The 62,013-nt window shown below is 37.4% G+C and overlaps 3 protein-coding genes across 3 annotated transcripts; all 3 read right to left on the bottom strand.

Moving 5' to 3' along the window:
* Window positions 1-25,277: 25,277 nt before the first annotated feature.
* On the bottom strand, window positions 25,278-25,841 carry LOC125496489 (uncharacterized mitochondrial protein AtMg00310-like). Its single transcript, XM_048641960.1, has one exon. The coding sequence runs from the start codon at window positions 25,839-25,841 to the stop codon at window positions 25,278-25,280; it is 564 nt and encodes a 187-aa protein (XP_048497917.1).
* Window positions 25,842-30,964: 5,123 nt separating this feature from the next.
* On the bottom strand, window positions 30,965-31,864 carry LOC104891540 (ethylene-responsive transcription factor 8). Its single transcript, XM_010677248.3, has one exon. The coding sequence runs from the start codon at window positions 31,780-31,782 to the stop codon at window positions 31,225-31,227; it is 558 nt and encodes a 185-aa protein (XP_010675550.2). The 5' UTR covers window positions 31,783-31,864; the 3' UTR covers window positions 30,965-31,224.
* Window positions 31,865-42,416: 10,552 nt separating this feature from the next.
* Window positions 42,417-51,626, bottom strand: LOC104891481 (protein yippee-like At5g53940). The gene is made up of 5 exons (XM_010677176.4): window positions 51,306-51,626; window positions 45,509-45,552; window positions 44,047-44,155; window positions 42,989-43,044; window positions 42,417-42,879 (listed from the first exon to the last, which is right to left on the bottom strand). Exons 1-5 carry the CDS (start codon window positions 51,399-51,401, stop codon window positions 42,804-42,806), a joined length of 381 nt encoding a protein of 126 aa, XP_010675478.2. The 5' UTR covers window positions 51,402-51,626; the 3' UTR covers window positions 42,417-42,803.
* Between the last annotated feature and the right edge of the window lie 10,387 nt (window positions 51,627-62,013).

Raw genomic sequence — 62,013 nt, 5'->3', positions numbered from 1 at the left:
AAGTAATTTGGAAAAAGAAATCTATTGTTCCTGAAGGAAAGGAACCCAAGAAAGATTGGGTTCCTAACTCTAACAATTAGTTTTCTTGCAGGTTGGAGTGAGGGGGAACAACACATGGTACCTAGACAGTGGTTGTTCTAAGCATATGACTGGAGATAAATCAAGATTTCTCTCACTCTCAGCCTATAATGGTGGAAGTGTGACTTTTGGTGACAACAAGAAAGGTAACATAGTTGCCATGGGCAAAGTTGGTAAGTCATCGTCACATTCCATAGAAAATGTGTTTCTAGTTGATGGATTAAAGCATAACTTGTTAAGTATTTCCCAATTCTGTGATAGAGGGAACTGTGTGAAGTTTAATAGTGAAAAATGTTTGATGTCAACAATAGCACAAAGGATATCATTTTGGAAGGAACAAGGAAAGGGAACACATATGTTGTGGATCTCAACCTTGTTCCCAAAAACAAATTCACATGCCTTAGTGTTATTGATGATGATTCATTTTATGGCACAAGCGTCTAGGTCATGCTAGCTTTTCCTTGCTTGACAAACTGCGTTCTAAAGAACTAGTTTTAGGTTTACCCTCTACTAAGTTTCATTTAGATCATGTGTGTGATGCATGCGCAAAAGGAAGCATGTTAGGTCCTCTTTCAAGTCCAAGAAGTGGTAGTACCACAAGACCATTAGAGTTAATACATATGGATTTATGTGGACCTATGAGGATACAAAGTGGAGTGGAAAGAAATATGTGTTAGTAATTGTAGATGACTTCTCTAGATTTACTTGGGTTATTTTTCTTTCTAGCAAGGACGAGACTTATGATGAGTTCCTTGTCTTTGCAAAGAAAGTACAAAATTTGAGTGGTCATAAGTTACTTCACCTTAGATCCGACCATGGTAAAGAGTTTGAAAATTTAAGTTCGATGACTTTAGCAGAGACAAGGATTAGATCACAATTTCTCAGCCCCTAGAACACCTCAACAAAATGGTGTTGTTGAAAGGAAGAATAGAACACTAGAAGAGATGGCTAGGACTATGTTGATAGCTAGTGGATTCCTAAAAACTTTTGGGCAGAAGCTGTGAATACTGCTTGTCACATTATAAATCGAGCCATGGTAAGACCTTTATTAAATAAAACGCCCTATGAGCTGTATTTTGGTAAAAAGCCCAATATTACATATTTCAGAACATTTGGATGTAAATGTTTTGTTCATAATAATGGGAAACAAAATATTGGAAAATTTGATGCTAGAAGTGAAGAAGCTGTATTCTTAGGATATTCTTCTAGTAGCAAGGCTTATAGAGTGTATAATAAAAGGTCTATGTGTGTAGAAGAAAGTGTGCATGTTATTTTTGATGAAACAGATAAATTTGATGCAAGCACACAGGTTGAAGATGACTTCGAAATAGGATTGACAAAAGATCTAAGTCTTATTGATGAGACTTTGGAAGACGAAGTCATGGGAACAAAGCCAAGGGAACAACATCCTGTTCCTGTTCCCAATGAGGAAGAAGAGGAACTAAGTGATGATGCACTAGTGAATGAATCCACTATTGTTGAACCTGGTTCCCAAGTACAGGGAAATGAAGATGATCAAGGAAACCAAGTTTCCATCCAGGATTTCCAACCAAAGCCTTGGAAAACTCATCGTTCCCATCCTGTGGAACTAATAATCAGTGACATAAATAAGGGAACTCAAACGAGATCTCAATTGAAAAATTTTGTGCTTTTCATGCTTTTCTTTCTATGTTGGAACCTAGGAATCATGAAGAAGCTCTCACTGATGCTGATTGGATCGTAGCAATGCAGGATGAACTTCATCAATTTGAAAGAAACAAAGTTTGGCACCTTGAACCTAAGCCTAAACATAACAAGGTTATTGGTTTAAAGTGGGTGTTTCGAAACAAATTAGATGAGTTCGGAACTATCATAAGAAACAAGGCCAGGTTAGTTGTGAAAGGATACAATCAACAGGAAGGCATTGATTATGAAGAAACTTTTGCTCCAGTTGCAAGATTGGAAGCAATTAGAATCTTCATAGCTTTTGCTGCCTTCATGGGTTTCAAATTGTATCAAATGGATGTAAAATGTGCTTTTCTAAATGGTTATCTTAATGAGGAGGTATTTGTAGAACAACCTCCAGGTTTTGAAAATAAAGAATTTCCTAATCATGTCTTTAAGCTTGACAAAGCTCTTTATGGGTTAAAGCAAGCTCCAAGAGCATGGTATGAAAGACTTTCTAAGTTCCTTCTTGAAAATGAGTTTAAAAGAGGAAAATTGGATCGAACCTTGTTTTTAAAATCAAAAGGAAAACATTTATTAGTTGTTCAAATATATGTTGATGATATTATATTTGGTGCCACTAATGAATCTTTGTGCAAGGACTTTGCTAATCTCATGAGTAAAGAATTTGAAATGAGTATGATGGGTGAGCTCAACTTCTTCTTGGGGTTGCAAATCAAGCAAACAGAAGAAGGAATCTACATCCATCAACAAAATACATAAAGGAACTATTGAAAAAGTATGGTTTGGAAGCATCCAAAGTAATCATACACCTATGGGAATCTCAACCAGATTGGATGAAGATTCTATAGGAAATAAGTGTGGATCAAACCAAGTATCGAGGTATGATTGGCTCATTACTATATCTAACTGCAAGTCGTCCTGATATTGCTTTCAGTGTAGGTTATGTGCAAGGTTTCAAGCCAATCCAAAGGAATCTCATCTCACAGCTGTGAAGAGAATCCTAAGATACCTCAAGGGAACAGATGATTTAAGCCTATTCTATTCGAGGATGATACCTTTGAATTGAAAGGATTTGCGGATGCTGACTATGCAGGAGATCTGGTCAATAGAAGAGTACATCAGGTATGGTTCAGTTCCTTAGTCATAGTTTAGTTTCTTGGAGCACCAAGAAGCAAAACACAGTTGCTTTATCTACAGCAGAGGCTGAATATGTTGCAGCAGCAGCATGTTGTTCCCAAATGCTATGGATAAAACAACAACTACGTGACTATGGAATCTACTTTGAATGTGTTCCCATCTATTGTGATAATACTAGTGCTATTAGTATTTCTAAAGATCCCGTCATCATTCAAGAGTCAAACACATCCATATTAGGCATCACTTTCTGAAAGATAATGTTGAAAAGGGTCTTATTAAAATGGAATTCTGTGAGACTGAACGTCAAATTGCAGAATCTTGACAAACCCTTAAATAGAGATAGGTTTGAGAAATTGAGACTTGAACTTGGCTTAATCAATTGAAATGATTGCTACAATATTCCCCTTTGTGTTAATTCTTTGGCATTATGTCTGGATGTGCATATTTGATGTTTTTATTTGCTTAAATACATCACAATTCTTATATGATTATTTCATGTGTATAAGTAAAAATGTCTAAAAACTGCTCACCAATGTCCAATAATATTCCCCTTATTGTTCATAGACAATTCTATGCCTTAAGTGATGAACAAAGGATTAAAAGAATTAATGGAGTTCCAAAGTAGCAAAATTTCATTGTTTCCATTCATTGTTCCCAAACGCTGTTCCCAGTATATTCGCTTAAGATATTTTTTTTTTTCAAAATTCGAAAAACCAAAAATATTCTGTTCAGATTTTATTTCCTAAAAAATCTGATTTTTCCTTATATCTCTCAAGTTAGTTGAAGATATTTTTTTAAGATAGATTTTTTTTCATAAAACGTGTAAATACACGGTTTTATATTATTCTTTCCTTAAACAAAACAAATTTTTTTTCCTTCCTTCTCATAAAACCGAAAAACTCTCCACAAATCATGACTACCAAAAACACTTCTCACTCTCTCTCCTCCCACAAAGCCGAAAAACCCTCTCCTTCATCCACTAAAATTGAATCACCAACACCCATGGATATTTCTCCCAATTCTTCATCAAGAATTCTAAGGAAAAGGAAGAAAAAAGAAGAATCGGTTGAAATGGAGGTTGAAGAAGCTCATGCAACTAGTGAGGGGGAATCAGATGTTCCCGAGAGAGGAACAACTCGGTGTGTTCGAAAAAATTCCACGGCAACTAGGTATGTGCATGGACTTTTTATTGATGTTTCTTGGTGCAAAAGAGTAAACTTTCGTCAATTGCTTAATATGATTAAGTTTCAAGGTTGGGAAAATCTTTTTGTGAAATGTTATGGAAATAGTTTGATTCCTAAATTGATGGAGTGAATTTTGTGAAAACTTTTCCATGGATGAAGAAGGAAATTGTTCCACTTGGTGAAAGGAACTCAAATTGATTTTAATGCTAAAATTTGGGTAAATGCTTGGTGTTCCCGTGAGAGGAACAGATGTTTATTTCAAGAAACAACGTGGTTCGTATCCATTTTCGGACATTTCTTTGATCAATTGATTGTTAAGTATGGTGGTCAAAAGGGAAAAACATTTCTTGATCATAATCTTCTTTCCCCTTATCACAAAATTTTGTTTCACATCCTCAAGAAAGCTTTATTGCCTCGTCTTTCCAAACGTGCTCAAGTTAGCATGTTGGATTTAATTTACATTCATTGTTTAGCTCTCACAAACACATAAACTTTCCTCTTTAATGATTCAACATTTGAGTCATTGCATTGAAAATGGATTTGTTGTTGGTATGGAGCTTAGTAACCGAAATTCTACTTAAGTTTAAAGTGAAAATTTCGAGAACTCAGTCCATTGGAGTATCTACGGGAAATATGTTAAATGTGCGTGCCTTGAATAACTTAAATGTTTGTGTTGTGAATGGAGAAGTTATTAAGGGACGTGCTAATCTTGATGATGATGAGGATGATGATGAGGATGATGAAGTGGAAGAAGAAGAAGAAGAAAAAGAAGTTGAAGAGAAGAAAAAATGAAAAGGCCGAAAAAGAAAAGAAAAGAAAAATCAAAAAAAAAAAAGAAAATTGAAAAAGAAAAAGAAGAACCTAAGAAGAAAGGGAAGAAGGTGGTTGATGAGGTGGTGAAACCGGTTATGAAAACACTAGAGCTAGTCAAAGGGTTCAAAAATGAAAGTGCTTAATTTTCCTTTCTTGATGCCGAGAAAGTTTGAGGAAGATGAAGTAAAGGTGATTGATAGGGAAGATTATGAATCTAACCTACCTCCTTCTAGGGAACCGACTCCTGTTCCCATGGAAACCAATCCTCCTTTTCCTCCATCTCCACAAAAATCTGCCTCACCCTCTACCCTAGCACCACAAATGATCCTATCCCTCCCTCTACCTCAAAACCCTCCTGTTCTGTTCCTAAAGCTAAGGAAACAGTGGTGTTCCCATTCTAGAGGAACAACCTGCTGTTCCCAAACCTAAGGAACAAACGGCAACCCAATCCTTCTCAAGCTCCCTCGTCTTCTCAAAATCCTACCATTGGTTCTACATATACTCTAGCTCATGCTAGAAGGTTGGATTCTTTGTTTTCCTTGGTTATGGGTCATTCGGAAGCAATGATGGAGTTTGCTACGGAAGCTAAGGATTTAAATGGGTTGGTAAAAGGGGTTATGAGCAAAGTTGACAAAGCCTTGGACGGACAACAAGAAATTATGGCTCGGCTTGGTGAACTTTCTTCCTCAATTCAAGCATGAACTCTAGATTGTTGAAGTTGGAAGACATTGTGCTCAAGGGAAATGATACATTGGCCGAAAATCATCAAGAAGTGATGGCAAAGCTTCATGATGTGGTGGAAGAAGTAGAACAACCTCCCTCTCCTAAATCATAAACTTTTCTCTTTACTTGTTTTTATTTTGTGTGGGAACATGAACTTTGTTTAATATTTGTCTTTTCTATCCTTCTCCTTAAATCATGCTACAATGGAACTTTTGGTTTGCTTAATTCTAAGTTTGATCTTTTTGCATGTGTGCGTCTAAATGAATGGCTAATATTCTTGGATTGCGGTTTTTGAGAGTTGAATGCTTTATTTGCTTATACTAACCAACTTATTTCTTACAAGTTTGGTGATGTATGTGATGTGTTTAGTGAATAATATTCATCTTTTTGAAATCGTGGACTATGTTTTTGAAGATGCCAAAGGGGGAAAGATAAGGCAAATCAGAGTAAATTTTTTTTTGTCATGAATTATGTTCTCATATTTCGACTTTACAAAATAAAATAACGAGTCTATAATAGTTAATTTAACTTGGTTACATACTTTGTTAAAATTATTTTTATATGACTTATGTGTATTATTTTTAGTATATGCCTTTTGTTGCCATCTTCAAAAAGGGGGAAATTGTTGACCCTTGAGTTTTGAAGATGACCTAACCACAAAAGACATAGTATATTTTATTTATGTTGTTGCAAGGTAATTCATGCTCGAGCTAAGAGAATACTTGATTGAAGATTAAAGCGGAGAATTAATCAAGATCGAAGTAAAGATGTTCGAGAAATGAAGAATCAAGCATGGAATGAAGATTAGAATACATTAGGGTATTTATTAATCTTCTTGTTAAGGTTGAGTAAAGCTTTATTAAGTTCGTGGTGAATTCTCAAAGGAACTTGGTTCTGTTCCCATGAAAGGAACAGACCTGGCACTATAGGAACAAGGCTTAGGAACAAGACTTAATAATTAGGGAACAAGACTTAAAACTAATTTAGGAACTTCTAAGTGACTAATATTGTGCGCCTAAGTAATTGTGTGCCCAATATAGTTGTTAGAGTTTTTAGGGATAATTTGACTAAGATCCATATTTTAGGAAGTTAGTTTAAGTTTGTTAGGAAAAGATTTTAAAAGATTTTCTGATTTTAAATTAATGATTTTCAAATCTTATCTTTTTAAAATATATATTTTATCTTTTATATTTTATTTAAAAGATTTAGTTTTCGAAAAATTAATATTTCCGGTTTTTAAATGTTTCGGATTTTTGAATTATAAAAACTGTTTTGGTTTTTATAAAAGATTTTGAAAAAATTTTTTCCTAAAAACTAGCTAAAGATTTTATTTATTTATTTCCTAAATCTAGTTACACGCCTAAAGTTTACTGCTACAGTTTATGAGTTAGTGGATTTAGTGGCTTAAGTTAATTATCCTCCAAGTATTTAATTAAATTAAATAAGTTAATTATTCTCCAAGTTTGCAAAACCACGTAATTGTTACTGCTTCTATGAAGTGAAGTAGTGGATTAGTGGATGCTATTACATGACATGGAATAATTAATTTAATTTAATTAATTAATTAAAATCATGGAGAACATGTGATAATGGTCTAAGTTAGTGGAAACATGTCTTGTCTTAATGTCTATAAATAGGCGCCTAATTCATTTGAGAAAATTGTGTCTGACTTAGTTAATTTGTCTTAAGTTATCTAAAGTGTCAGTGCCTTTCCTTAAGAGAATTCATACTTACATTAATCGAGTTTATTACTCATCCATTTTTTATAAAGTGTATTTTTGAGAAAAAGGGTTTGAGTGAACTCTTGTAAGTGTGAGAAAGCTTTGAGTGAAGCAAGAGAAAGAGAGAAAGAGAATTCGAGTGAAGTTTGAGAGAAAACGTCAGTTGTTGGGAACTGTCGTTGGGAACTTGAGTTGAGTGACTTAAGTTGAGAATCGAGAGAAAAGTAATAGGTTGTAATCAGAGTTGTTTTGGCCTATTATAGTGGAAAGTTGTTTAAAATCCCTTGTGGTCGAGGTTGTTTCTTCCTACTAGGCCTAGGAAGTTTTTCCTCGTAAAATCTCTCGTGTTCCCATTGTTTGTTCCCAAGTTTACTTTTAATTCCGCAAAAAGTAGAGCTTATTCTCTCACTATAATTCACCCCCCCCTCTTATAGTGCTCATATTATACAACATGAGCAATGACTAGGAAGCCCAGTTTTAGGAAATCATTTGGTTAAGGCTCACTTTGAAACAAAGAGGAGCAACTTTTGATTTACAAGGTTTTCAAGAGATGGTAAAATTGTTATTAAAAAACGAATGGTATAATGATAAACAAGTCGTATCCATCTCTTGATCATTTTTCAAAAACTTCTCATCTCTCCAAACTTTCTTTCTCTCTCTCTCTCAAGAAACTCTTCGCTGATGGACCCTCAGCCATCCTCCGAATCATGCCTCACTGTTGAGGTAAACCCCCAAGAGGTTGATCAACCTCAACCTCAAAGGCGCATTCCTTCCCCTTTTCCTGTCATACCAGAGGAGTCAGAGGAGGAGGAGTCAGAGGATGACGAAAGAGGAGAGCATTTCTCCTCGGAGAATTCCTCTTCTCCAGGGTACTCATCTTCTTCATCAAACAATTCTGATGGAGATGAGGGTGATGACGAAGATGATGAGGAAGAAGAGGAGGAAGAAGAAGACATGTCTCCTGCCTAGCAATGGGAGGAGGAGGAGGAAAAAGATGACGAGCGTCCTGCTCAAAGGCGGAGGGTTCGTGGGGGTTATGGCCAGGAAGCAGACTATGCTTCCTCTCCTAATGAATATGGCTCTACCCAAGGAGACACAAAGGGCAGCCATTCTGAGGCAGACTCAAACATCTTCAAGCCCCCCCATCTTCAAAGGATATAGTACATTAGGCCTAGAAAATTTAGGAGTTAGTCTCTAAATTAGGTTGAAAATTCCTAAAATTTTCAATCTCTAGGTTGTATGTTTCTATCATTATTGTTTTGAAATATAAAAAATTAACATTTGCTCATATTATTACTTGCAATTTTATTTATATCATTTGCTGATTATTTGTCCAATCAAAATCAGACATTTAAAAAATAAACGGTTTAAAATAACTATCACATCAAATAATGTATACTGAAATTGTTATGCTTAAAAGTTATATAAGGTGTCCCTTAGGATACTAAAAAATTGATAAATCGCTTAACTTGGGGTACATAATTACTTCCAATAATAATGATGAGATTTTCCTACTTGCACACGCCATTAATGGTTAATGGTTGAACTCTAAAAAGTACACACACAATTTAAGAGTTACTGGGCAATTGTTGATAACCCATGTTTACCCACTAAGGGCTATAAATTTGGGGGTTAAGATTATTAAGACCCGTAATTAAAATTTATAATGACGTGATAATAACAAGTGATGCTTGGTTATCTCTAAAAAATAGGAATAACTGTTTAACTAAAACGTATTATAAGTATGCTATAGGATTGTTAAATAATCTCACTTCCAAAAATCTCCACTTTCCACAAAGAAACCTTTAACTCTTAAGCAATGGCCAACACAACAAGAAAATAAGCCTTTATCGATGGCCTAAATCCGTTGTAAAAACACGGAGGCCGTCTCTAAACGGTTTACCGACGGCAAACTGTCGGTAAAGGACCGTCGATAATACCTTGGTCGGTAAATATCAAAATACAGACGGATTGGCCATCGATAAATTATACCGATAGATTAGTGCGACGGTAAAATTACCGTCGGCAAAAAGCGTCGGTAATTTTTTGAATTTACCGACGCTTTTTTGTCGTCAGTATTTTTTTGAATTTTGTCAAATAGTTTTGTTTTACCAACGGTTTAAAGCGTCGGTAACTTTTACGACAGTTTAAACCGTCGGTAAGTGTCACTTTTGAAAAAATTTAAATTTATGTGTTTTTTTTTTATTTTTCTCAAATTCTGGAACGCAAGCGATTTAGCACTGAGAATTGAGGATGCAATTAAAATAATTTAGCACTGAGATTGAGGATGAAATTGAGAACAAAATCTTATTATTAATAATAAAAATGTAATACAAGTATTATTCCAAATAATACAAGAACAATTTATAATCATAAAAAAAAATCCAATCTAACACCTAAAAATCTGCCATCAAATCTTCAAGCTTCATCTTCAACATCAACATCTGCAACCAAAAAACAAAATCATAAATTGAAAACAAAATGATCCATAAATCAGAGAAATCGAAAAAATCAGATTTAAAAAAAAAAACAATATTAAACCCCAATGAAACCACCAAAAAAAAAAAACATAAGCACCCCCAAACAACCTAGAAACCCATCCCCAACCGAAAAAAAAGCCAAAAAACCAAAATAATACAATATCAAAAACCACACCCCCCATACCCCCGCCCAAAAACCCGACCCTCCCAAAACCACCCAAAAACCCGGAACACCCTAAAACTGCCCCAACCCAGAACTCGAATATGCAACCCTCAACCTAGAACCCCACAACCGAAACCCCCCAACCCGTACCCCTCAACCGAAACCCCCCAACCAGTACCCCTCAACCCAGAACCCCAACCTGTAAACCCGTACCCCATAAAACCCACCCCGAAAACCCCCCCAACCCGTACCCCTCAACCAAGAATCCCAACCCGTAACTCCGTACCCCCTAAAACGCAGAACCCCAACCCGTAAAACCAACCCGAAAAACCCCCCAAAAACCAGATCCAAAAACCACCCACCCAGAAAACATAAAACCCCCCAAAAAAACCCAAAACCCTAGATCCGAAAACCCAGAATCACAAAACCAACCCGAACCCCTCCCCCAAAACCAAATCTGAAAACCAGAAAAAAATAAACCACCCCCATAAACCACCCCCTAAACCACCCCGAAACTAAAACCATCAAAATTCCCAAAAATTCGAAGTAAAACCCCCTAAAATTCAAACATAAAACCCCCAAAATTAGAACTCAAAAACCCCCCAAAAATTCCAAGAAAAGCGTATCTTGAAATCCTCGTATTTGACTCAAAATCCGGCGGTGATAGAGGATTTCGACTCAAAATCCGGCGGTGATAGAGCTAAATAAGAAAGAAATGGGAGGATAGAGAGAGAATGGGAGCGGCTGTGGTGAAAGAGAAAAATAAGAAAGAAATGGAAGGATAGAGAGAGAATGAGAGAATAGAGAAATGAGAGGATAAAGAATTAGAGGAAAGAGAGAGAATGGGAGGATAGAGAGATGAGGGAGGATAGAGGATGAGTGGATGAGAAAGTATGGGAGGATGAAAAAGTGAGATTCTTATTAGTTTAATATGGAAAAGTATGGGAGGATGAGAAAGTGAGATTCTTATTAGTTTAATATGAAAAAGTATGGGAAGAAGAGAACCGTCGTTTAATATTAGTTTTAAAAAAATTACTGTGGAGAAAACCGTCCGTAAGATTTTGTAACGCCGACGGTAAATTATTAAAAAAAAAAAATGTATTATTACCGACGGCTGACCCATCGGTAATATGACCAAACCATGGGTAATTACCGATGGTTTTCAATATCTGACGGTAATTTTTTTTATTCGTCGGTATTTTGGTCCGTCTGTAAAATTCGTTGGTATTTTTTATTTTACCGACGGATATTTTGTCCGTCAGTAAAATCCGTCGGCAAAAACGCGGATTCTTGTTGTACAATCAGCAAATTGTAACCCCTCCTAATTTCCCTGGCGAATGTTGGAGACATAGGTTCAATGTTGACATTGTTAAAGAAGATTGGGAGGAATTTACTTTCTTTCTAGCGTAGCTTTAGCCTAGATTAGCCAACCCCCTTCAGGGGTTATAGTTTAGCTGGAACTCATGGAGGTAATCATCGTCATGTTTTTTCCTTTTAATTGTCCAGCCTAGTTTATCTCCATGCGTGTTATAGAAAATCATTCTAAAAGTTTGTGATGTGAATGAGAATATTCAGCTCTAATTATATAGATTAATTATTGGATCTTTTTTTCTATTTAATACTTATCGCATGAATTTATTAGGCGTTGTAGTTTAATTAATTAGATTACAACAAAGTACGTTAGCAATTAAAACCGGTAACCCCCATGGACTAAAACTCATGTGACGCTCAGTATCTAACTATTGGGTGTACATTAACTTGTTTGCAAAATCAACTAACTGATTTTGGACCAACAAAGTGTTATCTTTACATTACATTGACTTGGAAAACACCTCAAAAGTGTTCAATTATCTTTGCTCTTTTTTGTGGTAGTGTTTTATTGGTTTTTTCCCAAAGTAAAGTAAGTAAACTAAAAAAAGACAGAGTATGAGTTATATGTTACTCCATTCATTTATATTTATATGTGACCCTTCTATATTGAGAAATCAAACTATCAATATTGACCAGTTATTTTGATTTCTTCTATTAATTTTTGCCACTAACATATTAATAGTTTCATATAGCTCTAATGTCATAAATTCATATATTAATAATAAAATTTTCATGATAAATTTTCATGTCAGTGTATATATCATAAAGTTGGGTAAAATGTAAAATTTCTTTTGGAGTGTAAAATTAGTGAACTTGACATAGTTGAAAATTATCAAGAAATTAAGTTATATGTCACAAATTCTACTAATAAAACATTATCATGATAAAATTTATATGTGAATTAGAGTACTATTATGAATTTGGGTAATATGTGAATTCGGTACGGGTATAATTAAAATCAGTTTAAAACAATTTAAGTTTAAATCGGTTTCAGATCAGTTCAATTTCAGTTTTAGTTTGAATCAATTCAGTTGATTCAGATAAATATTCTGTTCAGTTGATCGATCAACTTTTCAGTTTTTCACAGTTATTTTCAGTTGCAGTTCAGTTTTGGTTTTTCATTTACAGTTTATTTTAGTTTTACTTTAGCATTTTTCAGTTGATTTCAATTACAATTACAATTACTCCCAGTTCAGTTTAATCCAGTTCAAATTTCAGCTGTTTCAGGTCAACCAACACTTCATTAACCAAACTGATAGCTCTAGATGCCATCATTGATAGTCTTATCTCATCATTTATGTGTCTACACAAAGCACAATTGGTGGACATTTTTACTAAAACTCTTGACAACCTCAGTTTGAGACTTTGAGTTATTATTGTCCAAGTTGGTCATTGAGGAATCATCACATGCTCCAGTTTGAGTGAGGGTGCTAAGATATATTCTAAAAAGTATATCCAGAGAAGAATTGACAATATTGTGGCTAGAAAGGGTCTCATAATACCTTGTACCATATATATTACTAGAATTTTTTGCACGCGATGCGTGCTTGAATTTTTTTCGAAATAGAAACTCGATTTTCTTTGGCATAAGAGTCAAAATTTGAACATTAGACATATGAAGTATAATTGTTTTTAGTTGCAAATTTTGATTGGTTTAGTTTATGTCACTTAAGTCTCTCACTATTATTTTTGTCTTTATTTTTTTTTACTTTTCAAAGTTAAATTCTATGAACAAAATAGAAATTTTATTGAATTTATTTATGATTTCTAATATTATAATTTTTTAGTTGATTTTTGATTTAAGTACTGTACTAACTTCAAAACTCTAAACACTATAAAAAAGTAAATATTTTTTTTCCTTGTCTAACTTCTAAATTCTGATTTCACTACAAATACACCTCTATTTTTATCATGACACATCATTAATTGTGAATGGTTCTTGAGAATAGTGATTTGTATGTAAATTTTTGTAAATGTTTTTGTATGTATTGACGTTCTAGGTTATTAGTTTTAGTTTGTATGTTAATTTTGAGTTTTAATAAAGTTTTCCGATTATTTGAGTGATTTGCGTGATTTTTATAACGTGATTTTCTCAATTGTATGAGTTATTTGTAAAGTTTATTCTTTTAAGTGATTTGTGAGTGAATGTTGTAAATTAATTTTCGGTAGTTTTCTTTGAGTGTCGATTTTGATTTTGACATTCCTTTTGTAATTTAGAGAGGGAAGGGGGGCAAAATAGACATTTCAAAAGGGGACACCATTACTCCCCTTTCCTGATATAATAGAGATTTTGAGATAACGAGAAACAGAACTTTTAATCCTAATTTATATTTTACACCAACTTTATCCAAATACCAAAATGCCCCCATAAAATACTTGTGGACTATGGCCTAGTACAAGTCGGTAGCTGAGAGTTTGAGCCTGAGACAAGGTTGAAGCTCGCCATTTACCATCCATACAAATGAAGGATTGAGACTAAGAGCGAGAAGGTAGCACGTGTGAATAGAATTAGAGATCAGCACAAAATGGCGACATAGATGTGGCGGCAGTAACAGCAAGTGGTAGGCACCCAAAGTTTTGTCTGCGTCGCGTGTCTGCTGTCCCAAAACTCCTACTTTTCTACTTTCCAATTCCCACCATATAGTCACCGCATCAAGGAAACCAACAAAAATAGGATAAGAAATAATTGTACGACTATCAGTAGAAATGGACATACACGCAACAGCAAGCAGACGCGTGTATGTGCTTCACGTGAAGCCTATGGTACGACCAGGTAAGCTGCGTCGCCTTTAAAATTGATAGGGAACGCCGAAAAGAGAGGGTCACGTATTGGAGTGAAAGTTCGGTGAACGATTTGAAATAGGATTTAAACAAAATTTGGATTCTAATATTTTAATACGAATCCAAATCAATTAGAGTTTGAATCCGATTCGATCCAATCCGAATTTTCTTACTCCAAATTGGATCTGATCCGAAAATTCGAGTTTTTAAAACTCTAATTTTTCGATGAAATAAATTAAGTACAACAGCAGCATAGTAGATATAGGAAATGAGTAATTAAGTGGTGTTAGAGTCGTAGGGGAAGGGTTGAAGTGCTATGTCAACTGGGCTACGAACTAGGCCTTTTTAAAAAAAAATTAGTTAAGCACTTCAACCCAATTCAGATACATAATACAAGGCATATTACTCTTCGGTTATATTGAATTTTTGGATCCAATTACCCTCAATCCAATTCGATCCGAAAAATCCAATTTTTTTCAAAAAATTGCAACCAAATCCAATCCGACAATTAGAATCGATCCGAATTAATAATTCGGATTGGATTGGATTTTACCCGAATAACTTTCACCCCTAGTGTCTTATACTTTAAATTGAATTTTGTTCTGACATGGAATAAATGATGTTGGAGTGAACCGGTATCCTTCAACTATGTAAGCCAGTTTGACGTCCTGCAAGATAGAACACGTAAACTGACATTGGGGTTAATTGGAGGAACTCCCCCTCTAATGTCTAAGTTAGTAAAAGGTAATAACCGGTATATCTCAGGTAGAGTATATTAGCATGTGCGAACATACCTTGTGACTCATATCGTGGGGTATTTATTGGAGTCGGTAGTGTCCTAATTAAGATAGGACATTGCTCCTATTGACTGGATATAATTATATCCTCCTTGATACTTATCTCCAGGCCCATAGGCGCGTTGAGTGAATATTGGATTAAACCCAGGTATTAGGGATGGCAATGGGTCCGGGACCCGACCCAGACCCGCTAGGACCCGACCCATTTATAAGGGTCTGGGTCTAGAAATTTTAGACCCAATGGGTCCGGGTCGGGTCTGGGTCCCGAAGAACGTGGGTCGGGTCTGGGTCCGGGTCCACATATGCTAGACCCAGACCCGCCCCGCGGACCCATTTACATATTAGAAATTTTTTTTTTTACCTAAACTCTAAAATTTTATGAGAGACATTAACTTTATAAGTTGTAACATTTTAATATTTTATCAGTTAATTCTTAAAATTTTATTTAGAGAATGCTTTAACCATGGATACAAGAACCTATATATATTAGGGGGAAATTTTTTAATTACATATATTTAAAAATGTGATGAAAACTTAAAACTAAGAAGGACCCATTTAGGACCAGTAAGGACCCAGGACCCGCTAGACCCAGCGGTCGGTCTGAAAAATCTAGACCCAACGGGTCTGGGGCGGGTCTGGGTCTGTGAAAAATAAACGGGTCTGGGTCCAGGTGGACCCGACCCAGACCCGCCCCATTGCCATCCCTACCAGGTATATTTGAAAATGACACAAGTTAGGAACACCATCAAGGTATCCCTATAAGGCCGACATGACGTAATCAATGGCCTTCATATGTATGAGACGACCATGACGGTCGTTAACGGTTCAACAGGATCGTTATGGAACTTAGATAACCCTCATATATGATTGTAACAAAATAGATGTTATACTTCCTTTTTAGGTAACATTATCTCTTTATCTCTCTTCTATCACATGGGTCTTTTTTTCTTTCTCTCTATCTCTCTGTTATTCAAAAAAATGTCTAGAAAAATTCGATTTGAAAATTATAATATCTATTTTGTTACGGAGTAATTATAATAAATAAAGGCAAGGTCCTAGAGGTGGGCATGGGCTGGATCGGCCTGCGTGTCAACCCGACCTGTTATCTCCTACGTGGGTTGTGGGCCTACCACAGTCAAGAAATTTTATTTCTGGCCCATCCTTACATGACCCCACCAATATGGCCGGCCCGAATGTCCCTTTTTTGTGATTTAGTCTAAAATAGCCAAAAAAACTACATAAAACACGGGTCAGGTCCGCGAGGGCGCGAGTCCGGTCCGTGAACAAAATCTGGAAATTTCAGGCCTGACATGCCATTCATGGGCTCGGGCCCGGCCCGCTAGTGCCTAAACCCATGAGCCAAGTCCGTGAACAGGCCCATTCCTGCCCGGCCCATGTCCGGGTCTATTTGCATCCTATGTAGACATGTAATCCATTACTCCATTGTGGTTTGGTCGTCAATTTTTGCTTTTATGAATATAGTAAGGATATGATACTTGTAGATAACAACGGGGCACAAGTTCAAGATATCATAAACACAACAGAATATATGGAAATTTTATGCACCTCTAATAAAATAATGTTGTCACATTAACATGTCAGAAAAACATATTTACTTGCAAGTACTCAAGTAGCAAGTAGTAGGGTTTAATGGTTGGGGGATTGTTAGGGATCAAATTTATCTGATGAGGCAACAAGCTAAGCTATCGCATTGTGTTAGTTTGCATGGATAAATGGCAGCATCGATTGGGCTAAAGGAGGAAAAGCTTGTTGACATGGCAAGCAGTCGAAGACCCCCTATTGTGTTAGGAGAAGCGCGTGACATTGAGAGAGAAGTGGAGCATGATTGCAACTAAAAAAACTAAGAGGATATCCCACTCACCCTTGATAATAGGATCTAGGCCAATCGAAGGCCAAGATGGGAAAATGGCTATGGTTGCAATGTTATTATTTTAGTGTATTTATAATTCATTAGCTCACATTTGTAAATCATCTCTACTCATTTCTTCTACTCTCTTACTAGCTAAAAGCAACTCTTGTATTCTCTCACGCAAAACTCAGGCAACTTAGTGAATTAGCAGGATATCAATCCTCCCGTAGCTTTCGCTCTCTTCCAAGGGTTTTCCACGTACGTAAAAACTTATCGTGCGCATTTATTCTTATCTCGTAACTTTATTTACGCAATTTATTCTTATTCGCAAGTTAATTGTCATTCCCTCTCAAAGCAAATTAGTCTTAGTGTGAAATTTGCCCTAAATAAGGATCTTATGTACAAGTGTGGAGAATAATTGTGTTAACCTTGAGTAGGTTAACCAGCTGGCGAGTCGGGGCAGCAACACGCTCGGGGGAGCAAACCGCCTCGCTAGGCTGGGCAGACGGGAATGCTGGGCCAGCGAGCGCTGGTGATCTAGCGGGCTGGGCAGCAAACCTCGATGGGGGAGTTGGGACGCCAGCGGCCGAGGGGTAGCCAGCGGCTCACTAGAGCTAGGCGTGGGGGGAGAGCGGCGCCCATCGAGCGTTGGGAAGGCAGCACACCCAACAGACGAGGAACGAGGGGTGGGGAAGGGCCAGCCGACGCAAGTCGAGTGGGAGAGTCGGTAGCAATACTGTGGGGCCTAGACTTAGACATAGGGGAAGACAATGGTAGGGGCACATAAGCCGGGTTGAGCTCGCGTGCAACATTTGTGGGAGATCAATCACAAGTCAAGACCAAGGGTGAGGTGTAAGGCACAGAAGACACTGAACCAACTAAAGTACGATATGGAAATTTATGTTCATGAAAAAGAACATGACGACTAGTGATGACTTTATTAGTAGTAGGATCAAAACAGCGATACCCTTTATAATCTAATGCATATCCAATAAAAACACCGGTTTTAGACTTAGGTTGTAGTTTGTGATTTTCAGAGTTCGGAAACAAAGGGAAGCATTTACAACCAAACGTTTTCAAAAAATGATAGGAAGGAGGACGATGAAACAATTTTTCGAAAGGTGAGACACCCCCTAAAACCGAGATAGGCAATCGATTGATAGTATAAGTTGCAGCATATGAGGCATCAACCCAAAATTCAGCAGGAAAGTCAGAATGAATAATCATAGTACGTGCCATTTCAATGATATGACGATCTTTGCATTCTGCAACACCGTTTTGAGCTGGAGTATGGGGACAAGATTTTTGAAAAATAATGCCATTGTCAGTAAAATGTTGTAGAAGAGGAGAATTATCAAATTCCCTCCCTCCATCACTTTGGGAAATTTTAATCTTGCAATTAAATAGATTTTCAACCATCCTTTGGAAAACAATAAATTTAGAATAAGCTTCTGATTTACGACGTAAAGGATAAATCCAGGAATATCGCAAAAAATCATCAACAAACACAACATAATAACGAAATAATTGATTTGACAAAACAGGAGATTGCCAAAGATCACTGTGAATTTTATATAATGGATATGAAGAAATATGTTCAACTGAATCAAAGGGTAAACGATGTATCTTTCCTAACTTACATCCAACACAATCATCATGAAATTTAGAAGTACATGTGATCGAATGATTTGAACATAAATTTCCTAAGATATTAGAAGATGTATGACCCAGACGAGCATGGCACACGTCACCTGACTCCTTAGTGGCTAGGAAAGCAGGAACTGATGATGCAGGAGGGACAACAGTAGGCTGAATAGGGTAGACATCTTGCTTAGTAGATCCCTAAAGCAGAACTTCCTCCGTTGTCTGGTCCTTAACAGAAACAATTTTTTTATCAAAACTCACAACACAATCATTTTCGCGACACAACTTTTTAACTGATAATAAATTATGTTTTAAGTTAGGAACATGACAGATAGACGACAACTGGAGGGGACGACTTGTAGTTTTTAAGATTAAATAACCAGTACTTTTAATAGGGAGTAAGGTACCATTACCAACTACACCAGAATTAGACCCAGTATAAGGAGTTTTAGCAGAAAACTTACCATTCTGAAGTGTCATGTGAGATGCAGCTCCCGAATCCGGATACCAGACTGAATCATTAGCTTCACCACCAACAGACAGTGCAGCTAAGGCTCGAGTGACACTTTCATAGGAAGAAGGAATAAAGCTGGAATTGAATCGTTGAGGGCAATAGGCAGCTTGATGACCTGGAAACCAACATAAACCACAAGTATCGGAAGTAGGGGTAGAGTTTACATTGCTACTTGATGAATTACTCCCTGCAGACAACAAATCATTAGTAATATAATCTAGGCAAGGCATACTATAGGATGACAAGTTAGAATATTTACTCATACCTAGGGATGACAATGGGTCCTAGACCCGACCCAGACCCGCTAGGACCCGACCCATTTATAAGGGTCTGGGTCCAGAGATTTTAGACCCAATGGGTCTGGGTCGGGTCTGGGTCCCAAAGAGCATGGGTCGGGTCTGGGTCCGGGTCCACGTATGCTAGACCCAGACCCACCCCACGGACCCATTTACATATTAGAATTTTTTTTTTACCTAAACTCTAAAATTTTATGAGTTATGATTTTGTGAACTCGTTAGTGTTGTAACTCCACTAAGACATGTAACTTTATAAGCTGTAACATTTCAATATTTTATGAGTTAATTCTTAAAATATTATTTAGAGAATGCTTTAACCATGGATACAAGAACTTATATATATTAGGGCAAAAATTTTTAATTACATATATTCAAAAATGTGATGAAAACTTAAAACTAAGAAGGACCCATTTAGGACCCAGTAAGGACCCACAGACCCGCTAGACCCAACGGATCTGGGTCTAGGTCTAAAAAATCTAGACCCAACGGATCTGGGGCGGGTTTGGGTCTGTGAAAAATAAAACGGGTCTGGGTCTGGGTCTGGGTCCAGGTGGACCCGCCCCAGACCCGCCCCATTGCCATCCCTACTCATACCATTGTTGCGTCCCCTAGCATTGTTGTTGTTGTTGTTTCCGGAATTACGAAGAGGATTGTTGTTATTATTTCCACCATTACCCCGATTATTTTGAGTTCGACCATTATTTCCATTATTGCCCCCTCTATTTCGATTATTCTTCCCTTTATTTTGGCCATTGGAATTGTTCCTAGATGGGGAAGTAGAACTAGTAGACTGAAGAGCCACCAAAGCATGATGCGAAGAGGAATCAGATTCATCCTTCGAGTTCATTACACGTTGTTCATGAAGTAAAAGCTTAATTAGGACGCAAGTCATCAAATCTTAAAGGAAACAGGTAATGCAGGAGGGTGGTAACTAGATGGTCATAATCAGAATCACGATCCAAACCAAACAATGTATGCTGAACTAAATCCTGATTAGAGACAGGACACTGAATAGGAGCTAAGGAATCATCAATAACCTTTATTTCACGCAAATAACCATCCATAGATTGTGAATCACTCTTTTTAAGACGAGTTAGACGTCCCTTTAATTCCATAGACCTAGCCATACTATCATGCATATACCGATTTTGTAGACGATTCCAAATTTCCACATATGTAGATAAATCATGCACATCAACGAAGATATCTCTAGACAAGGTTGCAAAAATCCAAGACTTAATTTGTTGATCAACACGCATATATTCATAGAAAGATGCATTAGGAATTGAAACACCACGATCATCAAGAACAGTAGCAGGAGGAATAGAGACCATTCTATCCTTTATATATAATATTATCCCCTTTACATATAATATTATCCAATATCTTGGCTGCTTGCATTGGAGAGAAAGAAGTTACGCTGGGAAAGGAATTTGTTTTGTGGGACATCAGACTTTGGGAACCAATATTGTATTGTAAATCATTCATCCGTTGTCAGCTTGCCTAAAAAAATCTATTGGTACACTGATAAGTTTCATTGGACCTAATCCAAGCTCACAATGGATGAGCTTGATCACATACAAGGTTGGTAGGGTTCCATCCTAAAACCAATTGGTGATAGGTTTCCTAATTCACATATGGGTTATACTATAAAAACTATCTTTCACATATGAGTGTTTAGAATTAGAGCACACCAATAAGGTACACGATAATAATTAGCCCCTTATCCAAGGGATAGCCCACGACGGAGGAGTGCTTTACCATATATAAGGTTGATAGGGCTCCATCCTAAACCTTATATGTTATTCATTCTCTCTCTAATTTCTCAATATGGAACAATTATTTACTAACTCACATGTGGATTATATAAGGAAAATCTTCCGAAGAAGAATCTAGAAGTTGGGTTTCTCTATCAGAAACATAAACGATTTATTATTTTTTTTAGACAAGACGGAAGACTTAAGCCAAATCATTTATCTCCTGCAAAAAAAAAATGTATATTTGAATGAAAATTGCATGGAGAATATGTGTCGGTAACCTTTCCAGAGACGATAATTTTTACGGAGAGGAAGAAGAACGAGTAACAAATATTTATAAGTAACTCTTGATTGTTTCATAAATAAAATAGGGCTATATCTTTTTGATAATTTATCAACATGTAAATTTATGAGAAGCATATGATTAATTGGTTGATGTAATTATTGATGATTATGTAAAATTCTTTAGGTTGCATAGGTTGGACATGATGATTATTAGAAGAGCAAAATAAATTGAAAAAGTAAAACAATTCCTCAATTATATATACTATGTCTTTAATTTGTTGTATATTTTTTAGTTGTGAATTAGGCATAGGGATGACAACGGGTTGAATTTGGATCAAATCATACATAATTCGACTCTGATTTCGAAAATCCAAATCGGTCCCGAATTAAAATCCTATAAAATTCCTAACATCCTCCTCGACTCCGTCCCGATCCAACTTTTCTTGGTCCCATTAATATAATAGAAAAATATTCTATAATACAAATAATTTAATCATCACTATTTTTTATCAATCATATCAAAATCTTACATAATACAAATAATCTAATCATTACTATTTTTTTTAAGAATCAATTCTTCCATGGAAAAATCTTTATTGTCTCAAAGTTTGAGTCAGACTATACATACATTATACTAATATAAATAAAAAAGGACTAATTTGCCTTCAAGTCAGAGTCGGATTCGGGTGTCATATTTTTTTAAAAAGGAATTCGGCTCCAGCTCTACTTCGACTAGGAATCGAACTTCTTAAACGTAGTTGAATTTGGATTATATTTTGGTTGGAGTTGGCTCGAATTTTTTCCTTCATATCGGGGCGAATCAAAGTCGTCGGATTCGGACTGGATTGACATCCCTAAGTAGATAATAATCTCATTTGATTCAGTTCACCAAATTCCAAGGGTTCTAAGTACCTATATTTTTCAATTTCTTGTTCCATAATTTTCACTTATTTGATCTCAGTTTGTACTTTGGGGATTTGAGGTGAAGGATTAAGGAAATTTTTACTTGAGTACTTGTGGCTTAGAGTCAAGTCTAAGAGTCAAAGAGAGAGGACTTCTTATGAGTTATTAGAGAAGAAAAATAGTTAGGAAATCATCTCGGGATCTTGAGTTCGGGTTTTTGCAGTATTAATAGGTTGTAACATAGGTGTTTGACCTATTGTAATAAGGATTTGGGTAGAAAAATATTTGAGTAACCTTTAGGGTTTCCAATCCTCTTAGACACATGAGAATAAAATATTGATATGTATGTAATAAATTGATGGGAGAAGTGACATAAAAATTATGTTTCAATGTATTCCTAACCAATGAAATTCAATAATAAGAGGATTGACAACTTGGGGCCACTCAATCACTCTCCATCTAAATCTCTTGAAGGTGAGGTTATCGATCAACTCTTATTTGGTTTAGGAAGGTTTTCACTATACACTCCTCATTTCCCTTATTATTTGCTCCATTTGCATTTTCGTAGTTTTCTTTTTTTGAGGGGAAAACCCAAAGAGGGTTAAGCATTTATATCAGCAATTGCAATGTTAAGAACGTCCTCTAAAACATCAGACTCCCAACTACGCCAACCAAGATCCACGGGCTGGAAATGGGTTAAGTAGTGACACTAGTGGAAAAATAAGGAAGGGCTACGCTAAAAAAAGCCCCTAGGGCTGCGTATTTTGACAGCAACCCTTTCCATAGCAGTCCTTCACTTTTCAAGTAGGGCTGCGCTTTTCAAACGCAGCCCTTCACAATGAAGGGCTGCGCTTTTTACCTAAAAACGCAGCCCTTCTAAGGGCTGCGTTTTTAGGTAAAAAGCGCAGCCCTTTTAGACCAAAAAAAATAAAAAAATTGAAATAATATAGTTTGATAAAGCAGCAGCAACAACCAAAGGCGTGTAAATGCAAATCCAGAATTGAAATTAAAATTTAGATTTTTATTGATTCTGATGAATATCATACAACCAAAATAATGTAATATACAACTGAAATTAAATAACAGATATAACAAAACAATGATTATTCCAGAAATCTTAGTGCTGAAATGAAAAAAAAAAAAGGAACGGAAATAGAAAAAAAAAGGAACGAAAATAAAAACAGAAGTTAACAAAAATGAACAAAAAATGAAAAAAAATAACCCTAAAATTATAGATCTGAAAATGAACTAATCTGAACAAATCTGAACATTAACGAAAATGAAAAAAAATAACCCTAAAAAAATAAACTAATTTGAAAATGAACAAAAAATGAAAAAAATAAACGAAAATGAAAAAAAAACCCTAAAATTATAGATCTGAAGTTGAAATCAGGACACTAACAAGCGAAGTTCACGAGGAAATCTCTAGCAAGACCACCGCCAAACTCGTCGGAGGCGACGAACAAAGGCCGAAATAATGACGGCGGCCTTCGTGAAAGTCGAATATTGCGTTTCTTCGTGCTCTTTCTCTTTCCTCACAACTTCATCAAACGGTAAAGGCTCACCGGAAATACGCCTTAGACGCTCATTCATCTCTCGTGTGTCCCCACTCTCTCTTCGAAATTCGAATTTCGTTACTGTTTGCTGCCGTTTCAGCGGGCTTTTCGTTTCTATCGTTTCAGCAGTTGCGGGGATCCTTGGCTCCCGACGAGGCGGCGACTGGTTTATGCACTTCCATTCACGAATTTCACGGCAAGAGTAAAGGTTAGTGTTATCAAATTTCTGATGAAGAAGAACAGTCGAGTCTTCGATATGAACAGGCGAACGCCGTTGTGAGAGAGGAGAAAGAGAATGAGATTGTGAGAGACGAGAGAGATTGAGAGAATGAGGGAGGGAGGGTTGGAGAAATAAACCCTAGCGCGCTTCTTTTAAGCCCAATGCGCTTCTTTTCAAAATAAAATAAAAAAAAGCCCATGAAGGGTTGCGCTTGTCCCAAAAAACGCAGCCATTCATTTAAAAGGGTTGCGTTTGACTAATAAACGCAGCCCTTCTCTTTACAGTAGGGCTGCATTTTTTAGTCAAGCGCAACCCTTTTTGTAAAGGGCTGCGCTTTTCTATAAAAACGCAGCCCTACAAAAAAGAAGGGTTGCGTTTTATTTAAAAGTGCAGCCCTATAGAAGGGCTGCGTAATGAAGAAAGCGCAGCCCTTCCTTTTTTTCCCCTAGTGTGAGCAAGTTTGTTGCCAGAATGCTTTACAAACGACCATTCAACGCATCAAAAGCGAGAAGACAAAGAGAGAATATCCTCAATAATAAGAGAAAAATCACTAAGACCCGACACACCCTGTTTTAAAGCTTGAATTACAGAAAGACAATCACTTTGAACAACTTTCTTGGAGAGCTCATTATCGATGCCCCACTTTACGCCGGCCAACACCGCTTTGGCTTCCGCCACACGCACCTCCCAGCACACCCCAACACCGAACCACCTTCGTCCCTGCACACAATGCCCAAACCATTTCCCCACTTGCCTAAGAAATCGGCATCCACATTGATTTTTACCCAGCTCGCAGCAGGCCTCACCCATGAGGTGGGATAGACCACATCAGTCGTCGCAGGCTGCAGCGCCTCACATGACGCGGCCTCACTCGCTTCCTTATGAATCTTTTACGCATAGGCTATAATGCTTGCAGGCTCGATTCTCTCGCCTTCCATAACCACCCAACACCGAGCTCCCCAAATGGCCCATGCAATTGTAAGGAACTCTTCAACACCCTCCCCTTCTAATTGTGGCAAGAGATGACCCCACCACTCCCCTACATTCCTGCAAGCCTCGCACGGACAGCTCAGCTCCCACACTCCCCTCGCCAAGCCACAGTGGTAAAGGGCGTGGAGCCCCGTTTCCTCCACAGCCCACACACCTCACAGCAGGATTCAATAGATTGGACACGAGCATGTAACCCGGGAGGCAACCTTCTCCAAATCCTAACATAACGAATCGGGAGGGAACCTTCGACTCAAAGGAATCTTACAAACTCTTTCCACTTCAAAAGGCAACAATACTTGCTTAAGAAGATCAACATTCCAATCCTTTCAAACTGGATCGATGAAAGCACTAACCTCCAAGTCTTCGATAGCCTCACCCCTAGGAGAAAGGATCTTATGAAATTGTGTATTTGGAATCCAAGCATCTTTCCAAACCTTTATACTCTCACCATCCCCAACCCTCCACCTCATACCTCTTCTCAAAACCCACATAGCTTCCCATATGCCTCTCCAAGTATAACTAGGGCACGAACCTAACTCGGTTTCCATGAAAGAACTAGTAGGAAAATAGCGAGCCTTTAGTAACTGGGCAAGAAGACTCTCGGGATGCATCACAAGTCTCCATGCATGCTTTCCTGACAAAGCCCAATTGAACAACTTCATATCTTTGAAACCTAAACCTCCATCTCGCTTATCTCTACACATCTTCCTCCAAGCCACCTGATGAATCTTTCTTTCCTCGTTTTTCTGGCCCCACCAAAATTGAGAAATAAGAGAGTGAATTTCATCACAAAAAGAAGATGGGAACTTGAAAACACTCATCGCGTAGGTAGGGAGAGATTGGGCAATAGCCTTTATCATGAACTCCCTACCCGCTCTAGACAACACCATCCCTTTCCATCCTTGAAGCTTCTTCCATAATTTCTCCTTAACACCTCTAGTAATCACCTTCTTCGATCGTCCCACCACAATAGAGAGGCCAAATATCGATCATGAATATCTACTTTCTATACTCCAAGCAACTGAGTAATAGCTTCCCTTCTCGAACTCGGAACCCCTTTACTAAATGAAAATTTTGTTTTATCGAAATTCACCTTCTGTCCTGAAGATAACTCATAAAGACTAAGGGCCTGTTGAACCTCCCCAGCAACCTGTAGCGAGGCTCGGGAAAAGATTACACAATCATCCGCAAATCGTAAATGATTAATCGACGGTGCCGAAGGAGCTAATCGAATCCCCTTCAAAGCTTCTCTCTCCTCTGCTTTCTTCAATAAATGGGAAAAAATTTCAGCACAAAGGATAAAAAGGTACGGTGAGATCGGATCACCCTGCCTTAAACCCCTCTCCGGCACAAAATCTGCAGAAGGCTTGCCATTTACTAACACAGCAAAAGTAACCAAACAAACACACTCCATAACTCGACTAATCCAACCAGTATCAAAACCAAAACGAACAGAGAAGCATACAAGAAGTCCCACTCAATCCTATCATAAGCTTTAGACATATCCAGTTTCAGAGCCATACAACCTGTAGCGTTGTTGTTTTGTTTCATATGATGAAATAACTCAAAAGCAACTAAAATATTATCTGTAATTAAGCGCCCTGGAGGAAAGGCACTCTGATTCATAGACACAATATTATACAGAAACCTCTTCAGGCGATTTGCTAACACCTTCGACATCAGTTTATAAACAACATTGCATAGTAAGATGGGCCGAAAATCAGACATACGATGCGCATTACTCTTCTTAGGGATAAGAGTAATATAAGTACGATCACTACAAAAAAAAGCTCGTATAGCAACGGAAAGTTAGGGACAAATTAAAATCCGTCCCTAAATTAGAGACGGATTGTAGGATCCGTCTCTAATCAGGGACGGATACACAAAGCCGTCCCTAACTAGCGACGGATCCTAAAATCCGTCCCTAAGATCCAGAAATTCGTCCCTAAGTTAGGGACGGATTTTACAATCCGTCCCTAAATAATTAGCTCCTTAAAACTTAGGGAAAACAATTGCCTTTAATGAGAAAAATTAGGGACGGAAATGAAAAATCGTAGCTAAATTAGGGACTTTCTACGAACTTTCACAAAACAATTTGATTTTGAAAAATTAGCGACGGCAACTGAAATCCGTCGCTAAATTTAGCGACGGATTTCGAAATCCGTCCCTGAATTAGCGACAGATTGTCAAATCCGTCCCTAATTTAGCTACGGATTTTAGAATCCGTCGCTAATTCTTCCAGTCCATATAACAGATTTTACCGATACATATTAACAAGTTCGTATGCAGAGTAATTGGTTGGACCTTTAGCTTATGACTTTGAGGTTACGAGTTCGATTCCGGAGAAGAGCGCATCCAGTTCGATAACGAGTAGGGACGGATAACAGTTAAATCCGTCGCTAGAAATTGGTGATTAAGAGTAAAATCACCACAACATTTTTTTTAAATTTCATTTTAGGGACGGATATGTAATTTTCGTCCCTAAATTTAGGGACGAAAATGAAAATCCGTAGCTAAATTTTAGCTACGGATTTTCATTTCCGTAGCTAAATTAGCTACGGATTTCAAAAGCCGTAGCTAAATTTAGCTACGGATTTTTATTTCCGTTCCTAAATTTAGCTACGGATTTTTATTTTCCGTCCCTAATTTAGGGACGGATTTAAATTCCGTCCCTAAATTTCTGTCCCTAATTTAGGGACGGAATACAAAGTTCCGTCGCTAAATTGATTTAGCGACGAAGGTTCTAGGGACGGACAGAATCCGTCCCTAAATCCGTCGCTAATTCAATTTAGCGACGGATTTTGCCTATTTAGCGACGGATTCTGTCCGTCGCTAAAACGAGTTTTTTTTGTAGTGGATTAAGGTTTCCCGGAGAGGACTCCCCTCTCAGAATACTCAACACATAATGGGTTACAGACGGCCCTACAATATGCCAATAAGACTGAAAGAACATAGGACACATATCATCAGGCCCCGGGGCTTTGATGGGATGCATCTGGCTCAAAGCAAATCGTACCTCCTCCTCAGAATACTCGGCTCGAAGTATGGCATTCATATCGTCAGTGACTCGCGCATTAAAATCTTGAAGGGCTTCTATGATCATAGAAGGCTCAGATGAAGAAAACATAGATTTGAAATAATTCAAAGCAACCCCACAAACTACCTCTGCACCAACGTGTTCAACATCATTGTCGTCTTTCAGCATTCGAATAACATACTATTTAAATTTATTATATATTGAAGAAAAATAAAAATAATAACATTTGGAAACTACAAGTTACAAGGATCAATTAAAGAAGATCTCATGTGATGATATTTTTTATTATATTTCAATGTGACATTTATATGCCATAATCATTATAGACACGATAAACTAACAAATTTACTTAGCATAATATAAACACGAGTAAAGTGAGTGATTATGCTTATATGGTCTGTTTAAAATGTTTGATCACTCTTTTCACTCAAGTTTATGTTTAACATTTTCAAATAACTAAATAATAGCCTAATAGGAGTTACTTTTTTGTTGAACAGGCAGAAAAAAAAAACCAACAAATATCAATCAGACAAGTCGTTTTCAATGTCAAATAGACCAACGATTGCAACCTCATGGTCAAAGAATGTAAATGTCATCATTGATATATTACTCTTCAATATTGAACTATAGAGTAATTTTTAGATATTATTATTACTCTTCAATATTGAACTATAGAGTAATTTTTAAATATTATTGCTCACTTTAGAAGTTGATTCATCCATTCAAAACTTAAGTTGGTTAAACTAAAGGCCTGTTCTATTCGTCATAAAACAGTTGAATTGAATTGAATTGAACTTAACTGAACTTAACTGGATTGAATTGAATTGAATTAAATTAAACTAAATTGAATGTAATAAATATATAAATAATATTTAAATAATAATAATATGAATATTAAATAATAATTATAATGATAAGTAATAATAATGAATAATAATAGTATTTTGGATTTTTTAAATGATAGTTATAAATAAATAAGATTAACAATCATAAATTAATGATAATTAATAATAATTATTTTATATTATTTGTATTAATATATTAATACTTGATGATGATTATATAATAACAATAATATCTAAGAAGTAAATTCATATTACTATTTTAATAATTAGATTTAATAATATAAAATATTTAGTAATAAAAATAATGATTGGGTCGCACCACGCATCATAAATCGTTTTGACGCAATTTGACTGGTTTATGGGCTAAAAACGTAGATTTATTTGTGCTTTTGGCCTAAATCATGTTCCTCCTAATAATAATAGTAATAATAATGAGAAAGCTATAATAAACAAAATAATATATAGAAATAATAATAATAATAATAATAATACTTACTAATAATGATATAAAAATAAATAATAATAATAATAATAATAATAATAATAATAATAATAATAATAATAAGAGTAATTAGTAAAATAAATTAGACCAACATAATAATAATTTAACAAATGGAGTTGAGTTGAACTGGACTGAATTGAAAATAAGTTGGGGCCAACATGCCCTAAAGGAGAGAATATCCCATGGGAAGAACTCTATTCCATCATTCGATGCATGGACTTTCAACAATTTCACTATGCACCAAATATATTAATATAGTGACAGTTTATAAACTATTGTTTTATCTTTTGGAGTCTATTCAGTTTAACTTATTTTCAAAAAAAAAAATATTTTAGGAAATTTTAACACCTTAGAAAATAAATGTCAATATATACATATAAATCAAAATAAGTTGATTAAATTGAGTATAATTCATTTGGAGCTCTTGCAGATTTTGTATAAACCAAAAGAATAAGTTCCCTTGTCGGTACTGTATACTTTAACACCAAATGATAAGTACACTTTTAACACCAAACGATAAGTCGGCAACAATGTCAAAATCTCAATCACAATTGCATATGCTTTTTTCTTGGAAAATGATATACGTAGCCCTTAGGGCTATGTATAAGGTGCTTAAAATGGAAATAAAATATTGAATCAAGCATTTATTACCTCAATTGATGTGAAAATGTATCTTGAATTCTTAAATTATTTCCATTTAAAGAAATGTATTTAATGCTTATATATAGCCCTAAGGGCTACATATAACATTACCCTTTTTTCTTTTAATCACATAATTTTACTTTTTTCTTTGACATTAAATTCTTTACCAATCTTTATTTGTTTCTTCCAAAAAAGATAATTTCTAGACTTATGCATAAGAATTATCGGTCAATAATTTTCTCATAACCATTAAACATTATATTAGAGTGTAAGAGATAACTTAGTACATACTATCTCTGTATTTTTTTTAGTTGCACCATTAACCTTTTTCACACTATTCATCAACCAACTTTATTAAGTTATCTTGCATCATTATATAAGTAAAAATATAGTCAAGTCGAGTCTTGTTAGATTCGTCTCAATGCGAAAATTCCAAATATTAAATTGTTATAATTTTTACTTACACCCAATAAAAAAATATTAATGTTTCAAAAAAAGTCTCAACATTTACATAGTGTCCGCACCTATTACACCCCTCAAGGCCGCAGCTTAGACCAATTATTATTTTATGCAAGTAGCGTTCCAATTGATTAAATAGACCTGGGCATGGGCCGGGGCTGTTCATGAGCTCGGCCCGCGAGCTTGGAAAAATGGCGTGCCGGGCCGGGCTGGATTTGAAAGTTTCAGATTTTGTCCACGGTCCGGCCCAGGCCCACGGGCCGGGCTCGTCCCTCCCGCGGGCTTGACCTGTATTTTATGTTGTTTTTTTGTAAATCTAACAGTTGTAGGCCCAAAAAAAAAACAAAGGAAATGAGCGTTAAATCTGCGGGCTGGCCCACGTGGACTTGTGCCGGTGCGAGCCTAAAATAAAATTTATTGACCATAACAAGCCCACGGCCCACATAACGGGCTCGTGCCAGGCCAATCCGGCCCGCGTGCTGGCCCGAACCATGTCCATCTCTATGATTAAATAACAAGATCCTCATATGATAGGGAATAATATTAGATTAAATTACTACCAAAAAGAAAAGGAGATGTTTGTTACTGTATTTACAAAACTTCTGACAAGATAAGAGAAAGCGCCTTTATCTTCAATACAAAACTAAGGCTCGCCATTCAACTCTCTGTCTCCTCTCTAATCCTCTGTCAATTTTTTTTTTTCTTCTAAGCCAACCCAAAAAAAAAAAAAAAAAAAAGTCTAAAAATCAAGTGTGACCCATCACCAAATTCCAACTACTAGGATGAGATCATGCAACTTCCTGTGGTGGGGCCAAGTTAAGATCAAGATCAATCACCGACATCCGATTTCCAGAATCAACGGTTGATTCCTCACTTTGAGTTTGGGCCCCACCATTATGTCCGCACCTTAACGCCTCTCGTATGTCAGACACTCTCTTGGCCAACGCACCATAAAGCGCGTAAGAATTATCCCCACGCGCCGCCGCACCGTCTGCGGAGAGAGTAAGTTCAAGTGACGGCGGCGGCGCGTCTAAGGATTCAAGGGTAGTGCTGTCGCCACTGCTCAAACAACACTGATTACTATCGGCAAGGGAAAAATTAGTCCGCGCTTTCGCCCCACGGAACTCTACCGCGGCAGCGTCATAAGCACGCGCCGCCTCTTCAGCGGTGTTGAAGGTACCAAGCCAAACACGTGTCTTCTTCAACGGGTCGCGTATTTCAGCCGCATATCTGCCCCACGGCCGCTTCCTCACTCCTCTATAGCGTATCTCGGCATTGGCGTTGGCGGCAACGCCAATGCCGACACCATGTTTAAGGGCATTTTGGTCTTTTTCCTTTGGGGACATTTTGGGTGTGATGAAGAGAGAGAGAAAAAGGAGGTTAAGCAGTGTGTGGGTGTGTGTGGGAGAAAAGAGAGGCAGGAGTGGAGGGGTATATATAGGGGGAGGAGAGAGAAAATGAGGAGAGTGTTGTCTGGTGGAATGAGAACTTGACGCTCCAATGTATGAGCGTGAGATGTGTGTGACTGTTTTTGGATTTTAATGAGGAGAGTCGTGTAGTCAAATTCATGGACTGCGATTTATGTTATGTCCACCTTTTTTTATAGGGGGGAGAATTTAATGGCACACCGATGTATAAGACCTCTTGTCCTCCATTAAGATAAAATGCTTACCTCATTATTTATTCCTACCCTTTTCAGCGGTCAGTGTAGAAACAAGTAATGGTGCACTTCACGACCCAATCAGACCATAGCACAGCAGCCATTTGTTAGTTCTTGTATTTAATTAACCACTGAGTCACTGAGGCGTGAACTGCCGCCTAAAATATACGAAGAATAACTGAGTTCGAGTTTTTAATTATTTGGACGGTGTGGGAACACGTGAAAATAAGGAGTAAATTTGGCTCTGGTACTAAGTTATTGTGTACCACAATTTGAAATTTTTTTTTTTTTTTGAAAGGACCACAATTTGAAATTTTAAATTTGCATTAGTGAATTGGATCAATTGGAATATTGTTTTTTTATCTTTCATTTATATTCAAGAACTCTGCTCATGTGACCGTCAATAAAAAAAAAAAATATGGTTATTTGGGCCCATGGTCTGGCCCAACAAACATTAAAAAACACTTCGTTCAAGGCCTATGTCTTGTGTGTTAAAGGAGGTTCATCAGCTTTTAGGGACTAAAGCAACTTTACCTTAAAAAGGTGGTGGCTTCCCTAGGTATTGGGATGCTCCCCAAAATGGTTTCCTGTCAGGGAAATCCCCAGCACTATAAATATCAACCATCTCATCAATGAACAGATATTCAATTCTTACCTAACAAAACCAGATCATCTCTCTCTAGACTTGCTTACTTTCTCTCTATCACTCAATCTAAACTGACTTGAGCGTCGGAGGGACTTTCTTGGGAACACCCCCGGGCCAGTTTTTCCTTATTTTGCAGGATTGACAGCTACGAGACTCGGGATCATAACTTAACTCGGGATTTGACTCTCACCCTAAACACATTACTCTTTTGACTAGTTTCTAGGCAGAAACAGTTTGGTGCCGTCTCTGGGGATACTACATCTCAAAGTCACGTACCGAGAGCAACATGGCACCCCGAAGGAAAACCACCCGAGGTTCACTATCCACCCACCCACAGCCCTCCAATCTCAACAACCACGAGTCTTGGTCGAATCCCTGGTGATAGGCGATGAGGGATCGACCCACGCAATGATGAGCACTCTACACCCCGAGATGATCCGGCTCCAGTCACCATGGCGGACATCGAAAGGATAGCTAAACAGCTGAACGATAACATGCAGAGGAGCCTGCAGGAGCTCATAGCTGGGATTCCCCAACTCAACCGAGGGGGACCCAGAGTATTGACACAGGGAGAGTCTCGGGGCAGGGATGATCCCAACACTCACGTTCCTAACCGGGACGGACATCGATTGGGGGGGAGAAAGGTCCTGACAGGTTAACTCTCATAGGACCATGAACTTTGATGCCAGGCGCATCATAGAGGAAAATCGCAAGCGTAGAGCGGAGCAGGACGCTCGAAACATACTGAAAAAGAGGAGCGGGAAAAGACACATCAGGTTGAGCAAGCTCATTCTCAGACCCCGCGGAAGGAACGATAAAGGTCCCATGTCGGGTCCAAGAGGTCGAGGCACGAAGATGAAGGGGACTCGGGTCCCCTCGAAATAAGACCCTTGTCTTAGTAAACCAGGGAATGCTCAATTTCATGACCCCCTTCAGTTGGGAGATCATGGAGGTCCCCAACCCGGGAAAGGTTAAGGTCCTCTCAATTGAGCAGTACTCGGGTAGCAGTGATCCCGAGGACCATATGGCCGCCTACAAGGCCCAAATGAGCGTACAGACTGGATGCGAGGCCACCTGGTGTCGCTATTTCCCGACAACCCTCAAAGGGTTAGTGCTCAGTTGGTTCTCTGGTTTGTCACCCAGCCTCATCACCAACTTTTCAGTTCTGGAAGCATTATTTCACCAACACTTCATCGCTGGATGGAGGCACAAGAAGACCAGCATCCATCTAATGTCAATCAAGCAACAAGAGCATGAGAGCCTCGCTGATTACATCAAGCGGTTTAATGAAGAATCGTTGAAGATTTCAGATCTTCAAGACGGGGTAGCATTCACTGCCCTAATGTCGGGACTATGGCTGGGGAAGTTCATATGGTCCCTTGCTGAAAACGAAGTTTTAACCTTCACTGAGGCCATGAGTCGGGGTCAAAAGTTCATCCAAGCCTCCGACATATGCAAGCCTGTCGGGGATAAGCCTAAGAAGAAGAAAGAAGAACTCCCTTACCGGGAATTGAACAAAAATATGAGGAGCAATCAACAAGTCCTCCCGAGAGTGCGTGACAGATAATGGGAACGACCCTCGTTTCAACAGAAACAGGCGAGAGATCTATCTTGATCTCAAGCACAAGTCAGTGTTACCCATTCCTCCGCCTGTAAGAACCTCAAAAGACGGGGGGGATCAGAGGTTATGGTGTGAATACCACCGGGAGTGCGGTCACACCACAAAAGACTGCCGGGAATTGAAGAAGGTCTTGGATCAATTGGCTGTTCAAGGAAAGCTGAATATGTACATCAAACACCCCCGAGAGGAGAAGGGGAAGGAAAAGAAGACAAGAAATGATAGCGATAACACTGATGGCTATGTCGACGTCATAGCCGGGGGCCATGCCTTAGAGGGGTCGTCTGGCCGAGCTCGAAAGGCCCACCTTCAATCAATGACGCACCGGGTACTAGAAATAGAGCCTATAAGGACGGGATGCCTAGTGATGACGTTCGGGGAGCCTGACCGGCACATACACACCCCCCATGATGACCCATTAGTCATAGAAATGAAAATTGTCAACTCTCGGGTAAAGAAGATCCTTGTTGATAGCGGTTCCTCAGCCGATATCATCACCCTTGACTGTTTACTCAAGTTGAAGTATACCGAGAGATCGTGATCCGTACTAGCCAACCGCTGATAGGTTTCGGAGGCGGGTCCGTCTACCCTCTCGGGTACATAAAGTTGGCCGTGAGGCGCGGGAAGAGAGGAAAGGGGAGGAGTCTATCAGTGGACTTCCTAGTTGTCGATACCCCGCTGCCTTACAACGCCATCATGGGTAGACCCACCATGAACAAGATAAAGGCATCCATCTCGGTGTATCAACTGTTGTTGCAACATGAAACCGATGATGGGCAAGTCGGGTTGATATACGATGATCAGCAAACAGCCTGGGAATGCTACACCAACAACTTTCGAACAAGGGCACCCGAGGAGAGGAACGAGAAGAAAAGAAAAAGAGAAGAGCCAGCAGACTACCCCACTGGACTATGGGTTTACATATCCGAGAACCCCAAGTTCTACGAACGACCCTAACCAGTAGAGGAGGTTGAAGAGGTTGTAATAGATCCAGAAGTCGGGCATTCCTTGAGGATCGGCTCGAACCTCAGCCCCGAGATCAAGGAGCAACTAATTCACACCCTGAAAGAGTTCAAGGACGTCTTCGCCTACTCAGCCTCTGACATGCAAGGGCTGAATCCCGACTTTGCTTCCCATGAGCTGAATATCAAGGAGGGATTTCTCCCCATCAAGCAAAAGCTCAGGCATCAAGGGCTCGAAAGGACTGTCGCAGCTGCGGTAGAAGTAAAGAAGCTACTGGAGGCGGGAATTATTGAGAAGTGTAAATATACTGAATGGTTGGCCAATGCGGTCTTGGTAAAGAAGGACAGTGGAGCTTGGTGCATGTGCGTCGACTTCATAGATATAAACAAAGCAGGCCCCAAGGACACCCATCCCCTTCCAAAGATCGACATGTTAATCGATTCCACAGTTGGTCACGAGTTGCTTAGCTTCATGGATGCCAATGCGGGATACCCATCAAATCCCCATGGCGGAAAAGGACCGGGTGCATACGACATTCGTCACGGCCCAAAGCGTGTACTGCTATAAAATGATGCCCTTTGGGATAAAGAACGCAGGGGCTAAATATCAGCTAACCATTAACAAGGTCTTTGCAGAGCAACTCAGGAGAAATATTGAGGTATATGTGGACGACATGATCGTCAAGAGTAAGAAGAAGATGGATCACGTGAATGATCTCAGAGAAAAATTAACAACACTCAGGCGCTACGACATGAAGTTGAACCCCAAAAAATGTGTGTTCGGGGTGAAGGGGGGTAAGTGCCTGGGATTCCTGGTTGATTAACGGGTCCTAGAGGCAAACCCCGATAAGACCAATGTGGTTTTGAACATGTCATCACCGAGAAATGTTCGGGAGACACAAAGGCTAACAGGGTGCCTCGCGGCATTAGGGCGCTTCCTATCCCAATCGGCCGACAAGAGCTTACTCTTTTTTAGAGCATTGAGAAGAAAAGAATTTGATTGGGATAAGGAGGCGGAGGAGGCGTTCCAGCAGTTGAAGCAGTACTTGGCGACGCTGCCCAAACTCATATCTCCTTTGCCGGGAGAGACCCTATACATATACCTCTCGGTATCCGAGTACGCCCTCAACACGATATTGGTGGCCGAGAGAGAAGAAGCCGAGCACCATGTCTATTTCATCAGCCACGCCTATCGAGGGGCGGAGGTGAGGTATAGTGAAACCGAGAAAATTGTGTTCGCTTTGGTAATGGCAAGCAGAAAGTTGAAGCCATACTTCCAGGCCCACCCTATCAAAGTCCTAACCGGACAACCAATCAGAAAGCTGATCGAAAACAAAATTCATCGACTAGAATGACTGAGTGGGCAGACCAACTGGCCGACTACGAGTTGGAGTATGAACCTCGAAGAGCCATTAAAGCTCAGGCCTTGACAGACTTTATTAGCGAGTGCTGCTCTCGCCTGGCTGATATCGAAGTAAGGGAATCGTGGGAATTACAAGTGGATGGCTCTGCCACCAAATCGGAAAGCGGAGCCGGATTGGTCATTATACCAGCTGTCGGGGATAAGATGGATTATCCCGTGAAATTCGACTTCCTCGCCTCAAACAACAAGGCTGAATATGAAGCGCTGATTCTAGGCCTAAAAATTTGCATTACGGCGGGGGCTCAGAACATACTGGCAAAGTCGGACTCCCAGCTGACAGTAGGACAGGTCTCGGGGGAGTACGAAGCTAAGGAAGACAACAGGAGGATGTACCTCAATAAGACCCGGCAATTGATCCAGAAGTTGACTTCATTCAGCATTCAACATTTCCCTCGGTCCGAGAACCAACAGGTTGATGCCCTAGCACGCATGGCCAGTTCAGCAGAGGGGTTGGCTCCTCGAAGCATAATTTGGGAAGTCCTCAATCAGCCAAGCATCAATTCTCTAGAAGTGCACACTCTAAACCGCACCGACACCTAAAGAAGTCGATTTGAATTAGGAACATATACCTAAAGAAGGTGCGATGAAGAAGAAGAAAAAGAAAACAGTTGCTAATGATCTTTGCACCGATGAGTCTGCACATAGACATGTAGATCCATTGATTGACTTGTCACTTGAGGATATGTCTGATTGTGTCAAGGATATGCATTAAATGTTTTGCAAAAAACCCGCAGATGATCCTTTTAGTATCGAAGTTATTCGGAGTTCCTACTTCAACTATACTACTGATCAGATGATCATTCTCTCCCGACAAGATGTTTTCCAACTTCTTACGGGAGAATGGCTTAATGTATCCATTTTGCAAATATTTATGATGTGAGATTTCTCAAACTCTAAACTAATCAAAATTGATATTTATTATTATTGTTGTTCATCTAACTATAAATATTTGAAGTGTAGGTACTTGTCAGATGAGAATGAGGTGAATGGAGATTCAAATATTGGTTTCATGTGTCCTAGTTTGATTTCGGAGACCATGATATGCACTGAACCAGATGTCGCGACCGACTATATGGCAAGGTCAATGAAAGTCTATCGACAAATGAGATACATCATGTATCCGTATATTGAAAAGTATGTTAGTTAAACTAATTTTTACTTTGTTTTATCTTTATATATGAACTTGTAGTTAAAGTATCTGTTGAACATCACATTTTGTTGCATGCTTTAGGGAACATTGGATTCTTCTCATCCTTTCTCTATCCAAAAAAATCGTATATGTGTTTGATTCGCTTAGAAGAGATAGATCCTTAGCTATCAAGAACCCGATGCATACTTAAGTTAATAATTCTTATAATTCTTACATGTATTTTATGATATTTTAAATAATTTATAAATGTTTGTAGTAATTCTTTTATTGTTAAATTTTTTTGTACTTAGTGCATATACAAAATTCACGCACCTTGAAGTTATCAAAAAAGCAACAAAGTTGTCTTGGATACCTATGCAGGTTAAGCTCTTATGGTTTTGCATTTGATATGCATTTTATAGTTCTATTTAATATTTCTTTTTCGATTCTAATATGTGTATTAAATGTGGTGTAATGTACTTAACAAACGGGAGGAGATGAATGCGACTATTTCGTCATGAGATACATGTTTCTAATCGTCCGATTTCTCTTTGAGTCAAATCATTTGAAGGAGGTATATATATGTTGTAAATTCGTTACTTTACTTATATAATTTTAAAGTTTATTAACTAAGTTAACATATTTATAGGATTTTCCTTCAAGCATTGAGCCATACACCATAGATGATATCAACGAACTCAAAGACAATTTTGCGCTATACTTTCCACGGCTCGCGACAGAAGAAAGAGCCAAGTAACTTGTTAGTGTAGTAGTTGTACATTATTGTTAGAGTATTGCAACATTGGTTGAGTATTGCAACATTGGTTGCTTGCTTGAGATGATTTTAGATGTATTGAAATATGTTTTGTTATATATATATAACTTTTTCCCAACAATTTCTTGGGTTTTCCAAATTACAAAGGAGACTCTGCCGAATTTTTCCCTCACAATTGTTAATATAAATGCTTGTTTACTTTTAAATCATCAGATTTTAGTAATATGTAAACAAACCAACAAAAAAAGCTAAAAAAAACAAAAAAAAGAAATCATACATCTGCGTCGCACATGGCAATAGGTGCGACGCAGATGATAAGCAATGTGCATCGCACATAGCACAATGTGCGACGTAAATCAACAATTTGTCTCGCACAGAGGCAACATGCGACGCACATTGCCCCTGCCATCCAGGCTGGGATAGGAAGGGTAATGTGTGTTGCACCTTGCCTATGTGCGACGGAAATCAACAATGTGCGTCGCACATTGCCCTTCCCAGCCCAGCCTGGATGGCAGGGGCAATGTGTGTCGCATGTTGCCTCTGTGCGACGCACATTGATGATTTGCGTCGCACAGAAGCAAGGTGCGACGCACATTTCCCTTGGGGATGGGGAGGGTATTGTGCGTCGCATGTTGCCTCTGGTGCGACGCACATTATTTCTCCTTTGATGTGTTGTGCAGAGCTATTTACGTCGCACCGTATACATCGTGCGACGCAAAGAGCTAAAGCATCTGCGTCGTTTTCACATACGACGCAGATCATTTTTAGGTCATCTGCGTCGAGACCTGTGCCGTCGGACCAAAGTCCGACGCAAATAGGGGTGCAGGGTCCGACGCAAATTGACCTTTTTCTACTAATGAAGCTCCGAAACAATGGCATGGCAAATTTGACAAAACCGTGGTAAATAATGGTTTTCATGTAAATGAAGGAGATTCTTGTGTTTACTCTAAGCATGATGCCTCTGGATGTGTTATCATTTGTCTCTATGTGGATGATATGCTAATATTTGGTACTGACTTGGATCGTGTCAAGGAGACAAAGAATTTCTTAAGTTCAAAATTTGAAATGAAAGACATGGGTGAGGCTGATGTTATTTTGGGAGTTAAAATTAAAAGAACTCCAAGTGGTATTTGTTTTAATCAGTCTCACTATGTAGAAAAACTTCTTTAAAAGTTTAACTCTTTTGATGTCGATCCAGTTAGAACCCCTTATGATCCAAGTTTTCATTTAATGAAAAATAAGGGTGATCTAGTTTGTCACTCCCCAATATGCGAAAGTTATTGGAAGTATTATGTTTCTTATGAATTACACAAGACCTGATATTGCTTATGCGGTAAGTAGACTTAGCAGGTACACTCATAACCCCAACAAAGATCATTGGGATGCTCTTCGACGGTTGCTTAGGTATCTTAAAGGTACCATGGATTGGGGTCTACAGTTCTCTAATTTTTCAACTGTTTTGGAAGGTTTTGTGGCGCAAACTGGGTATCTGGTAATAATGAAATTAACTCTACTAGTGGTTATGTCTTTACACTAGGTGGTGGAGCTGTATCTTGGAAGTCTTGCAAGCAATCTTGTACTGCTATGTCCACTATGGAATCTGAATTTATTGCTCTTGAATTGGCAGGTCATGAGGCTGAATGGTTAAGAAATCTGCTTGCAAATATTCCAATGTAGGGGAAGCCAGCTCCTTCTGTCGCTCTCCACTGTGATTCACAAGCTGCCATAGCTGTTGCAAACAACCACGCCTACAATGGGAAAAAGAGACACATTCGTTTGAGGCATAAGGCTGTCAAAGACCTATTATCAAATGGAATGATATCACTGGATCATGTTAAATCAGAAAGGAACATCGCAGATCTGCTAACCAAAGGCCTGTGTAGAAAACTAGTTTTGGAAACATCGGAAGGGGTGGGCTTAAGGCCCATTGGACGAATTGTAACTAATGTACTCCTACTCACTATGAGTTCAAGGGACGACATTATGATTAATCCAAAAGCACAACTTTCTATTTTCATCCCTAGATGTTTATGATGTAATGTGCTTGCTACAAATTGAAATTGAGATTTAGGGTGACCTAAGGCTCTTAATGAACCCATATCAATATTTTTGGAGGTGTGATGTAGCTCACACTTTATGGGATTCACCTACTTAGATGTGGAAGTGTGGCCGCTTCTTATGAGATTTGCATGGGCTAATTCTCTATAGCATCTATGAGCATCCAGGTCAAGACGTATGACCAGTATAAGGCGTCACTATTATTCGCGGAGAATCAGAATATTATACATGGTCAATTGTGTGCTCTAAGTGATGTATCTTTTCCTCCTTATTAAGTTCAAGACTCAAGTCGCTTGATAGGAAAGAGATCATAGCTTAAAAACACTAAGTGTTAATTCAAGTCGCAATACATTGACATTAATGCAATTGGTTTGTTTTGCCCAAAGCCATTTATTTTTCCTTTTCATTCCTTTTCTTTTCTCTCTTGTTGAACTTGTGGGGAATTGTTGGAGGCTCACTTTTTTTGCCTTCAACTTCAGGTTATCCAATTGAGGAGCAAGTTTCAATTTTTCCTCCTTCACCATACCCAATTCTTTCTTCAGACTTCTCACATCACTGAGCATGTTCTTCTTCTCCATCACAAGGTCATTTATCACATTTCTTTGCCAATTAGTGTTGTCATCATCCAACCAACGAAACATACTACATCCCCTATTCCCAGTTTTCGGATTGTAGAACTTGCAACCAACAAACATCTTACCTAGATTATCTTTTGTCCAAGACCTCACCTTTGCAACAGAGTTGCCACAACCACATATTGTTTGTATTCGAGTGCTTGAAGATGACCCCTTATGCATAATCAATTCCCTAATTCAATCCCACAAAAACAAAAACCCTAAATTACACAAACTCAATCCCGCAAAAATCGAAACCCTAAATTAGACAAACATAAAAAAAATTAAGTGAAAGGAAGAAATTCATTTAAGTATAAAGAAATTCGGAACTAACCTTGGTGAAAAATTGTTGGATTTGGTTGAGTGAAGTGCAGATGAGGAGGATGAGGCACCTTCAATTAATTTGGGGAATTTGGTAGAAATTGGGGGAAATTGGGCAAATTAGGAATTTAAGTAGTAGGAAACGGAGGTTAGAATGAGAAAAGAAAATAATTCGATCTTTTGGAGGGAAATTAAAGTCAATACCGGAATGTTGACATATTTGCCTGAAAATCATAAACTCGTGTTTAGTTGCTAACGAAACTATTTTAAGTGGTCCTTCCCTCCAAAAAAAAATTTGAAGTGGTGTTTCCTCATAAAAAGTCTATTTTATTTGGTTCTTCCCCACAAAAAAAACCCTAAATATTATACACAATTTAAATTCAAAGAACCTTTATGAGAAACAACCTTTTATTAACATTTTTTTTGCGAAAAACAACCTTTTAAATTTTATTTAGCTTTATACAACCTTAACCAAAATTTATTTTGCGAAATTAGACCTCAAGGCTATTTTAAGGCATTGAACACCTTTTGGTACGAGGATTGCACATAGAAAACGCATTTATCAAAGCTTGGAGACGAGAATTAATGCTGCTAGAAAACAACCTTGAGGTATGATCTTGCAAAAAGAAAATCAATTAAGGCTGTTAAATGCCAAAAAAGTTTTACAAGGCTATTTCTCACAAAGAAAGTACCTATAAAGGTTGTTTCTTATATATTTTCCTAAATTTACTAGTAAACTATGTAAAACACCAAAACTATAGTGAGTGAACTATATTAAACCAAAACAAATAATAAATTTCATATTCTGAACCTCTTTAAAATGAGATGAATTGTAGATCGCCTTATAGGTTTGCATACTCTATTAGACGACCTTGCCACTTATTTGCTCGTATTAATATACATGTAAATTCTATATAATTTATCCATAAAAACTTTGATGACAAAAGATGTTATTCACTTAAAACATAAAGAAATGTTATAAATGTGTAACATATTTTACCATCAAAGAAAACTTTATCTACTCACACGTAGATGACTCACTAGTGATAAAGACATTATTACATAACAAAATACAACTTATCAATTTAAATCACTGTTCAATTGTATATCTCTGATGAGTTTAATACCCACTGGGTAGACCATTGATGCATCATTGCTCATCTAAACATCATCGGCATCACTCGTTGGATGTGCATCGATGTAAAACTCAGTGCTGAATCCATCAATAATCCTGTTTCTGTTACACACACGGTTGACATGTTGAATTGCAATATGTTGTTGCATTATAGTGATGTAAAATAAAATACCTTCTGATTCAGAGGTCAAGAGAATTTAGATGGAAGTACCTTTCAAGGACAAATTTTCCTTCTTTATACTTTTGGCTTTTCTCTTGAGCTGCTTCCTAAATTAAGGAGACAAGTATGTCAATGTAGGTGAATCAACAAGTTCAAATCCATAAATAATTAACTTCAGACTACAAAGTAAAACAAATTAAGCTAGATCTTCATATGTATGATTAGGTAAAATGGCCGTCTCTGGTCGCAGTTGGATTAGCAGCTCAAGATTATAAGCAACTATCCGGACTTCATGGTCGTGCAATTTTGATTCAAAATGTTGTCCACAAATATTATACGCATCTAAATACCATTGATCAGATAATCATTTCCACCTTCATATCCATTGGACTTAAAGTTAAGTCACCAGGAGAGCAATGATGAACACAAAATCACAAATTACAGTAGCTACACCAGGCTCTTTTTACAGATAGATATGAACTATCGATCCCAGATGCCTGGTATAATTCCCAACAACACTGGTTTTCAAGGTTTTAGGCGACAGTGGAAGCCAAATTGACATAGTAAACACAACAATGGTGTCCCAGCTCAAACCAGTTCCAACCACTTAACTAGTTTTCGAAAGTAGATTATGCTTAAATGGGCAATAAAGTAAGACAAATTCGTTTTAAGCATGATCAGATTTTTATTTTTAATAACAGTTAGTTTAAGTTAAACATTGCAGGCTTGCAGCTTAAGTAAGTACTCCGTGTACGAAGAGTGATAGGTTGCTAATATATATTTCAATCGTAGAATAATTAGCTCATAAAAGTGCTCCCTAACCATTCTCATATATTATCACACAATAGTGCTACTTTGTCTAGTATTTTAGTATTATCAATATTGACTATCTACACATATTTACCCCTTCGTTTTTGCTACAATCATCATAGATATATTTAGTTTAGTAAATCAGCAGGCACTGGTAATCCAAAAGCCACGTGATCGCTCGAGACACAATTGTGGTTGTGACTGCATACTTATAGTCGAGCTCAAACTGTTTCAGAGTTGGGAGTTTTGAGCAGGGTTGGGGAAGGGGGTGGGGGAGGATAAGAAAGATAGAACAATACATATTTCCATCCAACGATCTGTCCGCAACTGCAGCAATATACATCTGCAACAGTATGCATCCCAGAAAGCATAAATCTTTCCTCTGAAGCTCCTAGGATCATATTTACCCTGATTCAGACATCAAATGATTTTAATTCCAATAAGATTATTACAATAGATAACAAGCCATAATATCGATACTCTGAGATAACCCAACAGGCCAACAATAACAGGTCAGAAACATAATCATCCATTACATGGAACATTTCATTATCAGGGTAAACATGAACTTCAAAGATAAAAATCAAACATTTCACGTGTCAATGCGAATATTGAAAATTTCAACAATGATCTGCGATTCAGCACAGACTTTTTCACTTCTTGAAATTTCAAAGATTTGAATTGTCTATGAAGGTGGAACATAACAGCTATTACGCAAATCTATACTGGACTAATTCTTGTGTACTAACACTAGCTAAAAGTATTAATGTACTCTCTCTTTCAGCTTTTATCACTATCTAGTCCTCTTTCCAGAAAACAAGGACGAATTGGTAGTCCAAAGTGCATATGATGTGGTTTGTAGTGATAAAGATATAGAATAGAAAACCACCAAGTCGCTGCCACAAAAACAGAAAACCACCAAGTCAACCCAAACAATCATATGCAATAAAATAAAACTTGCTATGGCTTAATCTCCATATCAACTTTCTTACACTACAATCTCATAAACCATGTAAGCATTGCAAGCTATGGCTTTTTATATTGCCAACTACTTCATGAGTTCAGCTGTCTATGATGAAGGTTTTGACGTGATCAGAATTTTTAATAAAACTAATATCTCCCTGTTTCATGTTGATTGCGACACACTTTTTTATTTTTTTTTTGAACTTATTTGTAAATAAAATATTATCATGTGGGATCTTTATATATTGATTTACTTTCCCATTTACAATGATATACTTCATTAGCATGGTGCCCCTGAGCCAAAGCAAATATCATGTGTAATCTTGTTTGATTTGTTTGATCATATTAAGATATCAACTTTTCATAGTATCTATAAATACGTAATCGATGATACTAGGGGGTCAAAGTCGTGCATTGAAAACCGCGAAAAACGACAAGTGCTACAAATCGGTAGGTGGAGGAGCAAAAAAGAGATGGTCTTTAAGGGGACAAAGTCAAGAACTACAAAAGAGCTCATTACTTGTGGAATGTCCAAGGCTGAGAAAATCATGGTAATTATGAGAATAGTCACAACCTATAGTTCTTGGTAAAAGTAATCAACAAACAACTTTACACTCTATGTTTAAAAAATGAACAAGAAAATTGAAAAAAGTGAGCAAGCAAGCAACCAATCAATCACGCAAATAAGTTTTGAAGGACAAATAAAGTTAATTCCAAGGTACAAAAATGTAGATAGAAGTAACTTCCAAGTGAAATGAAGAGCTCGTAGCAAATTAAAGTGAAAAAAAGGAAACTCACATGTGTTTGAACAGATATGCTTTCCCTTTGCGACACTGAAAAGCCTAATGAAACCATAAGAGGAATGCATGTTAGAATTTAGGCAGATAATGACACTATCGAAAGTTACTACTTACTAGTTAGTAGTTACTACTCATTTCATTCTTTACTATGTACAAAGTTATGCATAGAAATAATTAAGGCTTCTTGATTATTGCCTTGGTGCCCAAAACTAACTAGGAGTAGTATCCATTTCTGACAAGAGTTTTGGAGGCTTGAGACTTAGCTTTCATTCAATAACTTAGGCGTGTAAATATACAACCTAGATGCCCTATATGTGAGGCAATATTTTGGGATAAGAAAGTTTCCTAAAAGATAGGAGATTACAATCAATCAAAACAATATCTCTAACAAATCAAGCCTAAGATATCGTAACACCCCCCCTCAAGTTGGAGCATGGGGAGAATAAATGCCCAACTTGGACATCAAAAGATCAAATTGAGACTTGCCAAGCGCCTTTGTGAAGACATCAGCTAACTGAGCTGAAGTGGGAACATGAGAAGGAGCAATCAGACCATCCTTGATAGCATCACGAACAAAGTGACAATCAACCTCTATATGTTTTGTGCGCTCATGAAAGACAGGATTATTAGCAATGTGTAGAGCAGACTGACTGTCACAAAAGAGAGCAATGGCTTTAGGATGATGCACACCAAGACTCAACAATAACCCCTTTAGCCATTTGAGCTCACAAGTAATGGCTGTCATAGAGCGATACTCGGCCTCTGCAGAAGATAAAGAAACAGTGTGTTGCTTTTTAGTTTTCCAGGAGATAGGTGAGTGACCCAAGAAAACAAGCCAGCCAGATAGAGAGCGACGGGTAATAGGACACGCAGCCCAATCAGAGTCACACCAACCCTCAAGAGTGAGATCACTATCGGCACGTAGAAGAATGCCTTGACCAGGTGTGCCTTTCAAATAACGAACAACCCGCACAGCAGCTTCCCAGTGAGCGATATGAGGTGCCTGAAGAAACTGAGAAAGAATGTGCACAGAGTAGGCCAGATCCGGACGAGTAACAACCAGATATATGAGACGACCAACAAGCCTACGATATCGCTCGGGATCATCGAATAAAGGGCCTGTATCATGACTGAGACGATGATTTTGCTCCATAGGGAAACCAACCGGCTTTGCTCCCAACAATCCAACTTCAGAAATGATATCAAGGGTGTACTTTCGTTGACAGAGAAATAAACCCAAAGAACTGCGGGCAACTTCAATGCCCAAGAAATATTTCAAAGAGCCCAAATCTTTCATCTTAAAACAGTCACTAAGATAAGCTTTGAAAGAAGAAAGTGCAGCGGAATCATTCCCAGAAATAATAAGATCATCAACATACACCAACACATTGATCTGAATATGTCCTCTGGTGAAAGTGAACAAAGAATAATCAGAGTAGGATTGCAGGAAACCATACCCTTTCAAAGCCGTGACAAGTTTAGCAAACCAACATCGAGGAGCCTGCTTTAACCCATACAAAGATTTGCGTAATCTGCAAACAAGATTCGGATTAGTACGATCAAAGCCAGGAGGAAGTTTCATGTACACCTCTTCATCAAGATCACCATGTAAGAATGCATTGTGAACATCCATCTGATGGAGCTCCCAATTTTTGGAAGCAGCAATGGCAAGAAAGGCACGAACAGTGGTCATTTTGGCAACAGGAGCAAAAGTCTCAGTGTAATCGATCCCGGCCTGCTGATGATTACCAAAAACAACCAAGCGGGACTTAAGACGCTCAATCCGCCCATCTGAATGATATTTAATGCGGTAAACCCATTGGCTACCCAAAGCATGCTTGCCCGGAGGAAGAGGTTCAAGAGTCCAAGTGCCATTATCCTCAAGAGCCTGAATTTCCTGTTGCATAGAAGCGCGCCATCCTTCATGTTTCATAGCCTCTTTGAAAGAACGAGGTTCCTGTTCAGAAATAAGAGCTGCAAGAAACTTCCGATAATTTACAGAGTAATTGTCACAATTTATATAGTGAGTCAAAGGGTAAGGAGTACCTGAAGGGTGAGAAGAACCGGAAGGAGGAGAAGACGAACTACTACTTGGAGCAATGATAGAATTTGTGACATAATCTCGTAATTTTGTGGAAGGGAATTTGGTGCGGTGCCCACGGCCCAAGGCCGGATCAGAGGAGGACTCATGAGCCGGGTCCGGAGAAGACAAGGAGGCTGGGTCAGAGGAAGGCTGGGCCGAAGAAAAAGAAGCGGGGTCCGCTAAAATGGGTGACGCTGGGCCAGTAGAGGGAGAGGAAGTGGGGTCTGGGCCAGGCGTGACAGGGCCTGGAGAAGGCGAGATGGGAATGACTGGGCCAGGAGAGGAATTGTGTGGAGCTGAATTTTGTGGAGCGGAATTTGGGTGAAAGGGAGGCGCAGCATTTTGGTGGGCTGAATTTGTGGACTGGGCCGCATGTGGTGAAGGCGCAGGAATAGCATTATTTGGGGAAGTGGGCGCAGGTATAGAAGGAGGTGTGAGAGAAGATGGAACGTCATAGGCCTCAAAATCATAATGAATAAAATCAGGCACAGGGAACATTTCTTCAGGCGCAATGTTAACGTCTTCAGGAGAAAGGAAGGGAAAGGTGGATTCAAAAAATTTGACATCTCTAGAAATAAAGAATTGTTTGGTGTCAAGATCATATAATTTCCAACCCTTCTTGCCAAAAGGATAACCAAGAAAGACACACTTACGGCTACGGCTAGCAAATTTATCCCCTTTGGTGTTTTGATTATGAGCAAAGGCAAGGCACCCAAAGACACGGATGGCATCATAAGTAGGAGTGTGACCAAATAAACATTCAAAAGGAGATTTCCCATGAAGTAACAAAGATGGAGTTCGGTTTATTAAATGAGCAGCAGCAAGGACACACTCACCCCAAAAATATATAGGCAAACCAGCTTGAAAACGTAAGGCACGGGAAACATTTAGAATATGTTGGTGTTTACGTTCTACCCTCCCATTTTGTTCTGGAGTTCCCACACAAGAGGTTTGAAAAAGAATGCCAGAAGCAGAAAAATAATCAAGCAAGCAATTGAATTCGGTGCCATTATCACTTTGAACAATTTTTATGGTTTGAGAAAATTGGCGTTCAACCATAGCCACAAAAGACATGAACATAGCAAATACTTCAAGTTTATCAATTAATAAATATGTCCACACAGCTCGAGAAAAATCATCCACAATGGTTAAAAAATAACGGGCACCACTAGAGGAAACATGCCTGTAGGGCCCCCACAAATCACAGTGAATCTTCTCAAAAATACGAGAAGCTTTTGAGTTACTAGAAGGAAATTTATGTCTAGAATGTTTTGAACGAAAGCAAATCTCACAGTTCGGATGTAAACTACCCTTATGATTGCAAAGAGGGGGGAGTAATTTTACAACTTTCTCAGAGGGATGACCCATACGTTGATGCCACAACTCCATGAGCGAAGAAGCAGAAGGAAGAGAGACATGATGAATGGAATCATTGCTTGCAAAGTAGTAAAGGCCGTCCTTCCTAATCCCCGTTCCAATCAGCTCCTTCATGGGGTCCTGAATGACACACAAAGAAGAGTTAAATTGGACATTACAAGGTAAATCATCGCTAAGTTGTGAAACAGAAAGTAAATTGCAACTCAAATTCGGAACAAAAAGAACATTCTTAAGAGTGATTTGAGAGGATAAACAAACCGAACCAACCATTGTTGAGAGAACAGTATCACCATTAGGAAGCCCAACCGGGCAATGAATTGTGTGAGCATCAATTAACCAAGATTTATGACAAGTAACATGGTGAGTGGCACCTGTATCAATTATCCACAAATTATTATCAAACTCACCATTCAATCGATGGGCGGGAACTGTTGTATTACCAAAGAGACCCGTGAGAGCCTTCCATTGCTCGGGAGTGAAAAGAGAAGAGGAGGAGTTGCTGCCAGAAGAGGTAGAAGTTGCGGCAGAAGTAGAAGACGCCCCCACAGCAGGGCTGCTGGTCACGGCATTTGCGCGGACAGAAACTTTTCCACGACCACCCCCCTTGGGACGATCCGGATACCCATGAATCTCATAGCAGTGAGTAACAGCATGACCCGTTTTCTTGCAATGGGTGCAAGTTAAATGAGCCCAGCAAGCAGCCGTGTCATGGCCGGGCTTTTTACATTGACCACAAATGAGCCGAGAAGATGTACCACGGCCGGTAGTGGTTGAGGCCCGAACCGAAAAACCCACTGCCTCAGGAGGTTTGTCAAGAGAAGAAATAGTAGAAAGACGGACACGTTCATCTTGTATGGCCAGATGATATGCACGTTCAAGGGTGGGGAGGGGATCCGAGGAAAGAATATGAGTCCTCAACTGGGCATAATATTCAGGGTACAAACCCATCAAGAATTCGTGCAACCTGGAAGTTTCACGACGCTGGCTATGAAGCTCAGCAGCAGTGCATTTACTACAACAAGTACATGAAATCAATGGTTCAAGAAGGGAAAGCTCTTCCCATAAAGCATGCAATTTTCCATAATATGTAGAGATGGACATGGTTTTAGATTGTTCACAGCGAGCAATAGAAGATTTGACTTGTTGTATTCTAGGACCATTAACTAATGAGAAACGTTGGTGGAGATGATCCCACAACCGTTTCGGTTCACGAAATTTAGAGAGGGTGCTTTTTACCTCGGGGGTGATGGTGTTGGTAAGCCAAGAAACCAACATCGCATTGATAGTATTCCAATCTGACTCAGTGCACGGCGGAATAGGCGCGGTAATCGTACCATCGAGGAAACCAAACTTTCGACGAGCAACCAAGGCCATCTGAATATCGGAGGCCCATTCGGCATAGTTGTCGTGACTAAGACGAGTGGGGGTGATGAAATCTCCGGGACGGTCTTGAGGGCCAAGGAAAAAAGGAGAATTTGATTCAAGTTTTATAGGTGGCGGTGGAACTTCATCACCAGCCATGGCGGAAGAAAAGAAAAAAAAATCAGATTTCAATGGTGGGTGTATGAACCTGCTCTGATACCATGACAAGAGTTTTGGAGGCTTGAGACTTAGCTTTCATTCAATAACTTAGGCGTGTAAATATACAACCTAGATGCCCTATATGTGAGGCAATATTTTGGGATAAGAAAGTTTCCTAAAAGATAGGAGATTACAATCAATCAAAACAATATCTCTAACAAATCAAGCCTAAGATATCGTAACAATTTCCTCCATTTCTTGTCGTATAGCACGCAACTTTCGAGAATTTACTTTGACTATTAATATCTCTTCGGCATTAATAAAATAAATATCATCATTACACTAATGAAGGGCAAAAGTTCAATCTTAATAAGTTTGCGTGCCTTATAAAAAGAAACGACTAAAGAATTGGTGGTAAGTGTTTTAAAGTGACAAGTAGCCTGGCTTTTGTACTTTAAAGTGACAAATACAATGAAATTATTAAGTTAGTTAAGTGAAAGGACATTACTATATCCAACACAACATACATAAAATCCATCAAACACAACCCAAGATAATTTGTCACATTCATATTTTAGTTTGAACACTCAACTATAGAAAATGGAATTTGAAAAATATTTTAGCATAGTTAATTTCTGTTTGAAGGGTAAAAAATTACAATTATTCCAACAACTGATCTATACCCATAAAAAAAATGTTCAGGAACAGAGGAGTATCAAATTTAGCAGACAAAATAAAAATGAGAAATCTCAACCAAAAACAAAAAATCATAGACAATAATAACATTAAAAAGTTGCAGAAGGAGGAAAAGTACCCGAGAAACAAGGTCATCAACAAGAGCAAGGTGGGTTTTACAGAATTTGCATTTATAAGCTCTGCCTTCTAGCTCAATCAAGAATAATCTTCCCATTATAATACTACTATATATTCTTTTTCCTATATGATATAAAGAAACTAAGAAAAGGGGAAATACTAATGAAGTTATTACTTAGAGATTAGTAAGGATAAAACCCTAATGAATGTAGGAGAGAGAGAGAGAGAGAGAGAGAGAGAGAGGAGTTGCAGGATATAGCAGCCTGCTCAGCAAAGAATTGTAAAGGTTGGGGAGTGTTGGGGTGATAAAGACACAACTTGTCCTTTTTAATTGGACTTCATGTCTATTTGTGTCATTGTGTGTATAGTGATTTTATCCATATAGCTATATATGGCCTTGTGGGGGCATTTATGTGGTTTTCTTCTAGAGCATTATTAAGATATTTTTGGAAAAATTTAATTTTTGGGTAGCTAAGGTTTGATGAAATTTCAATTTGAATACTTTGAGTTGTAGAGGTGTTCGGTAATTGGCGGTTAAATGTTGGTTTTCTTAAGTTCGTGGGTTATATCGAGGGTTTTTATTAGCTTTTGCCTTTTTGTATTGGTTTTGGTCAGGAGTTATGTGTTTGATAATATTAGTTGTTAGTGTTGGTTGTTTGATTATGGGCTATTTACAAAGGTGTTTGATAGTGTCAATGATTAATTTTGACACTTTAGTACAAAAGGAATGCAAACTCCAAAAACAACATAAGGAGCTACTAAAAATCAACTTTTGTTTTTGGCTTAAAAGTTGGCTTTTCAACTTATCAAAAAGTCAATTACCAAATACTTTTTTGGCTAAACTAAAATGTCAATAGCCAAAAACTAATGAATAAGTCACCCAAAGTCGCTTGCTAAACACCCCCCAAACTTGTATTCAAATTGAAATTTCGAACTACATTTTCTTACACTTTAGGTACATACACAACTAAAATGAAAATTTAACATAAACCAAATATCAACATTTTTAGCACAATTTTCTTACACTTTAGGTACATACCTACGCTATGAGTGTTTTTAAGTTCCCATCTTCGTTTTGTGATGAGATTAGATCCCTTATTTCGCAGTTCTAGTGGGGCCAAAAAAGGGGAGAGAGAAAGATACATTGGGTGGCTTGGAAGAAGCTTTGCAGACCAAAGGTGGAAGGGGGTTTGGGTTTTCGAGATATGAAATTATTCAACTGGGCCTTGCTAGGAAAACAAGCTTGGAGATTGACGTTGCAAAATGGTAGCTTGATTGAGCAGATATTGCGCGCAAGGTATTACCCCAACTCGAACTTTATGGATTCTAATCTTGGGGATACACCGAGTTACACATGGAGGGGCATATGGGAGGCGAAATGGGTTCTTAGACGTGGAGTGAGGTGGCGAGTTGGAAATGGGGAATCGATTCGCATTTGGAAGGATGCTTGGATTCCAGGAACTCAGACGCGTAAAATAATTTCCCCCCGAGGTAATGCTAATGTGGATGAGGAGGTAGGGGTGCTAATAGATCCGATTACGAAGTCTTGGAAAGAGGACTTGGTTGCCGATTTTTTTCTCCCGTTCGAAGCTGCTAGAGTGTTAAGCATACCGATAAGTCATAGGCTCCCTGCTGATACATTATGTTGGGACTTGGAGAAAGATGGGTGCTATTCTGTTAAGTCGGCATATAACGCACTGAGTAACGATACATGGCAACTAAATGAGGGCCCTTCTTTGTGTTCGAAGGATCTATGGAATATCATCTGGAGTGCGACGGTGTTGCCTCGGGTTAAATTGTTTGCGTGGAGGGCGTGTCTGGATGCCCTCCCAACTAGACTTGGTTTGCATAAAAGGATGTGTAGTATGGAGGCCAACTGTAGTCTTTGTGGGGGGCGCGAAGAGTCGGCGGTTCATGCCCTCTTTGATTGTGGTTTAGCTCAAAGTGTGTGGGATGTGAGTGACATTGATGCTTGTCTCCCTGAAGGCTGTGACAATGTCCGAGATTGGTGGGCTGTAAGGCTTCCACAATTGAATGAGGAGCAGGTGAATGTTTTCCTTACTGTATGTTGGTCTATTTGGAGCGCTCGGTGCAAAGCAGTGATGGAGGGGGATTTTCGGAGCCCAACTTCTATCTGGGCGTATGCTATGAAGATGTGTGGGAAGGTGAGAGAAATGGTGGAGGGAAGTAGGAGGCAGCAGAGGGTGGTGGCGATAAACCACCAGGTGTCGTGGATAGCGCCGGAGGCCGGCTGGGTAAAAATAAATGTTGATGCGGGTCAGGTGGGGGAGTTTGTTTCAGGTCTCGGGGCTGTGTGCCGAGATGATGGTGGCGTGGTGCTTGGTTGTTTGTCGATCCAAAGTTCGGTGGTTTGGGAACCGAGGATAGCGGAGGCGAAGGCGGCTCTAGAGGGGATTAAAATGGCAATTCGAGGTGGGTACTCCCCGGTAATCCTAGAGAGTGATTGTCTTCTCTTGATCCAAGCTTTGAGGAATCCAGTGGTAGGATCAAGCGATTTTCATTTAGTTGTTGAAGATATTTTAGCTTTGAGTTCCCAGTTAGATGCTGTAATTTGGTCTTTCGTTAAAAGATCTGGTAATAAGGTTGCACATGTGCTTGCCCATTTCCAACCTGTGGAAATCGGACTCCGTTTTTGGGTACATGATGCTCCTGAAAATATTGTTCAGCTTGCTTCTATTGATTTATTAAATTAGAGCCCTGTTGGGTTTCCCCTCAAAAAAAAAAAAAAGAAATACAAGATTATTTTTAAAAAAAATCAATGGAAACTATTTACTCTTAGAGGTGGCAAAACTAACTTGTACCCGAATACCTCTTTTGTCTCTCTCATCATCTTAAGTAATGCTTATGTCTCTTGTAAAACTAGCAAAATTAACCCATATCTAATTACCCGACCCAAGACATACTTTTCACCTTAGAACAACAACCCAAAGTTGAACTATAAATCTAAAATAAACCAACTGATTTAAACTCGACTAGAAATTAGTTGAACCCGAACTCAACCCGTGTCCAAAGATATGTATCAATATGACCCAAAATCAACATGAAGAATAATGGCTAGAAATCGACTCGAAAAATAGTTAGACATGAAAAATATTGTACTCAGGAAAACTTAATCCAATTATACTCGACCTAGAACAGATCGAAATATTAATAATTACCTAAATTCATATGAAATTAGTCAGATTCAAAGACAACATGTACCTTAAGTGTTATGGAACAACTATACATGTTACGCAATAGACCTAAATAATGGGTTGTTCCCCTCTCTTTCAAAAAGAAAAAAATTGGCCCAAACACGTCCGCTAATTCGTAGCAAGGAATTGAATCGTCACTTAATTTTTCATGCAATAATAATTTTAAGAAACAAACATGATAACTTAATTTAGGGTAATGTTATATGTAGCCCTTAGGGCTATATATAAGCATTAAATACATTTCTTTAAATGGGAACAGTTTAAAAATTCAAGACACATTTTCACATCAACTGAGGTAATAAATGCTTGATTCAATATTTTATTTCCATTTTAAGCACTTTATACATAGCCCTAAGGGCTACATATATCATTTTCCCTTAATTTAAATCAAACTTGAAATGACTTAAATCAGATGACAACCCATACCAAGCACAAGTCATAATTTTCAATGTGACCCAACTTGATTCAACTATGACCTGAGTCATCCAATTGTATCCAAGCCGATTCGAAATAATGACCTAAAATTTACCCAAATTATATTACACTCAAATTGACATGAACTCTTTTTGACCCATCCAACTACTTTTCTCTCTCTTACTCTTTATTTTTTATTTTTTTGAAATGTAAAAATGAAAGATATTTCATACTTCCTCCGTTCCATAATAAGTGAAACATAGGCATTGGGCACAAGATTTAATAAACATCACTTTCAAAAGCCAAAAAGTCATAAAATACCCTTCAATGTTATCAAAAGTAGGAGAGAGAAAAGCAAACTACACAAGTTTATGATGGGTACTCTTGTCATTTTGTCACTTTCTTTTTTCCATTTAAGGTATGTTTCACTTATTTTGACACATTCTAAAATAGTAAGTGTTTCACTTATTATGGAACGGAGGAAGTATAAAATAAGCACAATTAGAGAAAATCAGTAAATAACTGAGAAAAATTTTTATCCAAAATATAGCAAAATGAGTCTCTATTTATAGAGCTCGGAAAAATAGAGCTATTGGTATTTTTTTTTCACATTGTATTTTCTAAAATAAAACTGTTGGAAATTTTATAACAATTATTATATATTAAAATTCAGTCAAAATGTAACATTTGGCATCTCTCATCTTACAATCTTATTCATCATTTCACTCACCCCTAATTTTGCAATGAGTAGGAGTTGGAACTATTGGTGATTGGAAATGGAAGTATAAAATTGTTATCATTACCTTGTTTAGTGTGGGCTGGGATCAAGTTGATGGAAAACTTACATGTTCCAAACCTATCCTTACTAAAAGAACTTTTACTTTGTTATCATTAATGGCAAAGTTGTCTATCCACTTCTTTAGTTCTTATCCGATTCTCATTTCTAGTACTTTGGAATTAGTAATGGCAAAGGTGTGGATCATGATTCTCAATCCATCTCTTATTCTCCTTACTACAATTAGACAAAACAGGTACTCCGTCCGTTTCATTTTAATTTATACACTTACATTTTTTAAGTATGTCGGTACAAAATTTTGAGGACATATATTTTTAGTTTTGTATTAGTAAAAATTATAAAAAGTACATATTAATAAAATACATATTATATATATGAATCTAACAAGATCCCACATAAATATATTTTCATCCACGTATAAATCACAAATGATAGTTAAAGTGAAATTTGTAAATAGTGTAAAATATCAAAATATAACAATTAAAATGAAACGAATGGAGTAGTAAATTAGAACTCCAGATTTCTGCTAAACAAACATCCCATAAATCAATAAATGTTAAAGTATGGTCCACACCATATATAGTCAGACGTCTTAGTAAATTGAATGTGTAACATACAAAACATGTGTTCAAGGGAGAGAGAAAGAAATCAATAAGTAGAGAGAAAATCATATAGCAATAACATCTTGTAATGTACAATTTGAGATAATTTAATGAACTAATATTTAGGTCCGAGCGTTGTTTAGGATTGGTATTGTTTTCCAAATTTGATATGTATTTTTTTTTTCGTTTTCATTAAAATATATTAAGATAAACTCAACATTTAAAAGGTACAAATATAATAGTGTGAACACTTAAAGCATGATTAAAAGTTGCTAGAAATGGTAATTGTGTCATGTACAATTGCAAGAGGTCACGGTTCAAATCTTGTTCCAAGCTAATTTTACTTTTGTTAATTGACATGACTTATGTACACATTGGACAATTCTAATGATTAACAGAGGTGCCACATGACGTATATACATTGTCACGCACGTCTTTTAATATATTTGTATAGATTTGTAATATTGATGAAGAACAAAATTCCAAATAGGTTAATCAAGTAAATTCCTTTTAAAATTACTTTACTTGATTGTTGGATAACCAATTCTTTGCTAATATTGATTACTTCCTCCATTCTTTTATTATTGCAACATTTTCGTATTTGGAAGTTTCATATTAATTGCAACATTACTAATTTGACTATGTTATCTTTCTATCACTCTCCTTATCACATGGATCTCTTTTTCCATCTCTCTCTATCTCTCTCATATTTTTAGAAAAAATGTGCAATCCTTATATGTTGTAATTATTAAAACACGGAGGAAGTGTAACTTAACAATTGCAATTTTTAATAATACTTTTGATAAGTGTGTAATCATAAATTACAAAAAAACTTTATTCATCTCCCTAAAAAAGAAAAGATTTATTCATATACTTAGCATCTCACATTCCAATAAATTAGTTTAGTTTCATAAAGTGATTTCAAAGAATAAGTATAAGATGATAACGCATAAGACACATTGTAATAGCCCAAATGTTAAGCTGGTTTAATTAAAACATAATTATACTTTAATAACTTAATTTAGTTGTTAGCATTACCTTGAGAATGTGATTTTAGATGTTGAAAGTAAAATTTCAGATGTACTCATGTGTTATCATTTTAAGAAATAAATAAACAACTTTCATAGAATTCTCTAAATTATTCAAGCTTTTTATTTTGATTTTATATATCTAGAAGTTCCTTGATTCATCTTTTCTTTTATATATATATCATCATCTTATTTTCTAAAGAGAGAACCCCAAAACATTTTTCTTCTTCCTCTCATGCGTCCTTGTTCAGCCATTTTGACCCCATTCCTCGCCACTTCTTTGATTGGTGCTTCCATACCCCGTCGTTGCGCGCTCCTCCTCCGCCGCTACTGCTGCTCGCACCTGTTCTTTTCCCTCTCCTCTGCTCTGGGGCTTTGGTCTTGTGCTACTGTTTTGTCTCTCTCCTCTGCTTCGTGAATGTTGTGCCATGAGTTTCGGTTGGTGAAGCTCACAAAAGGAATGTCAGGCTTTAGCGTCCGCAAAAATCAGACGCTAAAAACGCGGGATCGGACGCTAAATTAGCTAGCGTCCGTTGACGGACGCTAAACATCTGATGCAAAACCCCTGGTCGCTAATACTTCAATTAGCGTCCGACAGGCGGACGTTAACATTTTAGCCTGAACCAAAGTAGCGTTTGACTTTCGGACGCTAAATTTAGCGTCCTACAAAAATCGGACGCTGAACGCCGAAGACGGACGGTAATTTACATCTGTCTTCTAAGCGGACGTTAAATGTAGAAAAGCGGACGCTATTGAGCGTCCGATTAAAGGACGGACGGTATTTTGACAGTTACCGTCTGATTTATTTGACGGACGCTAATGTAAGACGCTATAAAGGCGGATTCTTGTTGTGGCTACTGCTTCGATGGAGCTTCTGTTCCCCATGCATTTCAATCGCCGGTAATATGTCGATGCTGCCTTCTTGTTGATGTTGGGGTTCTCTTCTTCTCGGTTGTTTCATGTTTAAAAGGGAGTTGATTCTAATTTTGAAGATATAAATCAAGCCCTTGTTTTACTCATGTTCAATTTGTATGGTTCAATCTCTAAAGTTATGGTTATTATTAGCAATTTTTTTCAAATAAAATTTAGTTTTACATCTTGTTGTTGATTATCAAAATAAGTTGAGTTAATGACTTGTCAAACTTAAAGATTGAATCTTTCTTATTTTTCTAATGGATTGAAGTTTAGAATATGCATTGATCTACTTAAGTTAAGTTAATCTGATTTTTTTTATAAACTATGTTGTTTGATAATATTCTTTTAAATCAGAATAAGGATAATTAAAGTTAGAGATTGATGTTGTAAATTGGATTAGTGGAATGATTGGTATATAAGGAGTTGTAGTTAGTTCATGGAATAGTTTAGAAAGGATGAGCAAAGTCAATTCATCTATTTTTTTTTTGAAGGAAGTCAATTCATCTATTTGAATTATAGTTGGAAAGAATGTAAATTGCTGTTGTTGTGAGGTGATTATATTGGAGATTGATCACGAATTTAGAGATGTTGGACTCTTGAAGATTATTATGGAATTGAGCGTTATTTGGGGAATGAAAGAGGTACACACATGTCCATCCACCTTTAGACTAAAAATATATTATTTCGTATGATTTTATGAAATATTATGAGTTGAGCTCGCTATGATTTTTTTTATCTCTATTATATAAAGGAGGGGGGAGCAATGGTGTCCTCTTTTGAAATGCCTAATTTGCCCCCCTTCCCTTTCTAAATTACAAAAGGATTGTCAAAATCAAAATTGGCACTCAAAGAAAACTACCGAAAATTAATTTACAACACTCACTCACAAATCACTTAAATAAGAAACTTTACAAGTCATTCATACAATTGAGAAAATCACATTATAAAAAATCACGCAAATCACTCAAATAATCAGGAAACTTTATTGGAACTTAAAATTAACATACAAACTAAAACTAATAACCTAGAACGTCAATACATACAAAAACATTATTTAAAAAAATTTACTTACAAATCACTATTCTCAAGAACTATTCACAATTAATGTGGGCCATGATAAAAAAAAAAATAGAGGTGTATTTGTAGTGAAATCAGAATTCAGAAGTTAGACAAGGAAAAAAATTATTTACTTTTTTTATAGTGTTTCCTATATATAATAAAAAATTTACATATATTTGGACCTATCTTTTTCTATTATATAATAACGATTAATTATCAAGGTTAAAAGGTTTATGTAAAATATCATTCAAGAATTAAAGTACAACATATATCTAATATATAAGAGAAAGGGGAGCTATGGTGTTCCCAAATGAATAGACTATGTTACCCCCTTCCCATTCTAAATTACAAATTCACTTACAAATCAAATGGGGCTTCAAACAAAACTACCAAAAATATAATTATAACAATCACAAACTACTACTTCTGAAAAAATTGACTTGAAATCAAAGTGTGTCCACTTTCTTTACAATTTATAAAGTATTGTACTTATATCAAAAATCAACTAACAAATTATACTATTAGAAATCATAAATAAATTCAATAAAATTTATATTTTGTTCATAGAATTTAACTTTGAAAAGTAAAAAAAAAAGGATGAGAGGCTTAAGTGATAGAAACTAAAACAATCAAATTTTGCAACTAAAAACAATTATACTTCGTATGTCTAATGTTCAAATTTTGACTCTTATGTCCAAAAAAATCGAGTTTCTGTTTCGAAAAAAATTCAAGCACGCATCGCGTGCAAAAAATTCTAGTATTATAAATGTGAATTGCTTAAAAGCGTAAATTGGTTATTTAAAAGATCTCTTAAATATTTAGCTTATGAGTCTTAAGCCCTGAGCATAAGTTAATTATCTAAAAAGTTTTATTGAGTGTACTTTTAATTGTAAATTGGGGTAAGTCTATGGAGTGTAGTTGTATTATGAGTTATGACTGTGCTTAAATGCCAGGAGCAGTTATTAACTCTATTGGTTTTAAATCAAGTTTGCAATGGACTTTTATATGTTTTGTACATTAATGTTTTATATGAATAAATAATAAAGTGTATCTATAAGTATTTGAGCTACAATCTTCGTTTATATAGGTTGGTCTTATAAAAAGATTCTCGATTTAAGAAGCTAGCAAGTTCTTATCACTACATGGTTTATGACTTGGATTATCATTTGAACTATAATTCTATTTGGATGATATCAAAGATTGTTTGACTGATGTCGTACTAAGGTTATTAAGATGTCTGTTAAATGAATTACAATATAAGTAATACATTAAAATTATGAGAGTGTGAATAAAATTATTTATGGTAATTATACACTTAAGAGATTTGAGAACTATTGATTTGAGTTATGAAAAAATATGGATTTGTCGAATTATAAACCAAACTTGAATTTGTTAATGATGGGGAAGAAACAGCAGTGATGAACACATCGTGGTATGTGTGTATTATGAAATGATGGGACATATGTCATGGGAGATAAGTCTTGCAAGCAACATAGATATTGGTAGGGGAGACGTCCTCATGAGTTTAGAGGTGGTAGCATAGTCCCCTCTATTCGTATTTTTTTCCCGGTATAGCTTGTAAGCAGTTTAATGTAGAGACTTGAGTAATCTATGATCTGAAATTTTGTATGGAAACTCATAACCAGCTTTTGTCTTCTACGATTAACGGTTTATACTATGCGTTTGCTTTTCCAAGATAATTTTACTAAGAGTTATGATTCTAATGCAATGATGTTTTCAGAACTATAGGATATGGGTTTCTATTATGTGAAATTATAGTTAAAGAGTATATGTTTAAGTTTATATTTCACCTTCGAGAGATCCAAGATTGTGTTAGTGAGTTTTAATATACATATTCAATGACCCTAGTAAATATAATAATTCTATGAGAGATATAAGATGGATTATTTGTTATTTGAAATCATGTAATATTATATGGATATTGTGAATTCAGTCATCATCTAAAAGGATAATAAACTACGCTACTATGTTTTAAGCAACTAAAATGAATTTTTGGTTGGACAGTGTGTATTCAATTTTCCTGATTTTGTTCTCTGAACTTGTCCTGGTGGGGGCAAAGTTGATTATTAGTGATTTTGCAAGTATGTCTCTGAGGCTCATAATGGATCAAAGTAAAGAGTTTGGTTATTAAAATTGTAATTAAATTCTGGATTCATAAGTTGTATCTAGAAGTGTTCAAGTATTCATTTTAGAATAAAATATTCTATTCTTTTGGGAATTGAGAAAAGTATTCTATAATAGGATAATTTGTATTGAGGTCATCGTGTTGTGAGTCCTGAACCAGTTTTAGGATCGATTTGTAGATTATGTTTCACCTGTAAGAGAATGTAATTCAAGGTTTATTAAGTGTTAATTGAGATTTTGTATGTTAAGTGTAATTGGTTAGCAGCTCGGAAGTGCGGGCTGTTACACACATACGTTAAAAAGTGGTAATAAAAAACAAATAAATCTTGATTTTTATTAGAAAAAATTGTCAATAATAAGTTAACATTTAGATGATCTGTTGAATATAAGTTAGTCTTTTGATTAACTCATAATAAGTAAAATTTGTGGGGTTATTATCTTTTAATAGTAACTGGTGACCACTGACCTGAATAATGGGTAATTTTATAAAAAAAAGTTCTTCTTTTAAGTACTATCTCTCCTCCACCCCTCTCTC

This window comes from Beta vulgaris, chromosome 4, assembly GCF_026745355.1.
Source record: "Beta vulgaris subsp. vulgaris cultivar EL10 chromosome 4, EL10.2, whole genome shotgun sequence".
NCBI lineage: Eukaryota > Viridiplantae > Streptophyta > Magnoliopsida > Caryophyllales > Amaranthaceae > Beta > Beta vulgaris.
The sequence above is the reverse complement of the archived record's forward strand: the minus strand, read 5'-3'. Positions and strand labels throughout refer to the sequence as shown.

What these genes read in the sequence shown, in the direction of transcription:
- LOC125496489 (XM_048641960.1), bottom strand. Translation starts at nt 25,841, where the DNA reads ATGGTGTTGTCTAGAGCGGGTAGGGAGTTCATGATAAAGGCTATTGCC.
- LOC104891540 (XM_010677248.3), bottom strand. Translation starts at nt 31,782, where the DNA reads ATGTCCCCAAAGGAAAAAGACCAAAATGCCCTTAAACATGGTGTCGGC.
- LOC104891481 (XM_010677176.4), bottom strand. Translation starts at nt 51,401, where the DNA reads ATGGGAAGATTATTCTTGATTGAGCTAGAAGGCAGAGCTTATAAATGC. An exon ending in TTGATGACCTTGTTTCTCGG is followed by an intron (nt 45,553 to 51,305) that starts GTACTTTTCCTC and finishes TGGTTTCATTAG; the next exon opens with GCTTTTCAGTGTCGCAAAGG. An exon ending in GCATATCTGTTCAAACACAT is followed by an intron (nt 44,156 to 45,508) that starts GTGAGTTTCCTT and finishes TGTCTGAATCAG; the next exon opens with GGTAAATATGATCCTAGGAG.